Genomic DNA, 72,089 nt, shown 5'->3' with positions numbered 1-72,089 from the left:
CCTGATGAGCATCCCCCAGTTTGTGACATGTTTGATGTCTCGAGTGTTTTCGTGGAAAACATGTAGCACTTCGCTACGTGTGGCAAGTAAAACTCAAGGTACTTTACGCAGGAAAATAGCATGTAATGCTATTAGGCTCGTTTTGGATGGTCGCCTAAAACTTGCCACAGGTTTGTCAGTTTGGTGGCGAACTTCGATGGCTGAGATCGCATCTCATGAAGGAGGGTAGTCGTTGATTATGGCTACCTTGTGTTGGCGCCTGATAATGGCGCGGTGGCGTTTTGGTATACGCCAGTGGAAATGTGGCATGGCTGGTATAACTCGTGCATGCCAGTGCCACGGTGGTGCAAGTGGCGCCTGGCGTAGCTGTGGCCACTAGATTTAGGCAGCTGCTCGCCTGAAACTTGCCACAAGTCTATCAGTTCGGTGGCGAACTTGGATGGCCGAGATTGCATTTCATGAGGAAGGATGGCCATTTATTACGGGCGCATCTTGTTGTATAGCGGAGTGGCGCCATTGGCATAGTGGCGCCTGGTGGAGCCATCGCATAGCGGCACACTAATGGCGTAGCCGTGGCATGGCGACATGCTAGTAGCCGTGGCATAGCGGCATGCTAGTAGTCATGGTATAGTGGCGTGCTAGTAGCCGTGGTATAGCGGCATTCCAGTGGAATTGTGGCATGGCCACGCCTGTGGCGTTGTAGGATGGCCAAAGCTAAGATTTGGCTCCGTGGCCAAAGTTAGGGCTTGGCGCCGTGTCCAAGGCTAGGGTTTCGCGTCGTGGCCAAGGTTAGGGTTTTCCAGCATGGACAATGTTAGGGTTTGGCAACATGGTGTTGGACCCACATGTGGCGTGGCAATATTGGCCATGTTGCCACATCAATCCCATCGCTCTGGGAAACGTTATTTGGATTTGGTTTGCATAGAAACTTTGCCCAAATAAGGGTTTGCATGTCGAAATCCTAATTAGTGTGTGTGGCATGCGGCCGCGGCATGGCGATACTTTTGTGCAAATGGCGCCATAGCTATGCCAAAGGAGTTATGGAAAGGCCATCATGTGTAAACTGCCACTGGAGTAGGGATTGCCGTGGGTGGCTATGATGTGGCGCCAACCCTAGGGATTCCCGGGTCCCACACGGCTCATGGCATGTTGTGGGGTCGAAGTGACATGATTTGTGCCACGACTGAAATTAGGGCTTTGGTTAATGCATAGGCGTGCTTTTGACCCGAAAACCCTAATTTTAAGCTTTTCATGGCGTTGGCCATGAACAGGAGGTAGGTTAGTACATAGGGCGCTATTTATGGCAGGTTGCCACGAAGTGGCATGTTACCGCGGCAGAGTGGCATGTTGGCATGCCGATAAATATGTTGTTGTGGTCGGGCATGTTTGGCTTGCCAGTTTAGTATAGTGGCGCAGCAGGGTGCGTTTGGCCTTTAATGTATGGTGGTAAGTTTAGAGCGACTTGATTGGCCAAGAAAAGAGGACGGCCAAACATAAGGCGCGGGTACACTTCTGGTGAGAATGTGGCGGCTTTAAAGCGACCTGATTGGTCGATTAAAAGAGGTCCGGACAAGCATGGGAGTGGCTACACTTCCGGTGAGAGTGTGGAGGCTTTAGAGTGACCTGATTGGTCGATGGGAAATGGGGCCAGCAAGTATGGGCCCAGTCACAACTTATGTGCGTGTGGCGACCTGATTGGTCGAGGGAAATAAGGCCGGTTTTAGGATGTGGCGTGGCAAATGGCATAGCCACGCCTCCCTTTGCTGCTGCAGCTCCCTATTTTCTGACTATGGGCAAGGTTTTGCACCTCCTAATCCATTGCGGATTAATCACCTAGTTTTCCTAAGCTTAATTTCGACAAGCAAGGTCTGATATACTGCACAAGGTGCAAAACCCTAACTTTTGCAAGTTAGTCAGGGCAATTGATTGAATTCTATGTGTTGACACGGAGTTCTTTTAAGCTCATTGCCAGAGAGCAGCATGCTTTTCTGATTGAATACCTTATGCAAAAGACCTTATCCTTGATATTTGGAAATTCGTGATACTCTGTTGTGAGTGAACACAAATCGTCATGCAATATCAACATTAAGGGTTCAGCCGGGGAACATAGCATAGAAGGCAAAAGAACTTATGTTAAGTGAATATAGGCAAGGCGCCGAAATTTACAGAACGTCTGGGATGGTTGCTACATGCGCCACTCTGGATAAATTTCATGTAGATATATTGAACGGCTTAATAAATATGCCAGCAGAGAGGTTAGCACTCACAGCTTTGTTTCCTTACAGAGTGACATCACATCATATGCAAGGTTTTACGATTTTAACCCTAAGCCAAAAACCACCATCAACACTATCCTAGTCCGATACATTACTATAAGTAGACTAGAAATCAAGACTTATAGTTTTGATCACTAAACTTGACAAAAAAGTTTGACATAGCAACGTGTGCGAGTTCGACCGAGCAGCTCTCTAACAATCTCCCCCTTTGTCAATTTTAGTGGGAAAACTATCAATACATATGGATTATAAAATAAATAGACTTTGTAGCTTCTCATCCAAATGCTTGATCTTCTTGGTTCTTCAACATTACTCGAAATCTTCGTCACTTCCAAGTACTCCATGATTCTAAAGGTGTCCAACTCAGCATCATAGATGTTGAAGATCCGTAGCTATAACAATGAGAAAACAGTTGCTCTCAATCATTGTTATACTGTCATAGTATTATCACACAACATCAAAGTACAATTGTATCACAACTTTGACAACAATACTATGGTAATATGTATCACTCCCCCTTAGTCAATGCTTCATCTCACATGACAACCACTCCCCCTTACATAATGATCCGTAAACCGTATGTATTTGTAGTGTGAACTACACATTAGTTCTCCCACTTTTTATCAATAAAATTGGCAAAGGTACGGAAACTAGTAGGATCTTAATGAAATTTCCATAGAGATACTTCATGACCAAAAGAGAACAACATATCAACTTTGTTTAGATGCAATCATATATCCGAAACTAAATGCATTCATTTAGGAGTTTATAAAGATACAAGATAACCCTACAATATTCCACAGCCGCACTCCCCACAAATATTTTGCAATTAAGCACAAGTTCAAATAAGAACTCTTCCTCATAAAATGTCATTCCCGAGAGAACAACAAGGGCGACCTTACTTTCATCAGAAAAGAAGGATTCAAAAGAATACTTTGGTACCTAGCAACACTGTAGAAAAAAATGCGAAATTGAAACAACACTTCACTGACGTTCTAAGTCTTGATTTCCCAAAAGATAAGAATGAGCCCAGGGGAAAAAGACTTGAGAACTAATGAACCAAAACAATACCAATAGACTGCCGTAAGTGTTGAAACGTAGCAGTATCTAAAGGTTTGGTGAAAATATCAGCCAATTATTGTCCGGAAGGCACAAATTCCATATTGATGATACCATTTTCAAAGAGATCTCTGATAAAATGATACCTTATGTGAATGTGCTTAGTTCTTGAGTGCTCAACAGGATTCTCATTGATGCGAATCGCACTTGAGTTATCACAAAAGATCTTCATTACCCAGTGTCAATTCCATAATCAGCAAGCATTTGTTTCATCCATAGAAGTTGAGTACAACATGATCCCGCGGCAATATATTCTGCCTCGCATGTAGACAGGGATTGTGAGTTTTGTTTCTTGTTATGCCATGCCACAAGATTTAATCCGACATAGTAATATCCCCCCAAAATACTCTTTCAGTCTTCTACACATCCTGCCCAATCAACATGTAAATAGGTAGTAAGATCAGTGTTAATATCAAAAGTATAGGATAGACCGTACCCGCTAGTATGTTGGATATATCGCATGATCCTCTTCGCAGCTGCAAGATGAGATTACTTCGGATTAGCCTGAAACCTAGCACAACAGCCAACACTAAAAACAATATCAGGTCTAGTAGTTGTAATATATAAAAGACTTCCAATGATATATCGATAAAGCTTTTGATCCACATTTACTCCTTTCTCATCTCTATGTAGTTTACCAATAATGGGCATATGCGGTAGTTTTGGAGTTGACTTATCAAGACCGAACCTTGATACAAGATCCTTAGCATATTTTTCTTGAGATAAGTAAATTCCATCCTTATGTTGCTGAAGTTGTAATCCTAAAAAGAACTTTAATTCACCAACATTATTCATTTCAAATTCCTTGCCAAGAGAGACTTGAAAGTCTTTTGCAAGTTTCTCATAAGTTAAACCATAGATGATATCATCTACATATACTTAAGCAATGACTACATCTTTCCTTCTCCATTTGGTAAACAAGGTTTTATCAGCTCCTCCTCTTGAAAAACTTTTCTTAAGAAGAGAAGTAGTTAGTTTTTCAAACCAGGCACGAGGTGCTTGTTTTAACCCATATAATGCCTTTTTGAGATTAAGTACATAATCTGGGAAATTGGGATTTTCAAAAACCTTAGGTTGAACGATACATACCTCCTCCTTTAAGTTTCCGTTTAGGAACGCGGATTTTATATCCATTTGAAACAGCTTAACCTTAAGAAAACAAGCATGAGCTAATAACAACCGAATAGACTCAAGGCGCGCTACAAGAGAAAAAGTTTCGTCAAAGTCGATACCTTCAATCTGTGAATAACCCTGAGCGACAAGTCTAGCTTTATTTATGAAAATGGTGTCGAATTCATCAGACTTGTTCTTGAATATCCATTTAGTACCAACAATATTGATATTGGATGGAGAAGGTATGATCTCCCATACATCATGTCTTTGAAATTGATTTAAATCTTCATGCATTGCGTTCACCCAAAAGGGATCGCTAAGAGCTTCATCAATATTTTTTGGTACTACTTGTGATAAGTAATAACCAAAATTACAAATATTTGAAGTTGTCCTCTTGCCTTAGCAATAAAATTTCTTCCTCCAATAATATTTTTGGGATCATGATTCCTTTGAACCCAGAGGTGTCGAGGAGGGACACGTTCTTGTTCGACAGGAGTAGCCTTATCATTGCTCTTCTCCTCGTCACTAGAAGTATCAGTATTAGTAACCGTTTGGATGACTTCTATGGGATTTCCTTGACTTTCTCAATTGTCTCAGTTGGAGGAAATTCAGCAGGAGGATTATCATGGTGAAAATTGCTCAGATCATCAATGATGAAATTAGCAGATTCCATCATAACTTGGGTTCTGAGATTAAATACTCGAAAACCACGACTATTAGAAGCATAGCCAAGGAAGATACCTTCATCGCTTTTAGTATCAAATTTCCCTCTCTGTTCTCGATCTTTCAGAATGTAGAACTTACTTCCGAACACTCTGAGATAATGTAAGTTGGGTTTCCTACCGTACCATAACTCATAAGGAGTGTTTAGGGTTTTAGACCGTAGGTAGACACGGTTGATCAGATAGCATGCTGTGAAGATATCTTTGAAAAAGCGGGGGTACAACAACCACACTCAATATTTAGATTAGCAATTTGTATGGACTAACTCCAATATACTTTCAAGAGAATCAACTAGACTCAATCTCAATAAAGTATATCAAGAGTTATATCTCTCTTTCTCGATTCAATTCTTACTTAAGCAGATAGAAATCTGCGAGTCTAATTGAATACAAGAGAAATAACTTGAACGGTATCAAAGACCAATGTTCAAGTATCAATCATGTAAATCAACAACCAAAGGTTGGATATTCTAATTGATTGATCTAGCGCACAACCTGTGATATTTCAATTATATAAAAAAAATATAATGCGGAAAAGAAATAACACATACACCAGAATTTTGTTAACGAGGAAACCGAAAATGCAGAAAACCCCGGGACATAGTCCAGATTGAACACACACTGTATTAAGCCGCTACAGACACTAGCCTGCTACAAACTAACTTCGGCCTGGACTGTAGTTGAACCCCAATAAATCTCACTGATCCAAGGTACAGTTGCGCTCCTTACATCTGTGATCCCAGCAGGATACTATGCACTTGATTCCCTTAGCTGATCTCACCCACAACTAAGAGTTGCTACGACCCAAAGTCGAAGACTTTAATAAACAAATTTGTATCACACAGAAAAGTATACGGTAATAGATAATCTGTCTCCCACAGAAATACCTACGAGTTTTGTTCCGTCTTTTGATAAATCAAGGTGAACAGGAACCAATTGATAACCCGGACTTATATACCCAAAGAAAATCCTAGAATTATTAATCACCTCACAATAATCTTAATCGACGCGACGAAAGAAGATATCGTGGAATCACAAACGATGAAATGAAGAGGTTTGTGATTACTTTTATATCTTGCCTATCGGAGATATCAATCTCAAGCCAATTGTTACGATTGTACTCAATACGATAGAAACATCAAGATCATATCACACAACTACGAGAAAGTAGTATCGGTCTGGCTTCACAATCCCAATGAAGTCTTCAATTCGTTAACCTACAGGGTCTCGGTAGAAACCTAAGGTTAAAGAAGAATCGACTCTATCTCATACAACTATTATCACACATGAGGTGTGGGGATTAGGTTTCCCAGTTGCTAGAGTTCTCCCTTATATAGTCTTTTAAATCAAGGTTTGCAATCAATGTTAGCTTAGTAACAAAGCATTCAATATTCACCGTTAGATGAAAACCTGATTAGACTCAAGCTAATATCTTTCAGCCGTTAGATCGAAAACTTAACTTGTTACACACAAATGAAATGCACGCTTTTAGGTTTGTGTAACCGTACCAAAACATGTATATTAGTTGGTTCAACAGTAGTTAACCAAATGGTTAGCCATATAAGCACTTCCATATTAACCATATTCTTCTTTACCATAACTAGTTCAAATGACTCAAATGAACTACTTAGAGAGTTGTTCAATTGCTTAGATCTTATAGAAGTATACAAGACACAATCAAAGAAAAAAAGATTTGATTCACTCGAATCGATTCGTGAACTTCATGGCCACGGTTTGCAAACTTGCATTCCTTAGTTTGTATAAGATTAAGTTCACGAATAATCGTTTTTAGAAAATAACCAACCTAAGTACGCGGACTAGGTACGCGGACTTAAGTACCCGGAATAAGTTTGTTTTCAGTTTACAAACTCCAACAGAAATTCTCGGACGAGAACTTTCGACAGTACGTGGACTTTAGTTCCGGTTTTCCTGAGCAGAAAAGTACGCGGACTTTGGTTCAAGGAATAAGGACTTATACATATATGTGTTACCAAAAAATGCTTATATCCAACAATGGTTATATAATCTAAGCTCTCATCTCAATTATTAAAACATTCTTAGAGGACGTTATATAGTTGTTATTCACAAACTATTTTTCATCAAAGCCATTTTCAAGTAATTGAACATAACATGACTTTCGTCACTAGGTAAAGATGAACTTGGACAAAGTGAAAGCTTACCAACACATATTCGAGAAATAGATAAGCGAGATAAACTCGACTCGAAATAGCAAATGTGTATAATCAAAGTCTATATAGCAAAACGACTTTTGTCTCAAGATAGGAGATAAAGTAGATAGACTTTTGAGTGATTGATAAGTTCAAGTCTCCACATACCTTTTAGTCGATGATGTTCCACTAGTTCCTTGAGTAGTTCTTCGTCTTGTATGATGATCGCCATGGAGTTCTTGAGCTCAACTATACTTTCTATCCTAGTCCGAGACTTAGCTAATAGTAGACTAGAAATCAATACTTATAGTTTTGATCACTAACATTGACAAACATGCTTGAGATAGCAACGCATGCGAGTTCGACCGAGCAGTGCTCTAACAATCTCCCCCTTTGTCAATTTTAGTGACAAAACTATCAATACATATGTAATACAAAAATAGATAAATAAACTTTTGTAGCTCCTCTTCCACATGCCTGATCCTCTTGGTTCTTCAACATTACTCGAAATCTTCGTCACTTCCAAGTACTCCAATGATTCCAAAGGTTGTAAGTTTAGCATCATCGTTGTTGAAAATCCGTAGCCATAACAATGAGAAAACAAGAATTCTCAATCATTGTTACACAGTGTCATTGTATTATTACACAACATCATATTATTATAACTTTGACAACAATACTATGGTGATATGTATCACTCCCCCTTAGTCAATACTCCATCTCACATGGAAACCACTCCCCCTTACACAATGTTCCGAAAACCATATGTATTTGTAGTGTGAACTATACATTAATTCTCCCCCTTTTTGTCAATAAAATTGGAAAAGGTACAAAAACGGGATCCTAATGAAATTTCCATAGAGATATTTCATGACCAAAAGAAATCACATATCAATTTATTCAGATGCAATCATATAGCCGAAGCTAAATGCTTTCATCAAGGAGTTTATAAAGATACAAGATAACCCCTATAATATTCCACAGCCGCACTCCCCACAAAGATTTGGCAATTAAGCACTAGTTCAATTAAGAACTCTCCCTCATAAAATGTTATTCCCGAAAGAACAACAAGAGTGACCTTACTTTCACAAGAAAAGATGGATTTCTTTAGACATAACAAATCACATATAATATGAATTTGAATCCAAAAATACTCAATTAAATTAACCACAAGAAACCCCATAATTAACTTAATCAGAAATGCTCAACATAAGATAACTTACGGAGCCGCACAACATATACATAAAAATGGATCAGGGAAGATCAATACTGCGGAATAGATAAGGATTCATTCTATTTTCCATCACTATTTGCACAATGACATAGAATAGACATAATCATTGTAAACAAAATTTCATCATATCTTCCATCAATAATGAGATAATAGGCTTCAAACTTTTGTAATGTCAAAAGTTCATTCATTCTTTTATCAATACATGCATATCGACATACGAAAGACTTAACTTTTGACACGATATGAGACAATCATAGTTCGCGGACGCAAACACACATATCCCATAACAAATTGCAATATATAGAACCATAAAGATTAATACTGCAAAAATCATCTTCCAAACAATTTTAGAATTTAAACAAAAAAACCTAAAAACATGAAGATGAAAACGTTGGACATAGATATGTGTACTCACAATAATGGCTATTCCAAACTCTAGTTATTCTTCTAAATAAAACAAGAAAATAAAATTCTTATCAGAAGATTTACTAGTCAAAGACACTTATAAACCATTTCACTTACTTTGAACACTCTTCTCATATTCCCTGTATTCTTCGAGCTCATCCTCAATCATATCAATTCTAAATTCCAGATTATCCATCTTTTCTTCAAGTCTCTTGGACGATGCTTCAAGTTCACCTTTTAGGCACGAACTTGTTCTAAGACGAGATTCATGGTTAAGGAGAGCTTATCAAAATGAGAAACAGGGGAGTTTCCATCTAGAGAGGACGCGTGATTATCAGGGCTCATCATATTGTCTGAAGAATCAAATCGAATCTTCTTAGAAGGAAAAAGAATAGTCCAAACATCACTTTCTTTGCTTGAAAGACTTTAGAAGGACATGATTAGAAGAGATATATGAAATGTTTATGCAGAGAAAAAAAAAATCATCTTAAAAAGATCCGAGGAAGGGATAAAAATATCCAAACTAACCTTTGACCAAAACCCTAACTGAAAAAGGTTACCCTCAAAAAAAGTCTTAAAGGAGAAAACCGTTTGAGAAAAGTTTTAAAACAAAAACAATAACAAGAATAATTCATCACAACCTTCTTGAATATTATGATTTTTGTCTAAGAGGGATAGACAAAAATAATCACTCAGAAGATTATAGAACGTAATTATTCCTTACCGGAATCATAATTCATCTAAAAGTAACCCACTGCAGGACTGGGTGACTTCTTACAAAGGGATGAAGTATTCATTATTCCTTGTTTTTGTCTCGTTTTTTGGAAAGATGATTTGTGTACATCATTCTTTCTTTCCTTTAGCACAGTTTCAGTTACCTTGATTGTTGATTTTCACAAACTATGTAGACTTTTGGAAATCTCTTTTACCAAGAACCAAGTTTTTGTAAGAGATTTCTTTTTCTTCTTCAAACAACGTTTGACAGAGGAAGGTTTCTCATGTTTCTTAATACTTAAGACTTTAAGATGATCCCGATGTTCATATGAGGAATTCACAAGATTGGGTATGTTCTTGTGAAGTTCCATACTATCCTTGTTGTCAGGATGACATAAGGAGGATATAGATTCAGGAGGAATTTGATGACAACTTTTGAGAGGCATAATCGAAGATGTTCGACATGTCTTATAAGGATCACGATTAGAAATGATCACCTCCAATTTTAATTTAGATAGTTGGTATTCCAGATCTTCAATCCTATTGATTAAGATTTCCTTTTCCAGTTCTAGAGAAGTAAGATTGTTTATCATGGAACAATCAGGACTGTTAGGAGGACACACGTAATTATTAACAAAAAGATTAAGATAACCATCACATATATCATCCTCAGGACAGTAGTCAAGAGTACCCATCCATGCTTTAGTTATCTCACTCGACTACGTATCAGGTTTTTTAGGAGTATCATGGACACTTCTATAGCACTCGAAACTAGTTTCGCCAACATAGTTTTTCTGAACCTTTTTATTGATTGACTGTGCCCCTTTTTGAGACTTTCTTTTGCTCTATCTAAGAGTTTTCTTAAGCTGTTGTATAAACAGTGACAGAGTTGTATTAAAGCAATTCTCATCCTTATGATCAATCAATTTAGGATGTCTACACTTACTTTTAGCAACATTGTTGTTAAACTGGTGACAGTTCATCCTTTGTTCAAGTTCAAGATCGAAAATTTTCAGCTTTCCAGCTAGGGAATTTATGGAAAGTGTATCAAGGTTATTTCCTTCAACGATGACATGCTTCTTAGAATCGTATCTAGATGGCAGCGATCTGAGAATTTTCATCACAATGTCCTTTTCAGGAATAGTCTTACCCAATGCAAAAGATGCATTAACAATTTCAGACACTTTGTGATTAAACCCATCAAACGTTTCTTCATCTGCCATACAAAGGTTTTCCCAATCAGAACTTAGGTTTTGAAGCCTAGCTTCTTTCTCATTGGTATTTCCTTCAAATACGGTTTCTAAGATATCCCAGGCTTCCTTAGACTTTGTGCACATAGTCACATGGTGCTGAAGATCTGGGGTAATGGCATGTATGATAGCATTTAAGCCGTTAGAATTTTGCTTTGAAGCAAGAACTTCTTCTGGGATATATCTACCAATATCCTTCGGTATGGGTACATCGCCTTCTGTATTTACCGGAGGTTCATAGCCATTAATAACACGTACCCATGTTTGAAAATCACAAGCTTCAAGAAAAGCACGCATAGCAATTTTCCACCATAGGTAGTTTGAGCCATCGAAGACTGGTGGTACGTTTATGGAGATAGAATTTCTGTCCATAGAATCAGATCGCTACAAACACAGACTTGTAAGGTCTTTAAACGTGTTTGCCTGCTCTGATACCAATTGAAAGAGCGGGGGTACAACAACCACACCCAATATTTCGATTAGAAATCTATATGGACTAACTCCAATATACTTTTAAGAGAATCAACTAGACTCAATCTCAATAAAGTATATCAAAGAGTTATATATCTCTTTCTCGATTCAATTCTTATTCAAGCAAATAAAAATCTGCGAGTCTAATTTAATACAAGAGAAATCACTTGAACGGTACCAAATACCAATGTTCAAGTATCAATCAATGTAAATCAACGACCAATGGTTGGATATTCTAATTGATTGATCTAACGCACAACCTGTGATATTTCAATTATATAACAAAATATAATGCGGAAAAGAAATAACATAGACACCAGAAATTTTGTTAACGAGGAAACCACAAATGCAGAAAAACCCGGGACCTAGTCCAGATTGGACACACATTGTATTAAGCCGCTACAGACACTAGCCTACTACAAACTAACTTCGGTCTGGACTGTAGTTGAACCCCAATCAATCTCACACTGATCCAAGGTACAGTTGCACTCCTTACGTCTTTGATACTAGCAGGATACTACGCACTTGATTCCCTTAATTAGTTGATCTCACCCACAACTAAGAGTTGCTACGACCCAAAGTCGAAGACTTTAATAAACAAATCTGTATCACACAGAAAAGTCTACGGTAATAGATAAATCTGTCTCCCACGGAAATACCTACGAGTTTTGTTCCGTATTTTGATAAATCAAGGTGAACAGGAACCAATTGATAACCCGGACTTATATTCCCGAAGAACAACCTAGAATTATCAATCACCTCACAATAATCTTAATCGACACGGCGAAAGAAGATATCGTGGAATCAAAAATGATGAGACGAAGATGTTTGTGATTACTTTTATATCTTGCCTATCGGATATATCAATCTCAAGCCAATGGTTAAGATTGTACTCAATACGATAGAAACAGCAAGATCAGATCACACAACTACGAGAAAGTAGTATCGTCTGGCTTCACAATCCCAATGAAGTCTTCAAGTCATTAACCTACAGGGTCTCGGTAGAAACCTAAGGTTAAAGGAGAATCGACTATAGATTATACAACTATTATCACACAGGAGGTGTGGGGATTAGGTTTCCCAGTTGCTAGAGTTCTCCCTTATATAGTCTTTTAAATAAGGGTTTGCAATCAATGTTAGCTTAGTAACAAAGCATTCAATATTCACCGTTAGATGAAAACCTGATTAGACTCAAGCTATTATCTTTCAACCGTTAGATAGAACTTAGCTTGTTACACAAAAATGAAAAGTGACTTCATTTAGATATGAGTAAACGTACCTAAACGTGTGCACCTTGTTGGATCAACAATAGTTAACCGAAGTTATCCATATGAACACTTTCATATCAACCTTATTCATCTAAACCAAAACTAGTTCAAATGACTCAAATGAAACTAGTTATAGAATTGTTCAATTGTTTATACTCTCACAAAAGTATACAAGACACAATTGAAGCAAAATCGATTATTCACTTGAATCAAGTCATGAACATTATAGCCACGGTTTGCAAAAGATTGCATTTCTTATTATATAAATGTATTAGTTCATGAACAAACCCACTCTAAAACATAACCCACTCAAGTATGCAAAAGGGTACACAAACTTAAGTAGCTGGACTTGGACTGTGTCCCACAGTATGCGAACGGGTGCGCACACTATCACACATACAAAACAACAGTTTAATTAGTATGCATAGGGTACGCATACAAAAGTTCCCGGACTTCAACTGAGTTCGCCAGTACGTGTACGAGTACGCATACTAAGGCTCCCAAACTTTACTTGACCTTCCCAGTACGCATACGGTTATGCATACTATACCGGTTTTGGATCAACATATATGCAAGTACGCATACTATGTCTATAATCCAATTATGGTTAAGTGTTCTAAACTCTATTTCAATCATTGAAACTTTCTTATAGGATGACAATAGTTGTTTTCACTAACTATTAGCATCAAATCGAATTTCAAGATATTGAAATAATCAATATGAAATATTTCGAGTCTACATCAAATGACTGTATCACACAAATCATGTAAGATGTCACCAGGCAATTTTCACTTGATCATCTTTTGACTTTCGTCAAGAATATAAGATGAACTTGGTTAAAGCGATAGCTTACCAACACATATTTCGAGAAATATGTAAACCAGTTAAACTCAGCTCGAAATATCAAATGTGTATAATCGAATACTATATAGTAATACGACTTTTGTCTCAAGAAGGGAGATAGAGTAGAAATACACTTTCTGGGTAATAGATGAGTTTCAGTCTCCACATACCTTTTGTTGATGAAGTTCCAAAAACTCTCCTTAGTAGTTCTTCATCTTCAATCTATGAACGCTGTGAATTCTAAATCTCAACTACGCAATCTATCCTAGTCCGAGACATTACTATAAGTAGACTAGAAATCAAGACTTATAGTTTTGATCACTAAATTTGACAAACAAACTTGAGATAGCAATGCTTGCGAGTTCGACCGATCAGTGCTCTAACACTATAAGTAGACTAGAAATCAAGTATATAGTTTTGATCAACTAAACTTGACAAACAAGCTTGAGATAGCAACACTTGCGAGTTCGACCGAGCATTGTTCTAACAGTTTTTAACCAAAATGACTATTTTTACACTGAATATTTATCTGATTTTTATATAATTGCTAATCACCCCACTGCGAAATTATAGGTATCATTATTTAATTATAAAAAACTTTCAACGGCTTCCTAATACTTAACTTGAAACACATCAAACAACATCAGTTGCAGGACGACGTACTGCGTTAGTTGGATGACGAGAAACTCTCTTTATGTCATGGAGTTGAGCCTTCAATAAAGACTTGAAGTACAACTTTAGCCTTCAACAATGACTTGAAGTATAGCCTAGAGGTCTCCATCAACTCATAAAATACAATTTAGAACTTTCCAACATATATTTGGAATTTGTGAAGTTTTATTTTTTGAAAGTCCAATAGCTTCTTTTTTCTATTAACTATTGAATGTATTACATCTTATTTTTATAGTATTATATTATTACCAGGTAAATATATCTTACTGTCATTTCATGGGTTGATTGATGTGTAAGATGTTTATACATTCTTCTGCTAGCATTTGTATAATAATACTGAAATAAATCTTATAAGATGTTGTCTAAGTAACTTCTGGCCTTGGTTGTGATAACGTGGTAAGTAGGGAATTATGAGACATATAGGCCTCAACCGAACTCCTCAGTTATTGGTAGAGAAACTCCAATATCGGAACTAACTAAAACATGATATATTCATAGTCAAGACAACATGTATATATACATGTTGTTTTATCTTTGTGCCTGAAAAAGTCAGATCAACCCAATCCCCTGATGAACAAGCATTGTGGATGACTACCATCATTTTTGATTGGTTGTATCTCACTTTGAATTGATTTCAAAATGATCTTAGAAAAACATATGTGGTTGCACGAATTGCCTTATCACATGTTTCTAAAGGAAAACAAGTCTTACTATGGGTACAATTAAGTATAAATACCCATAGGTTTGGAAGCCTAATTTTATAAAAAAAATACTAACCCTAGAGATTTCACACCATGCTTCAAGATGGCCACACCGCTATGGATCTGTGTAACATCTAAAAAATGGAATTCACTATTAATGATAGAGATTGTCTTACTCAAATGTTGTACAAAGAGTATATTACTGCAACATCTCTTGACCAAGGGTATATACTTAGGGTGCAACCGTGAAAGCATGGAAAAACGATAATTATCAAATTAATTAATAGGGTAAAATTAATCAATAACAACAATAACCTAAAACATGTGTAGTTACGATCACTTATTACTGACAACAATCAAAATCTCCCGGAGTTACATTCCTAGCTTATAGTGAAAGAGAGTCATTGGATTATATACCCGTTAGCGAAAGTGTCATTACTGAGTGGAAAAAAAAGAACTGATGGGAAAAAAACTCTACTAATTGACATACTTATACCGCTGGATGTATTCTTTGTCGCTATTCACAAACCACAAAATTTATGGTTTGTTAAATAAATTTGCCAATCTGGCAAGTTATCACACCCGCAAATACACCTTACCAATTTCAGGCATGGATATAACCGGCAGCAACATAGTTCAACGAATCAAGATTCACCTACAAATACTTCAGCCTTTTGCACCACTACAAACATCACCTACACAGTTTTGCAACGGAAGTCTTTCAACCTTCTTTTCCTTATTTTTTCTTCTCAAATGATTACCATAAAGCATTCAAACACTTCCATACATTCACTAACATAATCATCCAAGCAAGAACACTTAAGACATGACACAATTAACCCATTTGTTGCATCAAATGGAAGATATACAAAACTTGTCCACTAAGGGACTTACACAGACTTGTTCCTCTTGAACCAAGCCTTAACCTTACCAAAACCTATTGAATTTCCTATTCCTTTCCACTATTTATACAATAACTTTAATGGCCAAAACCCATGCACAACACTTGTACACGCATGGATAACCATTTATCCCATAACGCAGTTCCATAAAAGTGCCAACTGGCCAGTTTCTTTTCTAACTCGAGCCGGGATTAAACACATGTTCCAAGGTAGTTATAAACATATCCCTATGCTTATAAACTTTCTTTATAACCGTAATTTATTGTCTCAAACTTTAGACACACTTGTAAAGTCAATAACCAACTCCTAACCATTACTTGAGCCATAACGTGTAACCTTTGCGCATTACTGAACTTGGCCTTGAATCAATACTCAGCCAACATGGCTTTGTAGTTGTTTTGGCCTAAGATAATGTACAACTAACATTGTGCTACAATCTTCTCAGCCATTTCTTTAGCTCATTCTAGTTATTCATGCGTCATATGCTTCACTTAGCCAATCTGCTCGGCATTAACAATGCCTACTCTTGTATTACTAGGTTGTTTGCACTGTCCAAGCTTTGTCCATCCTTGAACTAATGCATAGGCCAACTCTTGGCCTAATTTACATTCTCGCATCATCCTTGAGTTTGGGCCAACTCAATTCCATGGATATGCATTAATGCCAACATCGCATGTAACGTTTGTCACTTTGGCCCTATCTTGCCTTTCAGTCAATGAAGCTTTGATGTGTCGACCAATAATCTTCATTAATTGGCCAATGTCCTTACAGTGTAGCGCCACCTTTGCGCTTCACTGGCCCTGCATGGTCTCTCTATCTTAGCGCTTAACAGTCTATGTAGTGTAGCATCATCTTGGTCGTCACTGACTAGGAAGACTATGCTGTTACATGCCATCTTGGTCGTTTACTAGCCTGACCGGTCATAGACCTCCTCCACCTAATCCGTTCAACGTCCTCGTTGAACGCAATCCAGTATAAACGTTATACTTATCTTAACCTTTGTTGCATGCATTCTCAGAAACCATTATGAAATTCAACAATATCCGTTGGCTTTCTCAAAACGCCTCAGCCAACTTCCACGCCGTAGCATCAACATCACTTAGTACTGCCCTGTTATTGATCTCATATAACTTGAGCCACATCACGCACTACGCTTCAGATGCTACTCAAATCAAGAATCAATACTCAATTGCAAACTTAGAATTCTTCTTAGCCCATTCTCAAATTAAGCTTGAATTCCATTTAAATCATTTACGCCTAAGTGTAAGCACATAATGATTCTTCTCCAACTGATCACTACGATCATTGACATAGTCTTTCACCTCCCGAATTTTCTTTTTTGAATCTAACTCAACATGACAAGGACTTATAAACGACCTGGCCTTCATTTTCAATCAATTTTTCTGGCTCATGTTCCTTGGACTGTTGTCCTCCAAGCCCTCCGTCAAGCACTTCACAAAGTGTATGGGGGTTCCTATCACATAAGATACCAAAATCTTACACTTCACGCCTTTCAAATTTTGATTATGCAAAATCCATTCAAGAACTCATTTCTTTGAATGTGTACATTTAGTATAAACTCTCTATACTTAGGTCATATTGATACCCGAACAAAAACTTGCAAGTTTAGTTTGCCTAACTCTCTAAAGCAAAACTATTGAGTTGCACAACCCATCTACGCAACTGTGACTAACTATCTTTTGGACATAACATAGCTATCCCTTTAGATGTCCATATGCATTTCCTTCAAAGCTAATATGTCTCCAACTATTCCTTTGAACTGCATAACTTCTTTGCTTGGAAAGAGTGTGACTTTATCTAGGACATGAATTCTACCCAACACATGCTTGTCAATAGAATGATTTTTATATTGATGTATTGCTGAAACTATCGCTGCCCATCTATCGTGACATATTGTAATCCCCAAACAACAATATCATTTTCGCATCAACTGGAACCCCTGTCATATGCTTTTCTTATTAGCATTCATCTTGTCTCACTATTGCATACATTAAGCATAATATGCTATTGCAACACTTCCCCATGAACTAGCTTTACAACGTAAATAAATAGGCAAGGATTTATAAACAAAAACACCTTCATTGACTACTTCTTTTACATAGTAAGACCATGCACCATTACATGATTGATCCATCGATCATTTTGGAAAGATAAAACTTCGTTAACAAAGCAAAGTATACACAAACTTGAAAACTCAAATAAAGTTTTGTACAACCAAACTGTACACACAGAGTTTGCAACAACCAACAACTAAGGCTAAATAAAACAAGTTCAGAAAACACCATGTTCTCTGCACCAAGTGTTTCCAATGGAGACAACAACATTCCTTCTTGTTCTATCTTAGTTTCTTCCTTTATCGAAGTGAGTGACAACTTCGCTGCGAGGTCTCTTCCTTGAACCTTCACTTTGGCCTTCATGATTTTATCTAGAATGACTCTCATAGTCATCCCCAACTGATGCATTAAGTCGCGCCTTGAGTGGGTAGCTTCTAGCAAAATATAAGCCTTTGCAAATGAAGCATCCCATATACTTCCGGTTTGAAGGGAATAACTCATCTTACTTTAGCTCATCCTTACGTTTACTGCTTACAGATTTTTTCCTTTCCTTTGGCCTTTCCTTCACGGCTTTGCACATCTTCAGTTGGTGTGCAATCATTAAGCCCTCTCACTACTTGAATAACCATCTGAACGCTTTGAATTTTGCGCTTATTGAGTTCAGCAGTGACCCAAGAACTCACACCGAACAAAAATTGGAAAATCTGATCTTCTTCACTCATGCCATGCACTTCTTGAACCAATGCAAGGAAGTTTTCAGCATAGGCCTGTGGTGTACCCGTCATTTTTAGCCTACATAAACTTTCCCATGCGTACCAAGCACCATTACTCAGCCAGAACTGTCCTCTCACTCATTCTTTCATTTCATTCCAAGACATGAGATTGACATAAACAACAACTTCATCTTTGTGCAACATAGTTCTCCACCAAACCTTGGCATCACCACCTGGGTAATTTCCTGCGAGAGTTACCATTTGTCATTCCCAAATTCGCTTCAAAGTATGCCTCAATATCATACAAGAAATTTTAAATTTCTCTAGCATTTCTGGAACCCTTATAAATTCTTGGCTCGGAGATTCGATTAGAGTTTTCTCCATTCACATTTTCCCCTGCAAACATGTTATCACTGATTTACCTGCGAAGGCTTGTCATCTCCTTGGACATTAGTTTCGTGTGGCCTATTAGTATGGACTTCGTGTCACTGAATTTCCCGTTCAATTTAGTCACTTCAGCATTGGTTTCGTAGTTTAACAAGGTTGTATCAGACACCTTGTCCTCCACTGCACCTACCCTTTCGTCAAATTCTTTAAACCAATCTGATGTTCTTCCTTCAAGTAATTATATCCTTCCATTTTCTTCAGAAACAAGAGGAATATCAAGGCCATCACAACCCATTTCTGTGGTCATATCGCCAAGATCACCGTACTCCTCCAATTGATCAAACGTACCCGGTATCATAGTGCCATTGGAACCCATTTCTAATGAAAATTCTCTGAATATAATGCGCCAATTACTTGTTCATAGAAAAAAATCTTAAGAGATAAAGAAGCACATGTGTATTATCCAACAAATACACTTCAACTGTGTACTAAACACAGCTCTGATACCCGAATTGTCACATCTGCAAATGCACCTTGCAAATTTCTGGCACGGATGTACTCGATAGCAACGTAGTTCAGTGAATCAAGCTTCACCCATGAATGATCTAGCCTTATAGTTTGTATCAATGCAAACAACACCTACACAGTTCTGTAACGAAAGTCTTTCGGCCTTCTTTTCCTTCTCTTTTCTTCTCAAATGCGTACCGTAATGCATTCAAACAATGCTATACATTCACTAACACAATCATCCAACAAGGAACGCTTAGAACATGAAACAATTAACCCATTTTATTGCATCAAAGGGAATATATACAAAACTTGTCAACTTAGGGACTTACACAGACTTGTTCCTCTTGAGTCTCACAATCAATTGTGTAAGCCTAATGAATTTCCTATGACTTTGTAATATTTATACATCAACTTTAATGCCCAAAGCCCGAGAATAGCACTTGCACACGCATGGGACAATCATCTGTCCTATAGGGCAGTTCCATAACCTGTCAAACTGTGACAATTGGCCAATTTCTTTTACAACTCGAGCCAGCCTTCAACACATATTTCAAGGTAGTTATGGACACATACCTACGCTTATAAACTTCCTTTATAACCGTCATTTCTTGTCTCACAGTTTTGGCACACTTGTAAAGCCAAACTCATAACCGTCACCTGAGCTATAACGTGCAACCTTTGCTGAACTTGGCCTTGAATCAATACTCAGCCAACATGGACCTATAGTTGTTTTGGCCTAAGAAAATGTATGATAGACGCATTTATGTGTCTAATATAACCCAATTGTATATTGTGTTAGTACCCATTTTTGTACTTATTATGGCTTTTTATGTCCCTGTAGGTATTTCTGGAGAAATAAGCTTTTGCGGCGAAATTGGCTAAAAAAGTGGTTTTTGCGCTCGTGGGAGAAAATTACTATACGGACTCTCACTTTGGATAAGGGGTAACCTAATTACTAAGGGGTGACCCATTTCCAAGCAGCTGCTAAAGGGACACCAGAACTGGATAAGGGGAGGTCATCTTCATAGTTTCAAACTAAAAAAAATGGCGGGAAAATGCATGCAAGAACTGGCAGATTTTGTGTTCGATCTTGGAGCTGTTTTAGAGCGATTCAATGGGTGTATTTGGTATGTATGGACTCTACAAGACATAAGGGACCTGTTTAAATCGTCTAGACCCAGCCAATTGGGCTGGATAAGTCGGAAAAATCACACGAAGTCCAAACAGGGACACGTACTTTCTGTTGAAGTTTCAAAGATTTTTTGAGAGAGTTTTGGGCGAGTCTCACGCTGGATAGACTCTCTATAGTATTATTCAAGTCCTGGGAGAGTCTTGGGGAAAGTTTATAGCTAACAAACGCGTACAGGGAGATGACAGGAGAGATATTCTCTCAACAGCGCAGAGAAGAGAGAAGAAAGAAGAAGTCGGATTCACTCGAGATTTTTGGGGGTTTGATAGCTATATAAGTGTTGTTTCGAGTCATAAGAAGAGTTAGAAAAGTTTAGAGAGAAAGAGGAGAGATTTCAGAGCCGAAACGAGGAAGATACCATTGATTGTTGCTGCTGCTGCTGCGAGGAGGAAGAACGTGAAGAACAGACTCTCCAAAGCCGTCGTTTATCAACAGTGACATCGACTGTCAACTGTGGGTCGTAGTTCTTCAACGACAACAGCACTTAAGCTTTGTCGTTGATTCTGGACGCCTTCTGTGGGTCGCAAAATTCTGTTTTACATCATTTTCTTGTCTTTCTCTTCATTGTAAAACACTTTTGAGCATCAATGAAATATTTTGAGAGGTTTTCCAACATTATGAGCAGCTAAATTCTTGGTGATTGAGGCAATGGAGGATCTATTCACTCATGATTGATTGGTAAATTCTTTTTATAATTTCTTAATTATTTATTTTATTTAATTCACTTGGATCAATAAAAAAAGAGATAAAAATGGTTTTCTTAATTAGTTGTGAATCAGTTTGATGTTTTATGCTTAGAATTAATTCTTTGATAAATCATGCTTAAGGATTACAATTTAATATTTGGACACCTTATAGATTAATAAGTGATTTAATGGAAAAAGAGCTAGATAATAATTATGAAATATTTTTGTAACCAATCAACTTGAAGTAATAGAGAATCCGGAGCCTTAGTCCATTTTAAATCTTGACATCACTCTTTGAAAATTAATTTGCTTTATTTTTATTAAATCAAAAAAAAAAAGTTACCTTCACAAGTTCGAAAAGAACCCCTTTTACCACTATCTACAATCACTATTTGAAAACTATCAAATTTTTGGCGCCGCCGACGCGGACCTGTGTTTAGTTAGCATTTTTTTTTAGATTTTTATTATTTTGTTCTTCTTTACGTTTTTGGTTTTTTTTGTTTCCTTGCAGATTTTTGAAGTTGGAGCGAGAGATAAATTTGCCAAAGCTTGTGGTGATTTACTTAAAGTTTGGGAGCGAAAAGCAAAGCTAAAGGAGCGAAAGAAGAAGAATTTTTTATTTTGATAAAAAGAGAGAAAAAAGAGAGACATTTTTTTTGTAATTTTTTTTATTAGACTTTCTTTTTTTTGTATTTTTTTTATGGACTTTGGACATTAATTTTGGGACATTTTATTTTTATTTTTAACCCTACGGAAGGGTACCCTTAAATATAAACTGTTTGCAGGGAAGGACGACGATTACAATATCGTCTCGGCCCCTCGGGTTCGCACACGGCATAGGAGTCGTGGCCCGAGTCGACTTCAGCGGTTCTTCGCGTCCCGTCTGGTAGGTAAAATTCTAAACACCCGCGAATCTCCTGCAAGCGGGTTACTGGACTCCTTAAGGTGAATTGTTTGAGGACGAACCGGACTGTTTTTATATTCCTAGTAAAGGGCAAGGACTGGACCATATAAGATAAGGGTTCGGATTTCATCACCGCTCCCTTCTTGCCCGCCTTAGGAAAACGAAACCTAAAGCGAACCTAAGCCTAAAATTTGGACTAGAAAGAGACCTATAGGGTATCGAGCTTAACAGGACAATCATTCGAAAAATATTGGTTACTCTTTTAAGCACACCTTGAAGTTCTTGACGGTTACTGCGAGTTGAATGCGTGACTGCGCCGCATTGGATCGGTGAGGTTTTGGGTATCAAAGCTCCACTGAGCTTCCCTCGCCTCGATTCAACTTGCTTTAACTCGGATTGATTCCAGAGGGGTTTGCTCAAATTGTAACGAATTCCCTTTCGAAGGATTAGAAGCTGGTCTAGAAACAATCTAAGTGGAGCCATCATGCTTGTTGTTTGCTAGAAATCTTTAGGTTTGCTGTGGTAAAGTCGAGTCAGCCTGTTGTGTGATTGCTAGAACCTTCCTGTTAGGATTTTTATTTCTTTTTGAATTCTTTTTAGTGTATGCCCGATTTTGTTAGGGCTTGGAAAAGAGATACTCTAGGTCGATTGATTAGCGAAAAACCTAGTAGTTCTTCTGATTTAAGCAGGGAGCTCGAAGACTCTTCTTTGGAGAGCCCTGTTTTTGGAAACTTCAGTTTTGAGAATTATCTCTGAGTGAAAAGTACCCCTAGTACTTCTGTTGTGCCAACGATGGCAACTTTGAAAGATTACATGTTCCCAACTAGGACCAACCGAGCTTCATGCATTAAATTGCCAGCCACTACGGCTAATTTGAGATAAAACCTAGTATTCTTCAGATGATCCCTATATTCTTAGGAAAAGATGATGAGAACCCTTATTTCCATATTAGGGACTTTGAGGAAATCTGTGGGACAATTAGAATAAAAGACCTTACTGATGAAGTCTTGAAACTTAAGATGTTTCCCTTTTCTTTGAGAGATAAAGCCAAGACCTGGCTTAACAACCTACCGTCTGAATCCATAGAAACATGGCAGGAACTTATCGCTGCCTTCTATATGAAATTCTACCCTAAGCATAAAACTGCAGCTGTTAGGCAGAAAATTAGTGCTAGTGTGCAACAAGAGGGAGAGTCTCTTTATAGGTTTTTAGAGCGATTCAATGATCTCCTATCTCAGTGTCCTCACCATGGATTTGATAATATGAAACTTGTACAGATTATTTATGATGGTTTAGACTATTCGACCAAAGCCATGGTTGAGTCTATGTGCGCTGGTGAGTTCACTAGTAAAAATGCTGATGATGCTTTTGCCTTCTTAGGAGCTATCGCTGAAAAATCCCAACAGTGGGAATCTTGTGTTGAACCCCCTAAAAGACTCTTGGTCAATAGAAGTAGCACCAATATGGTAGAGACGAGTTTTGCGTCAGATGCTAAGTTTGCTGCTTTATCCAGAAGGTTAGAAGCTTTAGAAATGGGTCAGAAAATAGGTCCCTTGTTGAACCTAATAGAGCCTCTCAAGTCTCTAGTTGTGGAATAGAGCCCGATAATTCATTTTGGGAAGGTCAGTGAAGTGAGCAAGCCCATGCTGTCTATAACAACTCTAGGTTTGAGAACCGTCAGAAGTTTGACCCATACTCAGAACCTACAACCCTGGTTGGAGAAACCATCCTAATTTCTCTTGGTCTAAAGGCCAGAGTCAAGGCCAGTCTAGCAATTCTCAGCCTCCCCCCAGGTTTTGGTTTTAAGAACTCTTCAGGTCAAACCCAGTTTCAGAACACTTCCGAGAAAAAGATCTCTACCTTAGAGGATACTCTCACTATGTTAGCAAATAACCATGAAATGCTAACAAAGAACCACATGAGCTTTCAACAAGAAACTAGGCAAGAATTGAAGAATAATTCCCAGAGTCTTGCCAAATTAGAACTTCAAGTAGGACAAATAGCTAAGTTCATAAGTGAGAGAGAAGATGGAAGGTTCCCTAGTCGTACTGATCCCAACCCAAAAGGAGAGAAATCGTACAATCATGTGAATGCTGTCACAACCCTTAGGAGTGGAAAGAAAGTTGACAACAAGGTTGCCATGCCTGATAGTGAACATGCTGTAGTTCACCCTGCTGAGCCAGAAAATGAGGAGACTGATAGAGTCTCCAAGGAGACCAATGAGGGTCCTGTTGAGCCCGGCTTTGTTCCCAGAGCCCCATTCCCACAGCTGCTAGTTCCGACTAAGAGGGAGTCCAACTTTAATGATATATTGGAGGTTTTTAAGCAGGTTAATATCAACCTTCCATTATTAGATGCAATTAGGCAGATTCCCTCTTATGCCAAGTTCCTTAAGGACTTGTGTACGCGAAAGCGTAAGCTCAGTGTCAGAAGAAAGCCTTCATAGCTAGTCATGTGAGTTCTATTATTCAGAATACCACTACTCCTAAGTATAAAGACCCAGGGTCCCCTACCATTGCTTGTACAATAGGTAAGTACCGTGTTGAGAAAGCTTTGCTTGACTTAGGAGCCAGTGTAAATTTACTTCCATATCATGTGTACCTTAAGCTAGGACTTGGTGAGATGAAACCTACCCAGATAACACTTCAGTTAGCTGATAGGTCCGTTAAAGTTCCTCGTGGTGTGATCGAGGATGTTCTCATAGAGGTTGACAAGTTTATTTATCCAGTGGATTTTGTTATCTTAGATACCCAACCTGTCCCTGACCCAGAGAACCAAATACCAGTGATTTTAGGTCGCCCGTTTTTAGCTACATCCAATGCGATCATTAACTGTCGAAATGGTATTATGAATTTGTCTTTTGGTAATATGACTATTGAGCTGAATATTTTTAATATTAGTAAGCTACCCTCTGAACTAGATGACTCGAATGTAGAAGAGGTGAACATGATAGGAACATTAGTCGAGGAGTCATTACCAAACACTTTGTTAGAAGATCCATTAGAAAAATGCCTAGCTCACTTTGGGATTGATTTTGATGATGATAATGTAATTAATGAGGTGAATGCTTTGTTAGATTCAACCCCTTTGTTAGATACTAGTAATGGATGGAAACCTAAGTTCGAACCACTACCAGTTTCTAAGTCTACCCTAGTTCCTTCTTTAGAAGAGCCTCCTAAGTTGGACCTAAAACCATTGCCAGATACCCTGAAGTATGTGTTTTTAGGCCCGTCTGAGACTTTACCTGTGATTGTTTCTTCCGACTTGGATATAGATCAGGAAAGTAGGCTAGTAACCGTCATTCAAAACAACAAGAAGCTTTAGGGTGGACCATAGCAGACATTAAGGGTATAAGTCCTACTGTTTGTATGCATCAGATCTATTTAGAGGAAGACACCAAACCTTCTAGGGAGATGCAACGTCGACTAAACCCCAATATGAAAGAAGTAGTTCGAACTGAGGTTCTTAAGCTATTAGATGCAGGAATTATCTACCCTATTTCAGACAGTAAGTGGGTCAGCCCCGTTCAGGTTGTTCCCAAGAAATCTGGTATTACTGTAGTCCAGAATAATAACAATGAGTTAATCCCGACCCGAATGACCACGGGTTGGCGTGTTTGTATTGACTATAGGAAATTGAACAAGGTCACTAGGAAGGACCACTTTCCCCTTCCCTTCATTGACCAGATGCTAGAGAGATTAGCTGGACATAGTCACTACTACTTTTTTTAGATGGCTACTCTGGATATAATCAGATCGTTATTGCCCCAGAAGACCAGGAGAAAACCACTTTTACCTGTCCCTTTGGTACCTTTGCGTATAGACGCATGCCTTTCGGGCTATGTAATGCCCCTGCGACTTTTCAGCGTTGCATGATGAGCATATTTTCTGACATGGTAGAACGGTTCTTAGAGGTCTTTATGGATGATTTTTCAGTGTTTGGTTCGTCTTTCGATGAGTGCTTGCATCATTTGTCATTAGTTTTGACTAGGTGTAAGGAAAAGAATTTAGTGCTTAATTGGGAGAAATGTCACTTTATGGTTCGTTCAGGAATTGTTCTAGGGCATATTGTATCTTCAAAGGGTATAGAGGTGGATAGAGCAAAAGTTGACCTTATTAAAACTTTACCGGTCCCAAAAACCGTAAGAGATATTAGGTCATTCTTAGGACATGCTGGTTTTTATCGTCGTTTCATTAAGGATTTTAGCTTGATGTCTAGACCTCTTTGCAATTTGCTTGCAAAAGATGTTAAGTTTGTTTTTGATGATGCTTGTTTAGAGGCTTTTGAGAAGCTTAAGTCATTACTCACTACCGCCCCCCCATAGTCCAGGCACCCAACTGGAACCTACCCTTTGAGATCATGTGTGATGCTTCAGATTATGCTATTGGTGTTGTGCTAGGTCAGCGAGAAAATAAGTTACTTCATGTGATTTACTATGCTAGCAAAACTCTGAATGATGCCCAGTTGAACTATACCACTACCGAGAAGGAACTATTAGCCATTGTGTTTGCCTTAGACAAGTTTAGACCCTATCTCTTAGGTTCTAAGATCATCATATATACTGATCATGCTGCTTTAAAATATCTTTTGTCTAAGAAGGATACTAAACCTAGATTGATTAGGTGGATTCTGTTGTTGCAAGAGTTTTCTCCAGACATTAGAGACAAAAAGGGTGCCGAAAATGTTGTAGCAGATCACTTGTCTAGGCTAGTTGTTAGTTCCCCAGATGATTCCCTTCCTATAAGGGATAGCTTTCCTGATGAACAATTGTTCTTGTTACCCACTTACCTTGGTATGCGAATATAGTGAACTATCTTGTTACTGGTCGAATGCCCCAACATTGGGGTAAACAAGATCGTTCTAGATTTTTAGCTGAGGTTAAGCACTTCTTTTGGGATGATCCTTATTTGTTTAAGTATTGCCCAGACCAGATTATTAGGAGATGTATACCTGAGAGTGACCAGTCCAGTATTATTTCCTTTTGTCATGATCATGCTTGTGGGGGTCACTTTAGTGCTAAGAAAACTGCTGCTAAGATATTGCAGTGTGGATTCTATTGGCCTTCGTTGTTTAAAACTCCCACAGTTACAGTTACTGCGTTACTTGTGAACGATGCCAGAAATTAGGAACCATTTCCCGTAGGAACATGATGCCCTTGAACCCTATTTTAATTGTTGAGGTCTTTGATGTGTGGGGTATTGACTTTATGGGTCCGTTTCCTAATTCTTTTGGTAACCTATACATCCTTGTCGCCGTAGACTATGTCTCTAAGTGGATTGAGGCGGTTGCGTGTAAAACCAATGACCATAGGGTTGTGATTGAGTTCTTGAAAAATAATATACTTACACGTTTTGGTACACCGCGAGCTATAATTAGTGATGGAGGGTCGCACTTTTGTAATGGGACTTTTAGACTTCTGATGAAGAAATATGGTATTACACATAAGATAGCTACCCCGTATCATCCACAGACTAGTGGTCAGGTAGAGGTTTCCAATAGGGAGATAAAACGTATATTAGAGAAAACAGTTAATCCTAATCGGAAAGACTGGTCGTCTAGGCTTACTGATGCCTTATGGGCTTACCGTACTGCGTTTAGACCCCATTGGAATGTCGCCTTATCGGCTTGTTTATGGCAAGGCATGTCACTTACCTGTTGAGTTAGAACACAGAGCTTATTGGGCTGTTAAGCAGCTAAATTTTTCACTTGACAAGGCAGGAGCCCATAGGAAACTCCAGCTCAATGAGTTGGACGAGATTCGTATAGATGCTTACGATAGTGCGAAGGAGTATAAGAACAAAATGAAACTTGTGCATGATAGAAACATATTACGGAAGTCATTTTCTCCAGGTCAAAAAGTTCTTCTGTATGACACTCGTTTGCATCTATTCCCCGGGAAACTGCGCTCTCGGTGGACCGGTCCTTTTGTGGTCCGTACTGTTTTTCCTCATGGAGCTGTTGAAATCGAGACACTGGATGGTAGTAGTTCTTCAAAGGTTAACGGTCAGCGATTGAAGCCCTTTTTAGAGCCTTTTCCTACAGTGATGTTGAGGAGGTCCCTCTGGAGGACCCTGTTTACCCTTGATTGACCATCGAGGTGATTTGTATGTTGTATAATTTCTATATTCAGTTTTTGGTTTCACTTCACTCAGGTACTATCTTTCCGAACTCTCTCTTTACTATTTCCTCATGTTACTTATATTCTTGGTACTGTTCTTTCATGAGAAACATTGAGGACAATGTTAGATTTAAGTTTGGGGGTGGGGAAGAACTTTTTGTTAGCTTTTAGTTGCAATAAATAAACTCCAGAGCCTAGAAATTTATGCCTATTGAGGATTGCACTAACTAATCTAAGTGGATGGAAGCATTTTGATTGTAGGAGTTTGAGGAACCAATCTGATTAGATGGAAACATCTAAAGAGTCTATTCATAAAAGCACAGAGCTCAGGTGTTAGAAATAACATGATAGTTTCACCATATCTCGTTGAGTCCTTTTCACTTCTATTTTTATTTTATTTTGTTTTTAAACTATGTTTCTCTAAGTAATAGGTGGGGCCCACGATTCAAGTTGTTACCAATGCTAGGGTGAATTAGAGTGATTGAGATACCTGAAAAAAAAAAAAAAAAAGTTGAAAAAGAAAAAGTGATGAAAAAAAAAAAAAAAAAAAAAAAAGATGAAAAAAAAAATGGTAATTACCAAAAAAAAAAAAAAAAAAAAAAAAAAAAAAAAAAAAAAGAAATTGAGACCAGACCATTTGACCAAAAGGAATAAATTCAATAAGTCGACCACTGGTACCTTGTATATGCCAGTTGTGTTGACCTAGAGTTAGGTTATCGACTACTGGTACCCTTGTATATGCCAGTGTGTTGATATTAGTCAGACTAGTTTCTCAATCCATTAGGATAGGTTCATTTTGGCGGAGGCCTTCAGACAGATATGGGAAACGCCGTTCACTTAGTAAACATCAAAACCATCTATGTTTTTCTATAATCTTCTTGATCTATCCATGTGATTAGTTTTGACTCCGAATATGATGTCCATAGTGCAACTATCTGAGTAGAGCTCTGTCACTTTATATGAATTTTAGTATGCTTGAGTGCAAACTCGTGTACAGCAATTGGAATTTCGCATCAGGGTACTTCTTCCTGTAGTCAATAAGTATGCCAACCAAGGAGATTCTTTAGTGCCTTCCAAGGTTCTGCGTAGATAACTAAGGTCTGGAGTACAGGTTTTGTGGGTATACCTTTGTAAGCCCACCCGAGACTATAACTCGGCCACTAGGGCCACCTAGGGGTTTAAAGGCTTATTGCATATGCTAAATGCAATCGACGATGCCTGCGACAGTGAGTTAGGATTTTATTTTGTAGTTTTGATTTGCTCGGGACTAGCAAATAATAAGTTTGGGGGTATTTGATAGACGCATTTATGTGTCTAAATAACCCAATTGTATATTGTGTTAGTACCCATTTTTGTACTTATATGGCTTTTTATGTCCCTGTAGGTATTTCTGGAGAAATAAGCTTTTGCGGCGAAATTGGCTAAAAAAGTGGTTTTTGCGCTCGTGGGGAGAAAATTACTATACGGACTCTCACTTTGGATAAGGGGTAACCTAATTACTAAGGGGTGACCCATTTCCAAGCAGCTGCTAAAGGGACACCAGAACTGGATAAGGGGAGGTCATCTTCATAGTTTCAAACTAAAAAAAATGGCGGGGGAAAATGCATGCAAGAACTGGCAGATTTTGTGTTCGATCTTGGAGCTGTTTTAGAGCGATTCAATGGGTGTATTTGGTATGTATGGACTCTACAAGACATAAGGGGCCTGTTTAAATCGTCTAGACCCAGCCAATTGGGCTGGATAAGTCGGAAAAATCACACGAAGTCCAAACAGGGACACGTACTTTCTGTTGAAGTTTTAAAGATTTTTTGAGAGAGTTTTGGGCGAGTCTCACGCTGGATAGACTCTCTATAGTATTATTCAAGTCCTGGGAGAGTCTTGGGGAAAGTTTATAGCTAACAAACGCGTACAGGGAGATGACAGGAGAGATATTCTCTCAACAGCGCAGAGAAGAGAGAAGAAAGAAGAAGTCGGATTCACTCGAGATTTTTGGGGGTTTGACAGCTATATAAGTGTTGTTTCGAGTCATAAGAAGAGTTAGAAAAGTTTAGAGAGAAAGAGGAGAGATTTCAGAGCCGAAACGAGGAAGATACCATTGATTGTTGCTGCTGCTGCTGCGAGGAGGAAGAACGTGAAGAACAGACTCTCCAAAGCCGTCGTTTATCAACAGTGACATCGACTGTCAACTGTGGGTCGTAGTTCTTCAACGACAACAGCACTTAAGCTTTGTCGTTGATTCTGGACGCCTTCTGTGGGTCGCAAAATTCTGTTTTACATCATTTTCTTGTCTTTCTCTTCATTGTAAAACACTTTTGAGCATCAATGAAATATTTTGAGAGGTTTTCCAACATTATGAGCAGCTAAATTCTTGGTGATTGAGGCAATGGAGGATCTATTCACTCATGATTGATTGGTAAATTCTTTTTATAATTTCTTAATTATTTATTTTATTTAATTCACTTGGATCAATAAAAAAAGAGATAAAAATGGTTTTCTTAATTAGTTGTGAATCAGTTTGATGTTTTATGCTTAGAATTAATTCTTTGATAAATCATGCTTAAGGATTACAATTTAATATTTGGACACCTTATAGATTAATAAGTGATTTAATGGAAAAAGAGCTAGATAATAATTATGAAATATTTTTGTAACCAATCAACTTGAAGTAATAGAGAATCCGGAGCCTTAGTCCATTTTAAATCTTGACATCACTCTTTGAAAATTAATTTGCTTTATTTTTATTAAATCAAAAAAAAAAAGGTTACCTTCACAAGTTCGAAAAGAACCCCTTTTACCACTATCTACAATCACTATTTGAAAACTATCAATGTACATCTAACATTGCGCTACAACCTTCTCATCCATTTCCATAGCTCATTCTAGCCATTCGTGCTTCATATGCTTCACTTAGCCAATTTGCTCAGTATTTAAGAATGCCTAATCTTGCATTACTAGCTTGTTTGCACTTTCCAAGCTATGGCCAGCCTTGAACTAATGTATAGGCTAACTCTTGGCCTAATATACACTCTCGCATCATCCTTGAGCTTGGGCCAACTCAATTCCATGGATATACATAAATTCCAACATCGCATGTTACGTTTGCCACTTTGGCCTTGTCTTTCCTTTCCTTCGGTGAAGCTTCATTATGTCTGTCAAAAAGCTTCATTACTTGGCCAATGTCTTTACAGTATGACGCCACCTTTGCGCTTCACTGGCCCTGCAGGGCCCGTTATCTTAACACTTAACACCCTATGCAGTGTAGCATCATGTTGACCGTTCACTAACTAGGCCGACTATTCTGTTACTCGCCAGCTTGCCGTTCACTAACCTGACCGGTCATACAAGTCCAATAGTGGATTTAAATTGGAAAATTGCCAAAGTCCATCAGACTTGACCTATGGAGTATAACGACCCACATGGATGGATCCAAATCCAGCCTTATAGGGGCTTAAGTTCACAATCCAAAATCTAACTCACCATGCCTATGGCTTAAGCTGCAAAGCAAAATGTGGATAAGGGTCTAGTTAGTTAACCTCTTATCCTTCGTCCTCCTCTTCTCTTCTCTTCTCTTCAACTCCAAGCATATTCTTTATATCTCTCTTAGACCATGATGAAGCTACGATCCGGGCCTTAAGGCTAGGAAAATGCACGTTCATTTGCCCTTGCAAGCATGCTCGTGGAGCATGATGTCATTAACTTAGCTTCCGCACCGCTCCAACTCACCCTTGATCCGCGAAGGGCTTATTAAGAAAATAAATACTTTCCTGAAACGGCAAAAACGGCCTTTTGAGGCCCTAAACGATGGAATTTGGCTAAATTCTGGTGACCATGTGGATCTATGGATCGACATGTCTTGATCTTTGAGTCGTTTCCAATCAAAATGGACTCCTCTTGAGCTAAATTACGACACTCGGGTTTTTAGCCTGTGTCGAACGTCTTGATAGGAAGTATGAGCATCCAGTGAATGGAATGCAACTTACCTCATCAAGTTTGGCCACAATCATCTCTTATGTCGAGCTACCGAGTCAGATGATATGAGAGGCCAGAATGTCGCAATCATCTTACAATTAGATGGTATGAGCGACAAAGTGCTGGACCGGAAATAGTGCAACTCATTGCGGTTGCCTATGTACCCTTCCCTACTCTAAAGGGATCAAGCACAGACCGTAGTTCATCCTCGAAGGGACAAGAAACTTATGACAACTCGTTTGCAACGTCGTAGCCTAAAAAAAATGGTAATGGCTTAGTCCGTATAGGTCGTTCCGTCAAGATGCACAATGATTATGCATCATCGAGTCCACAACATGGAATAGTGATTCCTAAGCATCAAATTTCCTCTTCGCAAGGGCTACGCAACTATAAATGAGCCTTAGGCATCATTTATACTCTTCTGGCTAAGCTACGAAGCTTACTTGGTGCATAGTCAGCATATGCACCTTCAACCGACTACCCTCCCTATATATGTTTTAATGGAATTTCTACAAGTATGGAAAGGGGACCAAAATGACATGCCTGCTTCACTGTTCATCGCAATGATTGCGTTCATCCGTAATGATTGCGTTCCTTCGCAATGATTGCATGTGATGATTAAGCAACACTCGTTCGGCCATCCCCACCTGGCCTGATGCACATGATTGTGCGATATTGGATCTAGGACAATAGCCTTCATAATGCGCAATGATTAAGCTGCAATCTCGAGGCCACCTACCCAACTGGCCTAATGCATCATGATGATGCAACATTGGCCCTTGGCCAAACGCATCTTACTATGCAAAGGAAGCTTTGAATGAAGCTTCATCACAAGCAAATGACGCATCTTTTAACATGCACCATGCTAAAAATACAGGGTGTTACATTATCACACCCTTCAAAGAATTTCGTCCTCGAAATTCAAAATCAAAATCAAAGCTATTGTGGACAATCTCTTTGGTTTTGATTTCCTGAGCAAAAGTCCCATACCAGATGCTCAGAAATCACGGGTTTCTTCAAGTTATCGTGAACAACAATTTAGACCTTCTGAGAAACCGCCCCATACCACCTACTCAGGAATCCAAAAAGAGTGCACAAGATTACCAAGGATCTCAATTGGCCACTACCAAAAGGATATCTCAACAAGGTATCCTATGTGCATCCCATACTACACAATCAGGAGTCCCTAAGGTTCACAAGGTTGGTGCCAAGGGTTTGGCACGAGTTTAACACAACATGCCACTTCTTTTTGTGGTACTGTGCAGAACAAATTCCAGTTGCCTACCGTCCCTGACGGTCATCCAGGTTGCCACTCGTAAGTGGGATGCTAGCCAGGCCTGACAACGCACACCATTGGTCAGTTGCCAACGTGTGGGGATGATCAGTCCCATTGTCTACCCACCGTCCCAGACGGTCTTCCGGATATCCATTCATAAGTGGGTTGCCACTTGGGCCAGGCAAACTCGCAACACATGAACAAGCTCAACTCGATTCGCATAATAACTGGCAAAGCAGTTACAAACTCTTTCCGTGTAAAAGTTGGTCTACTCTCCAACTTTAAGTTTCCATTAAGGAACATACTCGCCAATGAGTCCACGCCACACAAGTCCCTAGAGTTATCTCGGAACTTGCTCTAATCGGACTTGCCCTGTAATGTATTTCGACCCACATGGATCGATCCAAAGCCAGCCTTATAGGGGCTTAAGTTCACAATCCGAAATCTAACTCACCATGCCTATGGCTTAAGCTGCAAAGCAAAATGTGGATAAGGGTCTAGTTAGTTAACCTCTTCTCCCTCGTCCTCCTCTTCTCTTCTCTTCTCTTCTCTTCAACTCCAAGCATATTCTTTATTTCTCTCTCAAACACACCATTTCTATAATCAAGTACATAAACCAAGGGCTCATGTGTAATTAGGGTTTCATTCATCTATAGTATCTTCCATGGCTGGAATTAGTAGTACTAGTTTTACATGTAAACCACTCTTGTCTAGAACAACAAAACCACCAACTTATTCTCTCTCATCAATTGAATCAGCCATTGCTGGTGTTAGAATTTGTAACCCTGAATTTCTAAAAATTGATTCTACTCATGTCCATTCTATTTACTTGCCTTCTGCTTCAGTAACAGCACGGTATGGTGGGTACCGTCCACCACCACGACCTCGTCCTAGTCAAGGGAGGTCTAGAGATATGAGACAAGTTGAAGAAGCTGACCCCTGTCTTGATATTTCCAGTGTCAGGTGTTCTTTGCCTCAGAATTTGACCTTTTTGTTACTTGGGGGTCGATTATTTTGTTATGAAACTAATGGTTGTTCATATGTTCAATTTCAGGTCTAGTTCTGTAAGGCTTATTGATGCAAGGAGCAATGACACTAGGGTGGTGAGTACTCTAAATTTTTGTTTCATTTATCCATTAAATATATAAAAAATATGTATATTTTGGTCTTGTTTGGATAGCCATTGCTAAGGAAAATATATACTGTATTTTCTTAGAAATTTATGCTTTTCCCGTTGCAGATTGGTGTGGTGTCTAAAAATGAAGCCATTCAGATGGCCGAAGACGCTGAGCTAGACTTGGTATGTCACAGGAAACAAGTTAAAACCTCTTCATGTATTAGAATTTATAATGCTTGTTAGTCTCAATCTTCATTTAACAAATTATAGTGTGGCTTATGTCATATGTAATTGCTTTATTGAGCAGCAAACCTAGTTTATTATAAATGTGTTACGAAGTACACCATATTGATATGCAGGTATGCTTCAAAATAATATTGATATGCAGGTTTCAGAAAATTTAAGTGTTGTTAAAACTATGATTCCCATCTTTTTATATTTGTTTAGTTTTCTGTTTTATGTGTCCTTGATAAACACAATTAGTATGCAGAAGTGATGTAGTGTCTCGTTCATTTAGTTGTACAATTTTTTTGGCAGAAGTGGAGATTTTGATAATTATTTAATGATGAAGTATGGGTTTAAATGCTTGTTTAAATAGCATCTGAAAATCTTGCGGAGCTCTTTAGATGTTCAATTGAAATTAAGCTGGAAATCTATGGCTTCAGTTATATATGCGTGAATACAAAGTTTATTTGAAATAAACTTTGGATGCAAATCAGGATACTATATCCTACACCAGGAATAACAAAAAGAAAGAGAACAATAGGAGAATTGCATTTGCTTAAAGGAACGCTTCCATAAGAGATCATTATGGATGTTGCATATTCCATAGCTCAATTTACAATCATATCACTTGTACTCGTTCAAGTTTTTGACCGATATAGTTTTATTTTCAAATTCAGTAATGATGATTTGTTATATTTGACTAAAGCAGCAATTTGTCTGTCCAGCTGATGTATTCGAGTACTGGAGAAGTCTATTTGGTTACCTGGATAGTCATTTTTGATAATTTTGATTTACTTGATTCTGCAGGTAATAGTGTCTCCAGAAGCAGACCCTCCAGTCCTAAAAATGATGGATTACAAGTATGTTGTATTTATTACCTATCTGTATTCCAGCTGCGCCTTCATCAGAAATTCACTTTTTTAGGTTAATATTCGAGTCAATCGGAAGATTCCGTCGAACATTTGGCTTTATAGGAGTCTATGACAATCATAAAGGTCTTTTTCCTTATGTTTTTGTAGGTTGTGAAGAAACGATACATACACACCTACTTAACGTCGTTCAAGCTTAAAATAGAACTTGGATACAATTGAAAACTGATAGCACCTATTTTGTGGCTTATGTCAGTCAAATTTTGAGAGGAATGAATGAGTTTGATAATAGATAGCTCAGAACATTTTCTATGTCACCTTCGATTATTAATGTGGGATTTGGGTATAAATATTTGAATCTTGAAAGGTATATTCCCCGATCAGTGATTTACAAATAGCTCTTTATGGTGTCTATCCCAGGCTTGAAAGGCTTTCCTGACTCTTTTCACTTAGATCTGTAAATCCTTTCCAGCCAAATGTGTTAGATTGTAACGGCTCTGGTTGGATTGCTTATTTGTCCAATTTCAATGTAGTTGCTAAGTTGTTTTCATTTCAGTGCCAATTACTTTGAAAAGATCCAGTTTCATGATCTATGATTGTTACAGTTCCATTAGTTTCAGTGCATCTCACTGGTCTGTACATCTCTCTTTTATGACTGTTTGAGGTTTGATGGGTTTTCTTTAGGTCTATGCATTCCATCAAGAGACAAATGCTGATTTTTGAGTGAAAATGCTTTGTTTAGATTTGCGGGTTGCTTTCAATTGCGTTTTAACAGTTTAAAGTTCTTTCCCTACATTGCTTATGATTCTGATGAAAAGTTCAGTTGTCCGTGAGTGTTTAATCAATATCAGTGCAACTAAAGTTTGCAATGGTCTGCAATCTACACATCTCTGGTTTGTTCATTCATGGCCATATTGCAAGCTGCACCTTCACTTCTAAAACATGGGCAGATAATCATGTTTATCCCCTATAAATTTATTGGAATAATGGAATTGGCCACTTCATGTCTCACCAAAAGATGTGCAATTCTGAACCAAAAAAAATCACCAATGTAAAATTAGTAGATAATGGTATTGACTGTCACCTAAGATCAGTTCTTACCTAGCTGAGACAGTTACATAACATCTATGTGTGATCCCTTGGTTATGGTTGTTTGCAAGTCTCTAACATATTCTTTTCACTCTCTGTATCTTCGTTGTTTGGACTGGCTTTTTTTTTCAAGCTTATTCATATTCTTTATTAGAACTGGCATTCTGCATTAATATCCATGGAAAAATCCAGATATTAATCTATGGTCATTTATATGCGTGCAGCAAACACAGATACGAGCAGCAAAAGAAAAAGAGAGAGCAGCAAAAGAAAAGTGCTGGTGAATATCTTTTCTTTGAAACCCTTCAATTGAGCGTTTTGTAATAAAATGCTAATTTTCTTTCAAAGAGAGAAGTTTCTTAAGTTATTTTCTTCATTCTGCAGCTACCCGTATGGACATGAAAGAGCTCAAAATGGGGTAAGGTATCTTTCTTTTGCAGTGATATTACACATTTCACTGATCATTTGGCCAATATGTCCAAGTTGTTCTGTTTTACATTGGCAATCAAGCTCGCTATGAATTTGTAGAACTACATCTAGCTCAATGTAGTCAATCTTGGATCTCGGTCCGTCTCGCTCTTTATCAGAATGAACTTCTAGAGATAGCAGAGCAAGCTCATTGAATTGGGTCTTGGGACCGAGACACTGGTACAACTTTGTATCTGGGAGATTTTCGTTGAAATCTCGGAGTAACTACCTAAACCTTGTTTCCGAATTTTAAACTTAATACGTATATCACCGAACATTTTTCAAAGGCTTTTTAAATATTTTTTGCGTAAAGATGATATACTTGGCTAGTAGTTACAGCTAATCGTTTCATTGTATAATTTCAAACAGATTAAAATATTCTTTAGCAAAGTTTTAACCGAATCTCGGTAGATATCAATGTTCCACCAAATCTCGGTATGAGCTTGGTGGTATACATTCAAAGAAATACCTGAAGGCTAGCTTCTTTCATTTTGATTTCTGCATGTTTCAGCTGCTCCTCGGATAGTGTGATGCCAGTGTATCTACATCCAGTTCTTCTCAAAAGTTATATAGCAAGGGTACTCTCCATCCACATCCAATCTAAAGAACTTCGTGTTTGCTTTCAACTTCAGCCTAAATATGTGTAGAGAATACACGGAAAATCAAATAGTCCACTAATTGTATAGAGACAGACAGATACACGAAGTCCGAACTTAACTGCATCATGTGATGATAGTTTCAGTAGAAGCTTTACCTTTTCAATCAAAATACAATCATACCACAATGTTTAAGTGCAAGATTAATTAGTGAAACTGCAATTTGATCAAACCCTTGTACTAAGGTCTGATCTCGCCATGAAGTTTGCTAAAAAGGTTTTAAAAAACCATATCATAGTGAGCAATCACAAGAAGAGTGGTTTATAGAAGATCAAAAGGGCTAACATGTTTCGAATCTATCGATTATTGCAGAGATCGACAGATTTGACTAAAACTAAGTTGGATATGTGCGAGCAGGAAAGACTAATTTCGCATTTTCTCGGTTTCCGGTATTCTCGGCTGAGACAACCGGTTTTTTCGATGGAATATACGTCTTGGCGAGATTAACCATACTGCCGGGCTCTACATCCAAAAAAGAGAAAATCGCGAGAATCTCGGCCAAGATGTCTGAGATTGATTACACTGATCTAGCTACTGTATCACCAAGTTGAATTTGGAATTAGGCTAAGATTGAATAGAAAGAGAGCGTAGAGGTCTAATATGAGATTTGCTACTACCATCATTTCCCTTTTAATCATGTTAGTCAATTTCTTCCAGTCATGCAATTTCTTGCTCTTTGAGGCTTAAACTATTCCTGTCGCGGAGGGGCCATCTTGTATTTTGTTTCTTTTCAATGCTTTAGGACCGAGTGGCATGGATAATAATTGTCGATTCCATGAATAGGTGCAACATTGATTCTCATGATTATTCTGTGAGATTGAGAGCTGCTGAGAAGTTCCTTAAGGACGGTGACAAGGTTTGTGGTATTTATTTTCTGAATAATGTGAATGGCTCATTTTCGTGTTCCCTTTTTCTTTTTGCACCACATTGTGATCTGTAAATCGGTACTCCAGGTAAAAATCGTGGTCAACATGAAGGGTCGTCAACATGAGTTCAAAAATAATGCTATTGAGCTCATCAAACGTTTTCAGACCGATATAGGAGAGGTGATGCTCTACTTCAGTCATATGCCTTAAAATACCATTTGTTCTGTTTTTATTGTATTTATTATCATGCACTAATAATATCGCCAGTAGATAGTTGTTGTTTTCTTAATGTATTGATGAATATTATTTCTACATTATGATCTTAGATTGGGGCTCTATTACTTTTTGTTTGTTTGACGGATAAAATAGGTAAAGTGTTATGTTTTATTTAGGGACAAAAGCACAGGACTTTTTAGTTCTTGGTATACATTCGTATTTGTTTCATTTCAAAATCTTGTTCTCTGTTCTGTCGTTGTCTTTATACACCAAGTCCAGTGATCTGGCCTTCTGAACCATTTCATGTACATTAATTTCGGCCTAGTTCGATAGGGTTAGGACAATGATTTTTATCTGTTTCATTTTGTAATAACGAAAATTATTAGTTATGTAGTTTTAACATTCTCAGTTTTAGTTACTGCTAGGGTTTCTGATGTTTTAAGTTACATTTTTTTTTAATGGAAATCTTAAAGAAAATCTGAATCTTGTTGTTTTCAGCTAGCCACAGAGGAGAGCAAAAGTTTCAGAGAAAAGAATATATTCATTGTCTTGCTTCCGAATAAAACGATTCTGCAAAAGGCGGTGGAACAGCCGAAGAAAAAGGAAAAGACAGTAGAAATTGGAACATTAGAGAAATCAGCAGAAATTGCAACATCAGGAAACCCAAAAGAAATTGAAAAGTCAGAAAAAACAACAGAAACTGACACATCATCCAGTGTCCGACTCTGAGCAGAGGTACTACTTTCACGGCAATGAACTCAAGATTAGATGATGTGCAGGTGATCTTGGTTTTATATTATTAAGAGTAGGATGATGATCAAGGGATCTGTGAATAGTCTTTGAAATGATATAGCGAATTCACCTTCAACCAAAAATGTTGTCATTGCAACGGTGGTAGTCCTCTCCATTTGGAAAGTATCTTGTATTACAGACGTTGATAGTAGAATTAAAATTCGTACAGTGATTTTGATCACTTCCAGGTTAACAACTTAACATGCTGCCACAACCATATATAACACGCCATTGGAAGATTTCCGCGCATTAAAAAATTACAACTAAGTTGTGTGTTTCTATGTGATCGTGTTATGATTCATGAGGCGCCATGGCCAATACTCGGGCTGTAGGCAACAGCTTGCGACTGTATTCTAGATTTTTTCATGCATGTCTGAACTATTATGGAAAAAAAATTTAAAACTAAGGACATGGAAAAATTATTGAAAGCAAAATATGTTACTAGTGATGCATTTTGAGAAATAACTTTTCGACTTAGGGTTGTAGTTCAAAATAAAGAGGGAAAGCAGATAATAGAGAGAAGCTGTGCAAATCGGTTTTCCTCATGTTCTCAACTCAGCAATGAATAGTTCTCATTTTAATACTTTATGCATTAGTCAGTACTTCTGATTCACTGGATATTGTGGAATTTTCCATGAATCAATCGTTGTCTTAATCCTTTGTTTTTAGTTTCACGCTTTATCTCTTTATCGTCTTTTTATTTGGTTCAGTTCTTGGATATTGTGGTATACTCCATTGAACCGGCTGTTGTTCTTCTTGTTTATGTATTAGTGATCTTTCTTGCTGATTCTGGGATACTGTGGAACTATCCCTTGAATCTTTTGTTTCCAGTCTAGAACTTGTGTTTGCTAATGGATTTTTGTATCATGTGGTAATTTTTTCAGCAGCAAGACCTTCTTTCTAATCATTTGTGGTATCCTGTGGTGGAGGTTTAGAATGGCTACTTCTGAATTGAAAGCAATAGTGTGGAAAGCAATGGTGCAAATCATCATTCTCATTGTGATGATCAATTACAGTAGACTAGAGGTATCTCATAATCCATCAAGAATTGTTCAAGACAAACTCATTGTTCACAATCATCTGAAAACCCAACTCAGTCAACACCGATTCAGAAAAATTCAAAAATTCCAATTCCCTCCTATAATTTGCCATCCAATGTCCGTAATCTACTCAACAGATTCTACTCTTGGAGAATCAGTTACCCATTTAACCCGGATTATCAGCACTTGCTGCTGCCTAAAAATTCCAGGCTGTGCATGCATATTCATACCTCAAGAAAAGGCAATAATACTTCATCCATAAATGAGATATACCAATATCACCAAAAAGTCAGCAAAAAAATCTTGTCGTATATTTTCCTACCAACTTTTAGAGATACAAGGCTTTATACGTGGAATCATATATTGGTCTGGAGTCCTTATTGGTGCAACATAAATACACTTTCTCTGGGTAGAAACCCTAACATTGTCAAACTCGTTTATCAGAACACCAATACCATCCACCAAAACAATCAAGTTCACAATATGGCCTCAAGCTCAAACCCTAGAGCTAATCGCATCAATCAGTTATCAAGGCAACTTAGGAATGCCTCACTCGAAGTACCAACTGAAAGAAGAAGAGTTGTAGGAGTAACACAAGTTAATGCTGCTGCTGAAGAATGATCTAATGCTCTTCTTGGAAAACTTGTGCACAAAGAGAGAGTGCCTATGAGAATCATTAGAGAGGACATCAACTCATTATGGAAACAATATAGAAACAAGGAGATCAGAGTTATGGGACACAATCTCATGCTTGTTAGGTTGAACAATGGAGAAGAACAAAATGAAATCATAAATAATGGCCCATGGCTCATTGGAGAAGTACTTTTTTCTTTTAAGAAATTCATACCAGGAACTCAAGCAAAGGATTATGACTTCACACATCAAGAGTTCAATATGCAGTTCAAATACCTCAAGCTTGAACATCTAAACAGAGTTATCATTGATGAAGCTATCAGTTTCATGGGAAGAAAGATCTTTACCAAGCCAGAAAACAGCAGACCAAGATATGGGAACACTGTAAAAGCTAGATTGAAATGGATATCAAAAAACCATTGCACCGTGGAGGATGGTGGAAGACTGTTATTGGAGAAGAAGAAGTTTGGATCAGATTTCATTGGGATATGCAGCCAAAAAAAATATGTAACAAATGTTTTGTGATCGATCACCAAGATGATACTTGTCTGAACAGGTCTTGGCTACTATACTTGGATAGTTTAAACTCTGTTGAATATGAAAAAATTATGAAAAATGGATGTGATGGTGGTGAAGGAAAAGCTGATGAAGAAAAAAATGGAAATACCATGACTGATGAGATGGGAAGGCAATGGCTGAAGAGAATAATGATGATGAATTGAGGCAAAGCAAACGAATGAGAAACTTTGCGGTCAATGATGAACCTTCCATGAATCCACATAACATCCATATCCAGCCTCCGAATACCTCAGTCAATAATCCTCCTCCTATGGATTCCAACATCACACATGAGATGGTGAATAATGGATCGGGAGCTGTACCAACTGAACCCACAAATGATTATGAAGGTGTTGCTCAGGTAAAAATCTATCATATCTTATTATCTTACTATAGATCTCTGGTTTGCATTTTTTATCGCACTCTGAACTATCACTTTACTCACTTCAATAACAAGTTTCAACACATAGATAAGGTTCTTACTAGTTGCACTGCTTACTTTGAGTTTGAGAATCCCAATATGAAAATCATTGCATGGAACTGCAATGGGTTTGCTAAAAAAGACGCCACCAAACTACATGGCTGATCTTAATAAAATGCTAAACCCTGACATAGTTTTCCTTCAAGAAACAAAAATTGATTTGAAAAAAATTCTTAGGTTTGTTCGTCCTCTGAACCTTCCTAACTCCTTTTATGTTCCTTCAATAGGTAGAAGCAGGGGTATCTGTCTTCTCTGGAAAGATGTACTTAACCTCGATATTATTTACAATGACAGAAATATGATACATTATCTTGTTCAGAGTGACCCTGCTAAACCTAGATGGCTCTTCTCCTGTGTGTATGGTTCTCCTTAGCCACAAGAGCGATAACAATAATGGGACCTTATTGGAGATGTCTGCAATACATATTATATTAATGCTCCTTCGGCCTTAATAGGTGACCTGAATATCACAATCCATGACGAAGAGAGAATCAGAAATATTGGGTCTAGTTACTTCTCACCTATATCTAGTGAAATTATTCATAATGCTGGACTTAGTGACTTAGGTTATCAAGGTAACCCTTTCACATGGACTAGCAATAATCATGGCACAGGTAAAATCCGATCTAGATTAGATAGAGTTTAATGAATTCAGATTGGTTACTTTCTTTCCCTGAATCTTGTCTTAAACATCTACCTTTTCTAGCCTTTGATCACTGTCCTGTCATGTTAGACTTGTCTCCTAACGATGTGTGCAGTGCTAAAAACTGGAAATTCTTTGAATGCTGGCTAAGATATAAAACTTGCAAGGATCAAATCAACAAGTCTTGGTCCAACCAATTTCGTGGATCTGCTGGGTTTGTGCTTGATAAGAAGCTTTCAACAACAAGAAGAGATCTCTCACTCTGGAACAGAAACAAATTCGGCAATATACAGATCAACATCAAATCTTTGCAACAAAAACTAGAACATCTTCAACACCCTACTTCAAATGGTGTAGACAACACAAGGCTGGTACAACAAGTAGAACATGAGATTGAAGAATGGCACAAAAGAGAAGAAATTTTCTACAGGCAGAAATCCAGAGACACTTTCTTTCATGAGGTGGACCAAAACAAAAAAAATTTCCACCTCCAAGCCAATAAGAGAAGAGCACGGAATAGAATTGAGTCACTCAAAAAACAAGATGGAAGCTGGTGTAGTGGAAGAAATCAAATTGAAGAGCATCTCATCAGTCATTTCAAGAACATCATGACAACCTCAAATCCGCAAGACAATGAAGATCTGTTGAATCTACTGCCTCCATGTATCACTGAAGAAAATAATGCTTTTCTCACAAAAATCCCAGATGAAGCTTAGATACATAACACTCTCAAATAAATGCATCCATGGAAAGCACCGGGCCCAGACGGATTTCCACCGGGTTTTTTTCAATCAAATTGGACCACAGTCAAGACTGATGTCATTAATATGGTTCAGAGTTTTTCCCGTATGGTAGATTACTGAAGAAGATAAACAAGACAAACATGTGTCTTATACCAAAATGTAAACTACCATAAACGGTAGGAGATTATAGACCAATAGCTCTTTGTAACTCAACATACAAGCTAATCTCCAAGATACTTGCCAATTGATTGAAGATACAACTCGAGAAGATCATCTCACCAATGCAAGCTGCATACGTTCCTGGCCGTCAAATAGGAGATAATACCACTCTTGCTCAAGAACTAATTCACTGTATGAAGAGAAACTAATCCAAGAAAAATTATATGGCATTGAAGCTCGATATGTCGAAAGTCTTTGATCGAGTTGAATGGTCCTTCCTCGTCAAAGTTATGCAGCAATTGGGTTTTAATAATACTTGGTGTGACCTAATTCATGAGTGTGTAAGCACTTCCGAAATTCATATACTTCTCAATGGAGCTCCATGTCAAGCTTTTAAACCATCTTGTGGTATACGGCATGGCGATCCTATATCACCATATATGTTCTTGCTAACAATGGAGGTCTTTACAAGAGCTCTAGCTAAGGCAGAAATGGGTGGGAAAATTCAAGGAATAAAAATCTCAAGAAAAGCACCACAAGTAAGTCATCTCCTCTTTGAAAATGACTGCTTAGTCTTTGCAAGAGCTGACATTCAGAATGTTACTAATCTTCTACAAGTCATCAAGTCGTTTAGTGATACCCCAGGCCAGCAAATAAATTTTCAGAAGTCGGCGGTGTTTTTCTCAAAAAATATGCACCCAAGGCATTGTCGCATACTGCTGAGAAGTCTAAAGATGAAGAGGATGGAACTTGATGAAAAGTACTTAGGAATCCCGCTTTTCCTAAACAGAAAGAAGACTACATCTTTTTCTTCATTGATCATCAACACCAAAAGATGACTGACAAGATGGAGAGGCAAGTTTATTAATCAAAGTGGCAGATCAGTACTAGTAAAGCATGTTCTCAATACTATACCATCATACCACATGTGAATCTTTAAAATTCCAGATGCAACTATAAAAGAATTAGACAAGGTGCAAAGAAACTTTTGGTGGGGCAAAGAAGAATCAAGTGTACTATTTCTTATATCATGGCCAACAGTGGGAAAGCATAAACTGAATGGAGGCATGGGATTCAAAGACCTCAGAAGTTTTAACTTAGCACTTATCGCCAAAGCTGCTTGGAGGTTGCTGCAAAACGAAGATAAACTTTGGGAAAAATCACTAAAAGAATGGTACTTCCCACATACGTCAGGACTTCACGCAAAAAAGAAGAAAAATTCTACTTGGGCATGGAAAAGTCTACAAGGCAGTAAGAAGTTTATTAAAGATCACAACCTCTGGATTGTTGGTAAGGGCAACCTAATATCTACATGAAAAGACAATTGGATCCAGGGTAAGCTTTCTCCACCAACCCCAGCAGTGGAGCTTGACATAAAGAGGGATTATTGTCTTGTTTATGACCTAATAGATCAAGATACAAGATCCTGGAAGGTAAGTTTTTTTCAACATCTTTTTGAACAAGATGATGCTAGAAGAATTCTACAGATCAGAATACCAATTGCAGGGGAGGATAAACTATTCTGGACTCTAACCAGAAATGGAGCTTTTTCTGTAAAATCAGCTTATAACAAGATCATGGAACTCAAAAATGGCGGTACAGTAACTGATGAAGCTACAACCAATCTATGGAGAAGACTTTGGAAAATACCTACTCTGCCAAGAATAAAACATTTCCTGTGGAAATGCCTTATCGATATTGTTCCATCCAGTGAGAAAATAACAAGAAATATGAACTACACAGGCGGACAATGTTCAATCTGTGAACAAAGAATAGAAACAACTCGACATATGCTTTGGGAATGGACTTTCGCAAAAGCAATATGGTTCACCACTCCAGGAGCAACAAGAAACATGGATGACGCAGATACAACAATCCATGACTGGATAACAAGCTGGTTTACGAATGACTTCAATAACCTGGTTGATGACTGGTTAGTTAAAATAGCCAACACCCTATGGGAAATATGGAAAGCTAGGTGCAGAAGATTCTTCGACAACATCAAGCCAAACCCAGTGGAAGTAATAAGGGCAATCCAGATCTTAATGATAGTACAGGAAAGCAAATGACTCTGAAAGAAAGTTCAGATGTACCTACTGTACAGCATAACATATCTAGATGGCTTCCACCTACCAGTCATTTTCAATCTTTCTGCTGTGATGCATCTTTTAAAACTGTTAACTCAATTAATCAAGCTGGTTGGGCACTAATACATCGTGATTTTGCAGGTAGTTTTGTCAGTGCAAGATGCGAGCACGCCAATGATCTCTTAAACTCTGAAGCGGCAGAATGCAGGAAACTTCTACATGTTATGAAGTATGCGGAAGAGTTAGATGTTCAATTTGCATGTTTTGAAATGGATGCAGAGCTAGTTATAAAGGCAGTCAATGGGAAACAACGAAAGTATTGCTTGGGAGAATCATTCCATGATAATGGATATGAAGCTATGTTAGCAACACATCCAAGATGGATATGTAAACACATTAGTAGGAAAGCCAATATGCCAGCTGATAAACTGGCAAGGAATGCTAGAACTTTTAATGTTTCTCAAGTTTGGTTAAACTATCCTCCAAGTTTTATTGCAGGTGCAATATTGGAGGATACAAACAATGTTATTTTTTCAGATTATAATTAATAAAACACCCCTGCTTTGAATAAAAAAAAAAAAACTTTTTGACTTATTGGGAACCAAATTTCGAGGTTGCCTTTAGGCCTATTCTTATGTGGTAGTTGAATATTTATCCCTACTTTTGATGGGATATACAAATATCCTTATCACACAATAAATATGTCCATTTTTATCTATAATCCCATCAAATTAGGGACTTACAAATATACCCCCAGTATATATCCTAGTATCTAAATCAAATTTCAGTTATTAAACGGAAATAAACTAAATCAAATTTCAGTTATCAAACGGAAATAAAAACTGAAAGAGAGAGAGAGAGAGATTCCAGCTGCAGAGAGCTAAAATCGTGATTTTTTTTCCAAATAATCTACGGTTTCTGATCGTGAATTCTTCTTAACCTCCTTCTTCTTCATCATCTTAATCAACAAAATCGTCGATGTTAGCAGCATTTTTCAATTATTATTAATCAACAGAATCGGCTAGATCTGTTTTTCTGAAACAAATTGGTAATGTTGATGCTTCTTTGAAGATTCATAGATTTGTTTTTGATTATTGCATGTTCAGTTCATCTATTTTATGTTCCACATTTGATTTCAGTTTTCGTTTTTTTTTTTTATTTTTGTTGTTGCAGAGATCGTGATTTTTGTAGGAAGCTTGATTTCATGATTATTCTGTTATATTAATTGGTTGATCTTGATATAATTTGATCTCGAGATCGTGATTCATTAATTAAACAGGTACGTTTTAAATTTTTGATTTATTTTTATGTTTTTTTTAGATCTGCTCATCAATCAAAAAACAGGTTTGTGTTTTTCTTTTGATGAATATAGAACATATGATAATGATGAATGTTGAATTTGACGAACTACTGATATGAATTATGTTTTTGTTTATGATGAAATGTAGACAATCTTTTTGGATCAACTTTGATTGTTGATACAAAAAACTGGGATGATTTTTAGATTATTTGTGTCAACTTTGTTGTTGATCCAAATTTCTGAACACAATATGTTTTTATTTTGTGTTTTTATTTCTTTGTTATCTGGTAGATTGAAGGTAATCATTATGCATTCATTTTGTTGATAATATAGCTTTTATTTTAGGTTTCTCACATTATACATTGAATATGTAGCTTAGGGTAGTTTAGATTGCTTTCTTTTTAGTTTGATTGAAATTCATGCTTTAACTACCTCTTATTGGATCAACTGTGATATTTTACACAGATTTATTGGATCAACTGTGATTGTTGACTCAAAAAACTATGATTGCTTACACAGATTTATCGGATCAACTGTGATTGCTTACACATATTTATTGGATCAACTGTGATTGTTGATCCAAATTTCTGAACACCATTATATATTATGGTTGTTGCAGGCGAAAGATGGTTGTTGTAGAGTTCAAATTTTGCAATCAGACCGTCTCGCATCATGTTTCAGATCAACTACTTTCAAGGATATGATAAGTGTGGTGAAAAAAAGTGGCCTTATGTTCCTGAAGACCTCATACTTTTTGGTTACACTGTAGATGGGATTTCAAATGTCATCAATCACAATTTGGATTTGAGGTTTTTCATTCACTACTGCAGCTCATAAGGTATTGACTTGTTGAAGTTTGAAATCCAGTTAAGGACTTGTGTTGATTTTGTTTTTTCATCATCTTCTTCTGCTCCTGCTCCTGCTTCTTCGTCATCATCAAGTTGTATTTCAAGCGATGAGGTAGTTATTGTGGAAAACATCACTGATGATGCGTGTTTGATCAAAAAGGTACCGAACAAGTCTGATGCTTAGATCAACATCTTAACTGGAGAAGGGAAATTGTTTGAATGTTGTATTGATGAAGTTCGTGACTCTGTTACAAAGTATGAAATATGTAGTGGTCGCAAATACAAATTAGTTAAAAGTGACTTTGGACGATACACTGTGGAGTGCAAGTTCAAAGAGAAGGAAAATTGTCGTTGGAGGTTTCACGCCTCTCTCCTCGCCAAATCAAATGGTGTATTTCAATGCAAGATATATATTGCAGAGCATTCATGTAGTTTAGCTTGTTCATGTCCATCAAAAGTTAGGATGAGAAAATTGTTTATGAAGAATATATTGTTAGATGATTTACGAGCATCGAAGAACAAGAAGACTGCTTCTGACATTATAGATTTACTACGAATGAAATATGGAGTTGACCTCACGTATAGTCAGGCATAGCACGGTTCACATTTCACCAAGCAAATTCTTTGGGTTGATGACATCAAGTCCTATTCAGACTTTGTTTGGTATAAATATGCCATTGAACAATAAAATCCTGGAAGTCTTGTCAATTTTGAGTATGATAGTGTGACGCGTCGGTTCAAAAGGTTTTTCGTTGCTTTTGAAGCTTCCATAACTTGTTTCGACAATTACTGTCGTCCGATGCTATTTATCGTTTGTACCTTTCTCACAGGGAAGTTCAAAGGTGGTCTTATGGTTGCTTGCGGAAAAACTGATAACCAAGGTATGACTTTTAACCTTTTACTCTTTTTCATTTTGTATCCATGTATGTTTAAACTTTTTACTCATTTAGTAGTTAGAATTCTTTTTTTTTTAATTAGCATTTTTTTTTTGTTGGATTTTTAGTGGTTTGGGTAACCAACTTGTTCTCTAATCTATATTTTGTTTTGAATCAACTTCTACTGTTGATCCATCAGCATGGATCAACTTCCATTGTTGATCCAACTAAAATGGATAAAAATCTACTGTTGATCCAACTGTTGACACTAGTTACTGGTGCCAAATTGTATTCCAGTTTTTGGTCATTTATTTTTGTTTTTTGGTTTTTGTAGAGATGTATCCAGTTGCATTTGGAATTGTTCCTTGTGAAAATTGTGAGAGTTGGCAATGGTTCTTAACCAATTTGAAGGGTATTATTCGTGAAGATCATCCACTAACCATCATATCATATCTTGGAATCAGCCTTTTGAAGCATGTGCCTGAAATCTTCCAAAATGCTTACCATTCGTACTGTTTGTACCATATGAAAGGAAATATTCATGTTCCAAAGGGCAAGAGTAGACAAACTGCAGTCAAGTTATTCGAAGAGTGCTACACTGCATTAACAAAGGAAAATTTTTATGCTGTTGCGAAGAGTATGAGTAATCTAAAGTTGGATTCAGTGATTGCTTGGATGATAAAGATTCCATTCGAGAATTGGGATGCTCATGCATTTCTTGGAGAAAGGTGGGGTGATAACACATTTAATATTGTTGAGAGTTTTAATAACGTTATTAAGCATGATAAGCCGCTTCCAGCACTTGAGCTTGTCGATGCTAAGGTAATGGAGCAGAATTACAAGAGGTTATTGGAGTCTAACAAGTGGACTACAAGGCTTACTCCTTGTATGTAAGCTAGGTTTAACAAGAGGATAACCGACTGCCGTTCATACAAGTTTCGGAGATTAAGTGAGAAAGTATTTGAGATCATTTCTCCAAAAGAAAAGCATATTGTCGACTTGGATTCTTGCAAATGGTGGCATAAACATAGCTTTCCTTGCACTCATGCAATGAATGCCATGTTGCAGTTTGGAAATGATGAACTGTACAACTAAATTATCCCTTACTATACTTCTGAATACTATAGAAGGTTGTACTCTCGACCCATATATCCTATTACGGACTCTGAAAAGCCACCTGGAATTAATGAAAAGGGGTATGTTTTGCCTCCCAATGGTGGTAGAGAACAAGATGGAAGGCCTAAAGGTGTTGGGTATAGGGGTCATCGTGAAAAGGTACGCAAGAAAAGGAAGTGTGGTCAATGTGGGATGCTCACCTTTCACAACCGTCGAACATGTCGCAGAGCTCCTTTGGCTCCCCGTGCACCAAGGTTTCGCAAGGAGTCTCATTCCAGGATGGTCAACTTCTTGAAGAGGATGTTGTTATGAAGTTTTTGTGGTGTTTTCATATTCTGAACAACTTGTTTTATGTTTCTTACTAGTTGGGTGTTTCTTTTTCTTTTTTATGCTTTTTTGGTTAGCACTTGTTATTTTTTTTAATGACATACATTCTTATTTGTTGTTATGAATTTTATTCTTTTGATTCTTAAGTATATGTCAAGTTGGCAGGTTACAGGTTTATTGATTTTACAGGAAGCATACTTATATAAATGGTATCAACTGTATTTGTTGATCCTTTTTTTTTATGGATCAACTTCCATTGTTGATCCAACTTAAATGGATCAACTTTGGTTATTGACACTATAGTCTGGAAATATTGTTCATGGGTTCCAACTTAATTTTATCATCAATGGTTGTTGATCCAACTTAATTGGACTAACTTTGATTTTCGACACACAAAACAAACCAAAAAATTGCATGGTTCTATCTGTATTTGATAGTAAACTCCTCAAGCTATACATACATGTATCATTCATTCATAATGAGACCAAAAATACATCCATAATAATACATTCATAATGGTTCATAATAATTCATTCATAATCAGACCTACAATAAGATTTACTTACTAAAATAGATATTTTTATAACTACAGTTAGATTTTATTTACAGACCACGAACAGACTATGACATCAAGCTCACTCTAATAGTTCAACTAAGTCTTGCAATTGGATTATTTCTTCAATAGAGTCAGTAGATGAATCAGGAAGTTATTCCGGTTTATTCCATGAACCCAATTCTGCCAAGATTCTTGCTGCAATCTTCACTCTCTTCTTATTCAACTTCTCATCTAAGTTAGTGATTTCGGATAGGTTTTCACAGTTTCCACGCTTTACCAAATTCTTCAAGTACATGCAAGTGTGCATTGCACAATCGCATCCGTCTTGTGCTGGTACAGTGTAATGTGAAAAGCTTGTCTCGATATCACCACCTGTCTCTGGATCTTTGTGGCCCATTTCATTCAGCAATTTAGTCAATGGTACTATCATCACAAGATACTGCCAATTTTAAGACGGATTGTGCCTTGCAGAGTTATACACTATCCATTTTCCTTTTACCAACGCCAGCACCACCCAATGGTATCCAACACCTTCCTTATCAGTCAAGCACATTGGTATAATGAGGTATGTGTCTTCAATATTCCCTGTGTAACTGTTCCTTAGCTTTTCCGAAATCCCACATCTCTCTACCTTTGCTATATCTTTCGAGGCTATTGCCTTTCCCAATATCGGTTGTATCAATATTTTTTCAAGTATATTAGTTTGCCATATTATGAATCATCTTAACTAGAGAACAACATTTCGTAACCAGTAAATTTCATGTGCCTATCATTCTCTAGACCTACATAAATTTCAACTACCGTTGTACACACATAAAATCACCAAGATTATTATGACAATTTAATAGACAATCAATTGGACGATGCATTTGAACAAACTAAGATTTTCTGTTACTTACATAATCATTTGTTGAGAGAATAATGTGGTTCTTGTATTATGGTTTATGCGGCAATTGCATCTTTGATTTCAGCATGTTGATGTAGTAATCAATAATCTGACTGTGAATGTTTTGATTATTAATTATACACTGTATATGCTTTCCATTGATGATTACTTCCAAATCAAGATTGCATAAATAAAAACTATAAGCTTTGTCGCTGCATTTTCAACAACAAAAAAACAACAACAAATGAATATGTTATTAAAAAGAACTAGCATAACCCAAAAAAAAACTATGTGATTTGAGGTGAATTACATACCATTCAGTTGCATTCTCAAAGAATGGATGGATGAGTTTTTTTCGTTCTCACTGCATGATTTCCACAATTTTAGTCTTTGTGGCTTTTTCAGTCTTTTGGATTCGGGTGGTGTGACGTCAATGTGACTGTCGACGTCAATTATTTCCCTTTGCTCCTCCTCCTCATTCTTCTTTTTTCCTTTTCCACCTTTCCTTTGTGCCCTTTTACGTTTAGGAGGTGTTTGATTTTGAAGTTTATACGTCTTTCTCTTTAGCCTTTCTCCTTTCTTCACCCGTTTCACAAGAGAACTGACCTGCTGTTGTTGTCTTTCTGATGCTTTTGTATCATTGGATTGTTCCTCTGATTCGGTTTCCTCTTCAGTTTTCTCTTCAACTGCATCCGCATTATACATTTGCTTCAACCCTTGCCGTATTGCAGCTCCTGATGTAGTGCCAGAACAATCCTCTTATGTTTCTTGTGTTGCCTCACGATTTACCTCATCCATTATTGCACTGAAAATCGGTGTGGTACCTGTATGCACATATCCAGATTCATCTGTTTTTATTGTTGTAATTGGAGGAGTTTCATACACAACCACTTCCTTATTGTTCTTCTCATCATTTTGTTCAACAGACGGACTCTTCTCTCCCATTTGTATGTCATCCTTCTCTTCTACTATTCCAACAGATATTCCAATGTTTTCGACTACATAATTGAGCTTTAAATCATCAGCTTCCCTTATTTTCTTCCTGCATCAAATCCGTCCCTCCAATTCTCCAAAGATTTGCTAGTTTTCGGTTCTTCCGGCAACTTCATTCCACTTTAAAAACCCTTCCTCCAACACATTTCTTTAGTTTCCAAAGTATTTTGAGTTCCCAAAGTACTTGGAGTTCCATCTGACAACGACTCGTTCATTTCTTGAGTGTCTTCATTGTTCACAGCCATTGAATCTTCGACTTCTATGTTTACTCTCGTTTCATTCCCATCTGTTGGTTGATCGCTCGCTGCAGAGTTCATTTCATGTTCATTTCCTTTTCCCGATGATTCTCTGTCTTGTTTCTGTGCGAACACATTTTCCAAATCATCAAATTTCTTTCCTGTATACTTTGATTTAGTTGTTTTCATTGATTCCTGAAAAATCCTTTCCTGTTCTTGCCATTCCTTTATGTTCTTGTCAATCTCAGCAAGTCGCTCCGATTCTCCAGCTTGCAACTCTACTTTGTCTTTGTTCCTTTCATACAGATTTCTCAAGAATATCGTGTTGCTGAAAAACAATTTACTTTGATCCTTTCCCATGTAATGAATTTCGTGCTTGTCGCATTCAAGAAACAGGTTTTCTTCCTCTAGTTGTTTTATCTTATGCCTCTATTCTTCCAGTTCTCTTGCTGGTGCTGATAGGTCAATTAAATAGTTCTCATCAACAGACACTGGATCAACAAAGTCTTGATGAAACTGTGAAACATGATCAACACAAATCAAAATAGTGTAGTCACTAAAACTGGATCAACATTGGTTGTTGACCCCATTCACATGGATCAATTTCCATTGTTGATCCACAAAAAACTGACACTAAAACTGGATCAACATTGGTTGTTGACCCTATTCACTTGGATCAACTTCCATTGTTGATCCACAAAAAAATGACACTAAAACTGGATCAACATTGGTTGTTGACCCCATTCACTTGGATCAACTTCCATTGTTGATAAAAAAAACTGACACTAAAACTGGATCAACATTAGTTGTTGACCCCATTCACTTGGATCAACTTTCATAGTTGATCCACAAAAAAATGGGACATTTGTAATAGTAAAGATAAATATAGTAAAAAAATTACCTGATGCGGGAACCAAGTCATATCGATTTTCTTCTTTTTGATTTTCTTGCCAAAATCACTTACAAGCTTCTTGCACAATGTGTGTTGGTTCCATCGTAGGAATCTCAGAGTTGCATATTCAAAATTCTCCCTTTTGTTGATGTACTTATCAGTATGTTCACAGAACCAACACTACATAATATAAATAACAAGGTTAGTTTTATCCAACAATATGCATTTCACTCTCTACAATAGTACACATTTTACTTTTACAAAATGAACTTTTTTCTTACCACTAAGAGAGTTTTGCATCCAGCGATAGTTCCTTGTTCCCCTTTATTTTTTTTCAAGTTCGAAATCAAATATTCTACAATGTGATCCGGCTATGACACTTTGTCCATTAGTAAAATATGAGGCAACAATTTCTTTGGAAAGCTTGTAGTTCCAGCATTTGGGAATAAGAAAACCGTACATAAACACATAGGAAAAAGTCTCACAAAATCCTCTGGATAAGACTCATCTTCTGCTGCCTTTTTCAGTTTTCTTACAACTTCCTTCTTCGTTATTGTGGCTGGAAAATCTGCTGGTTTTTCTGGTCTGAACTTTTTATTTAAGAATTCGCTGTAGTCAAGTCCTTTCTTTGGTTTCAGTTGCTGCTGCAAATCTTCACTCAAGTCTTCTCATCTTGAATATCAAAGCGAAATCTCTTGCTTCTAGAGAGCACTCTTCGGATTCTCCAAATTTGAACTTATTGGTTTGTTTATTAAATGCACTCATCAGCAGCTGCATTGCAAGATTAATCTTCTTCAACCATTTATCACTCTGTTGATGGTGGTTTTTAGTTCAGGGCTAAAATTATAAGACCCTGTATTTAATGTGTTGCCTGCAAAAGAACTGAGCCATTTAAAAGTAATGAGTTCCCGGGCCTCTCTACTCATACATGTATTGAGCAACTCAGTATATTTATTCAGAATGGTGCATATAGCAACAATACCAAACATTCTGTAAACTCTCGCCTATATTACTCATTAGTGTATGGTTTATTCAGTATTTTCCTATGCTATGTTCCCCAGCTGAACCTTTAGTATTGGTATGACATGAAAATTAGTGTTCACTCGCAGTTGTAGCACGAATTTCCCGAAGTATCAAAATTAAGGTCTGCATGAAAATGCTCAATCAGAAGACGCGCCAACTGCACTCTGAGAATAAAAGAATTTTGTGTCAACACACAGAATTTGTTAAATTTTGTGATAACTCACAAGAATCGAGTTTTCGGCCTAATTAATGTGCATACATTAGGTCTTTTGCGCCTTGTGCAAATATCTCGAACCCTATTGGTCGAGGCCAAACCTAGGTAAGCTAGGAAACCGATCTGCCATGGAGCTAGTAGGAGCAAAGTCCTACCGGAAAATAAGAAACAAAAAAGGAACTGCGGAAAATAGGAGCAATGACAAAGGAGGCGTGGCCACGCCACATAGCCGACCAATCCGCTCCAATGGGCGCCGCCTGTGGCCGTTGGGCACACTCCGCGATTCTCTTGCCATCCCCCTCTCCCATCGACCAATCAGGTCGCTCTAAATACGCCACACGCATTTGGAATATGGCCGCTCCCATAGTGCTTGTCGGCCCTCTTTCCATCGACCAATCAGGTCGCTCTAAATGCGCCACAAACATTTGGAATGAGACCGCGCCCATAGTGCTGGTAGGCCCTCTTTCCATCGACCAATCAGGTCGCTCTAAACGCGCCACACGCATTTGGAATGAGGACGCGCCCATAGTGCTTTCCGTCCCTCTCTCCATCGACCAATCAGGTCGCTCTAAATGCGCCACACGCATTTGGAATGAGGCCGCGCCCATAGTGCTTGTCGGCCCTCTCTCCATCGACCAATCAGGTCGCTCTAAATACGCCACACGCATTTGGAATGAGGCTGCGCCCATAGTGCTTGCCGACCCTCTTTCCATCGACCAATCAGGTCGCTCTAAATACGCCACGCGCACTAGAGATGTGGCCACACCCCGTGTTTTGCCGTCCCACAATCTTCATTTCTAATTTCTCAAATTTGTTGAGTTTGTCTGAAATTTTCAGATCAATCAGGTCACTGCAAACTCGCTACACGCATTAAAAATGGCAAACCGCACCAAATGTCCGCCATGCCAATTGGCTAACCAATTATCCAAACCGCGCCAACATGCTAATTGTCAGGCCATTCCGCGGAAGCAACATGCCAACGTGCCATAACAGCGCAGCCACGTGCTACTTTACTTTTGTTTGTGGCCAACGCCATAATAAACCCTAACCAGAATATTCTGAATTCTTGGTTTAGTGGCATTGGTTGAATCAAGAGGAAATCCTAAATCTTAGACGTGGCCTGAATTGTTCTAATTCGACCCTACAACGTGCCACAAGCCATGTGGGGCCCAGAAGACCCTAAAAATTGCACCATACTATGGCCACCCATGGATATCCTCGCGCCTATGGTCGTTCCCACACTATGGCCTTGCCATAATTTCTTTGAGGCATCCATGGCACTATCCGCACAAAAAATGTCACCGTGCCGGGGCCACATGCCACACGCGCTAATTAGGGTTGCGGCATGCCAAACCCTAATTTATGCAGGGATACTACGCCACATGCCACACGTGCTAATTAGGGTTGCGACATGCCAAACCCTAATTTAGGAAGGGCCGCTACGCCAACCATGGCAGGTGCCATTACGCCATCGCGCCACTATGCTACTGGCAGGCGCCAATCGTGCCACTATGCCATTACCAAGTACCAACGGGATGTGTCCGTAATCAACGACCACCTTCGCTCATAAATTGTAATCTCGGCCGTTCAACTTCGCCACGGAATTGACCGGCTATGATAAGTCTTAGGTGACCAACCAATACTAACCTAATAGCGTCACACGCCATTTTTCTGCGGCAAGTATCATGACTTAACTTGCCATACATGATTATCCGCCATCTAGATGGCGTACGATTAATCAGAATAGCCAGGTCTGCACACAAGACCCAGTCAGCAATCTGATGCACTTTTCCACGAAAATACTCGAGACATCAAACATGTCACAAACTGGGGGATGCTCACCAGGGTATTGGTTTGGCGGTTTACAACGTTCGGTGTACAACACACCCATTATAAGAAAGTGTTAGGAAAGTGGACAGTTAGTGGCGGAAAGGAGTAGTGGGTGTAAACTAACCCGTTTCCCCTCATAGTAGGGACATGGTTCCTAGCATTTACACATTACCCCACTTATCCATCACTCAACCACTCCCACTTCCTACGAGATCAGGGTGCGTTTAATTATGACTTGTATAAATAGGTTCTACCTATTTCGACCAAAAGAAGACAGTTTTAGTTAACAACAACACAAGTATCCAGAAAAACACAAAAGAACTGATAACTTACATTCCGCAAGGCAGTTCTACATTCTGATACAAGTCATAAAAATAGCCACACCTTCAGAATTAACCATTCTGGTCTCAACACCTTCTTCGCTTCCCTCTCTGAGACCAACCCTTCTCCTTCACTTTGTGACCGAAGCAAGACTGAAACGACTATTTCTTGGTTTAGGCCAGGATTGTACAGATTGATCTCTCGAATCTAAAGTACTCCCGCGCAGTGCATTTGTTTAGGTCTAAATTCATTTCTCATCAACACACCCAAATTCACCAAAACCAGCAGAAACAGGTTTTACACCAAAACACACTCATAATTTGACTATTGTCTGTTACGTAGAATGGGCTGATTAAGTCCCAGAACGGAGAGTCCTTTAGTGCTTGTGAAAGTATCAGTTTCTTCTTATTATTTGCATCTTCTACTTCAAATAGTTTGCATAGAAAATTCCCCATGTCAACCAATGGTTGGAGACCTGCTTTGATTTTTTTTTTCTTTTGCTCTTGACTTGCCTACATACATGAAACTCAAATCACTTTCATTTTTTTTCCAATTTTTAAACAACATATTTTATGTACCAGCACAAGTATTCAAATCAATGTTTTTACCTTTGAGCTCTATCTTTGGTTTTCCATCTTTTGCTACTTCTTCTTTTTTAGATTTATTTTCCTCTTCTTCTGACCCTTGATCCTCTTCATCTGATTCTTCTTGCTCTTCTTCATCGGATTCTGATTCTGATTCTTTTGACTCTTCCTCAACTACCTTCTTGTTTTTCACCTTTCGTTGTGGTTCTGCTTTGAATTTGTTTTCTTTCGCCCTTGACCTGCCTGCATACATGAAACTTAATCATTTTCAGTTTCTTTTCAATTTTTTAAACAACCTAGTTAGGTATACCAGCACAAGTATTACAATCAATGTTTTTCCCTTTGAGGACTTTCTTCTGTTTGCCCTTTTCTGCTTCTTTTTCAGATTTATTTTCCTCTTCTTCCGACTCTTGATCATCTTCATCTGATTTTACTTTTCTTCTTCAGATTCTGATTCTGATTGTTCCGATTCTTCCTCAACTATTTTCTTGTGTTTCACCTTTCGTTGTGTTTCTTCATTTGTATTCATGTTCTTCCTCTTCTTGTTGCCTCTTCTTCAATTATCTTTTTGTTCTTCGCATTCCATTTTGGTTCTTTAGCTTGCTTAATCTCTTGCGAGACATTTTCATCTTGATTCTTATTCTTTATCCTTGGTGATCTCCTAAACATTGTGTTTTCTCAACCTGAGATCAACAATTATTATAGTTAGCATTCATATTTTCATATTAGAAAATAATTTTTGTATCAAATTAGGTTGTTGATCCCACTTATTTGAGTCAATATTTCAGTTTTATGGATCAACTACTATTCTTGATCCCCTGAATTGGATCAACTTCTAATGTTGATACTTATTATATTTGGATCAACTACAGCTGTTGATACAAAATATCTAAAAATCCTTCAAAAACACGTTTTCACCCATTACCAGTAGAACAAATTTGCATACAATAGATCAACTTCTATGGTTTATCCTATTTTTATTTGGATCAACTGATGTTGTTGATCCCCTAAATTGGATCAACTTCTATTGTTGATCCTATTTTTATTTGGATCAACTACTGTTGTTGATACAAAAATATCTAAAAATCCTTCAGAAACACATTTTCACCCATTAACAGTAGAACAAATTTGCATCTGAGCAAAATAATGCTAATAACTAGCATATTAGCAGTTTGAAAAGAAAAATCAATTTTCACTATAATTCATTATCAACATAATTAGCATATTCAACATAGAAAAATCCAAAACAACAATTTCAAGATTTGAAGCAAAATCAAAATAAAAAAAAAAAAAACAAATCATATACTAGACTAGGAAACATTCAAAATCACCAAATCATGCTTGTTACAGTCACACACAAAATACTCAGATTTGACGAAATCTAACAAAAATCGTAAGAACTCAAACCGAAACTCAAAATTAACTAAAGAAGACCAAAATCAAAAGCGTTTTTACCTGTTCAAATTGAAATCTTCAGTGAAACGAAGTGAAACTTGATTTGCTTTTTGTTGTTGATGAAAGATATACGGTTCCGTTTCTTTTTCAATTTCTTCTTCCGTTTTTCAGTTTATGTTCTTCATCGGAGAGAGTAGAAATGAATTATTAGTAACGGATAATGGATTAATGGTTTTTTATGAGCGATGGAAACGAGAGAGATAATCATTAGTAACGACTAATGGATTAACGTCTACGAATTTATTTCATCGATTTCAGTTTTTTTCAGTTTCAGATCTTGAAAATGGGAGCGATGGAAACGAGAGAGAGAGAGAAGATTGAGTAGGTGAGAGAAACCGAGAAACTGAAATGAAACTTTAATGTGTCGGATCTTGCATAATGTAAAATATATAGAGGGCATTTTAGTAATCTAATAATTTCGTGTTTTGGAGAAAAACTGATTTTGCTGTTTTTGATAATTTGGGGTGTGTTGATAAGAAACGAGTTCAAGCCCTAAACAAATGCACTGCACCGGAATGCTTGTAGGTTCGAGAAATAAATCTGTAAGATTCTATCATAAACCAAGAAATGGCCGTTCCAGATTCAATTCGGTCGCAAGGTGAAGGAGAAGGGTTGATCTTAGGGAGGAAAGCAGAGAAGGTGTTTGAGATCAGAATGTTGAATTAAGAAGGTGTGGTTGTTTATAACTTGTGTATCATAAAATGGTTTATGTCTACTTGTGTTGATAACACTTGTCTTCTTCTTGAAAATAGATGGAAAATCTATTTACACAAGTCATTAGAGCGCAACCCCTGATCTCGTAGGAAGTGGAGTAAGTTAAGTAGTAGAGTAATGGAGTTGTATAAGAAGTGGTGATCATTTTGTGATCACACCTTCACCCACTACTCCATCGTTACTAACCATCCGTCTTTTCCTAACACGTTCTCGTAATGGGCGCGTTGCACGCCGCACGCTGTAAACCTCCAGACCAATACCCCAGTAAGCATCCCCCATTTTGTGACATGTTTGATGTCTCGAATAAGTGGGTCAAGTCGTGGGACCGCCGCGGAGAATAGCATGGCGCTATTAGGTGAAACAACTAAGTTGTTTATGAGAACAATATAAAATATCGTATGTATTCGATGCATGTGAAACATCGCATTTAAGCAGCTCAAACTAATCGATGTGTATGAAGCATCGTTGTTTTAGAGCCTATTTGAATAAGTCGCAGATAGGCGTCTTAAAGAAGACAACATGATCGACCACCTTTGGGTGATCGTTTGAGGACCCTATGGCCAAGTCATTATTTGTCCGATCGCCTCATGTGGAAGAGGGATGGCCGGTCTTTACAATGTTGCTTTGCTTGCTTTCGAAAAACAAATCTACACCATCCAACTAGGTTAGCAAAGTTGGATGGACGACATGATTTGCGGCAGTTGCATACTGCCATTGACGCAACTTTAGGATTGAGGAAGACGTGTGACCCACCCCTCTTTGGGCGCGCGTTTCGAGGCAGTCCTAGTTTGCGTAGGCCGGTCAATCACGTGTAAAGGTGGGTCCACAGTGATCACGTTAACACCTTCGGGATCACTTAAATCTAGATCTACGCCGCTCGTTTAGGCTGGCGAAGATGGATGGTTGTGATCAATCTGCGACAATTATGTACTGCCGTGACCTAAATTAGGGTTTTTGAACACAACACGTCTACTCAAGTTTTTGCAAGAGGTCGAGCACCCTATGGGCTTTCCATAGGCAAGTCGATCGTCCAAGGGGAATGTGGGGCCGCCAATAACCATGTTGGCGCCTCTTTGATCATTCCAGGGAAGATCTTGGTCGTCCAACAAGGCTGGAAAAGTTGGACAGATGTGATCGATTTGCGGCAGTAATGTGTTGCCGCAAACACCGATTAGGGCTTCAAAGCAGCCATGTCTACCCTAGTTCAATCGAACGACTTGGTGTGATATCAACTCCCATGAGCAAGTCGATTGGTAAGGGATAATATTGGGACGGTGGCGAACGTATTGGCATTTCCTTGATCGTTTGGAACGCGATCTAAGCCGTCCAACTAGGCTGGCGAAGTTGGACGGATATGATGAATCTTGAGACCATTTTATTACGGTCTTAGCTCGTTCGAGCCATTCTTGCACAGCGCGATCACCCATGTTTGGGATCGGCGTTCAAATCACTTAGCGGCTGAGGGAATGTGACTCGATCGTCTAGGGAAATAGTGGGCCCGCCGGTAGTCACTGCGATGATTGCCTAATTCTATTAGGAGTAAGCTATGCTTGTTAAATCATGCGGCAAGTTGTGTGACCGTGATTGTTTCTGAGACTGACATTAATAGTATAGTTTTTCTTTAAAACTAAATGTATGTTCAATCACGCGAACTTTAATTAAAAGTGTGTGAACACATAGATCTCTTTGTCAGATAGATGTAACTCGTATGAGTATTTTTGTGCAGATCCCAATACTAACACTTCGGGAGATTCATGCTACTATGCTGAGAGTGAGCATTGATTGTCATGTCATGTCAGTATTGAGAGTTCTACTGGGAACATAGCACGGAAAAATTTCAGGCGAGTCATGCATTAGTTAATAATGCTGGCATAAAATAGAATTCACGGAATACTTGGGATTACTACTGCGCACCATTCTGAATGAATTTCATATATACTGAGTTGTTCAATACATGTGTAAATAAAGAGGCTTGAGCACTCATAACTTTCAAATGGCCTTTATTCCTTTGCAGGATCACGACGCTAAATATATGGTTTTACGATTTTGACCCTGAACTAAAAACCACCATCAACATTAAGTCCCCTGCTTAGCACGTAACAGTGACATTGTTGCGGGGTAAGCACTAGATGGTGAAAGATAAATAAATTCTCAAGAGGAGTTCGATGCACATTACCAGGATAGAGACTGGCTTGGTCCTTGCGTAGGGAACGTTTCCTTTCAGCGCGGTTATCTTTTTCAGATAGATAAGTATCTACTTGATTGTTATCCCGTATCTGGAGCCTTTATACACGGCAAGTAGAGACTCCTTTTCTTCCCTGGTCTTGCTGATATGTGGAATATAAAGAAGACGCTGGAGCCTTTTCTCATCACAAGATTGATTCTCTTCCTCATTCCAGGTATTGCTCCTTGTTCATTGTGCAGATTTTTGATTGATAAGGACGATTTTTATTTACCAGCTGTCGGTATGATCATAACGTCCCTTTTTGCAGTGTATGATGGGAACTGCTGGTGATGATTACTCTTTTACTTCTCCAGAGAAGAGCTTCGAAGTCGAAAAACCTGAGGCTAGCGCGTTCGAGGAGGTGATGGCCAAAATAGATCCTCCATTTCGTGAAGCTGATCGTGTCAGGGTATGTCTCTTCTGCAACTATGTTTCGTTCGGGAGCGTACTCGGGCTTTCTTGGCTTTGGTAGGCATGGAGGAAGAATGAAGGTGCGGAGAAGCGTCTAGTTGCCGAGTGCGAGAGCTGAAAGGTTTCCATCTCAGCTAAAGCGGCAAAGGATCGAACATGAGCGTCCTTCCAGTGAAAACAAGTATGATTACCCTGTCTGTAATGGAGTCATCATCCTTGATTCTGACATGGACGAACTGGATTATCCTCATAAGGATGTTGGGGCAGTTCCTGAGGGCGAGGTCAAAGTTGATTCCATGGAGGGTGTCGAAGAAAACGCTAAAGAGAACACTGAAGTGGCTGCTGAGGAGATCATGGTAGCGGCACCTGGGGAAGATGTTGAAGCAACTTCCAAGGATGATGTTAGCGCGTCTCCTAGAGGGAATATTGAAGCAGCTGTTGAGGGAGGCATCGAAGCGGCATCAAAAGGGGAAGTCGATGCGGCTTCCAGGAAGGATGCGTCTTGTGATGAAGGCGTCGAAGCATCTTCCAACGGTTCCTGCGAAGATGTTGTTGATCCTTCTGATGACTAGGTTTCCTTTTGTTGCTTGTTTTTATTCATTGCTGAACGCTTTCATGGTTTGTAGACATTCATTTTTGTGCTCAGCGGTGACTGAGTTTAGGTTTGTTTAAACAATGGTTCTTCTATTTACGCTATCTTGAGACCAATTGTGACGCGTTCCAGTAGGGGCATAATAGAATATGCCCATTTCATCAATTCATGCATATAATCAGTGATGCGTTTTATGTGTATTGTCTCTGTGATGATTTCTCACGATCCCAAATAATGAAGGAGGATGTGATAATGAAAGACAGAGATTAAACACGAACCTGTATTCCAGTTGGCAGAGTTTAACAAATCCCATTGTGGTGATGCCGCTTCATTGTTGGAGTAGGTCTTTCTTCTAAGCGCTTATCCTAATAATCATACGAATCCCCTTTGCCCTTTCCTTCCTGCATGTAGGCCTTCAATGTTTTTTTCAAAAGATGTTTCTTCCTTATGGTTTTGTTTCTTCTAGTTTAGACTGATGGTTAATGAGGGTTTAGGTTTGCTTATGACTTTGCGTCACGATTCAGAGGCAACGAGATTTCTAAAAGGAAATAATATTTTGATTAACATTAATGAAACCCTAATTATGAATGCTAGCAGTACAATCATTTTGGAGGAATTACAAATATTGCATGATAAAGAAATTGTTGAAGGAAATACTAAAGAGAACGCTGGTGGAAAAGGTAGCACAACGTTTTAGGTATGGAGAACGCTAGAGGAAATGGTAGTACGACATTTTAGGTATGGAGAACGCTGGAGGAAATGGTAGAACAACTTTTTAGGTGTGGAGAACGCTGGAGGAAATGGTAGCACGGCGTTTTAGGTATTGTAGGGTTCGAGACATCGTGAGTGAATCATCACGCCTTCCAGTTTGTCAGCATTGATGAGCTTGCAGTAACCGCCTAAGATAACATCTGCCACCAGGTATGGCTTATCTTCCTTTTCTGTAGGTGAATCATACTGAGCGATCACTTTCACTATCACATCCCCAACTTGAAACGTGGACGCCTTTATTACCAAATCTCCAATTTGAAGGGGTTTGGGTGTTGCACACCTACTTGGTCCTTGGACTTGTCATCTTTAATCGAGACAACTTCTAAGCTTTTGACAAAGCGTTTGAAAGGACCAGCATCCCATTCACATCTTCTAATGGCGGTTGGGTTGCTGATTGGATCAAGTCCGCGGGACTTAGCAGAAGGAGGAGTGACTGGTTGTAAAAGGGGTTGTTCGGTAAGACTTACTTGGGTTCGGAATCATCTGACGTATGATGATGAGCTTTATCCAGGTAAATACGTCACATCGGCAAACTGTCGATACGAAAACAGGTAATCTTCGGTATTTGACGGCTTGTTGGTAATCCTTTCAGGTATAGACACTGGCAAGGGACACACTCCTAGCTTTGCTTTGTTGTTATGCACCCACGAGCGTCCCAGAATCATATCATAGTTCGGGTAATCTTTCACAATATGAAACTTACCGCGTGCTAGAGAGTCTCTTATCTTGATTTCGAGGTCAACGTATCCATAAGCGTCCCTAGACTCTCCTTCAGAGTTTTTAATTATGGTTGGGCAATGAACAACTTCCTGCTTCGAAATATTTTCATCTTTCAGGGCCTTGACGGTGAGAATGTTGAAATCAGATGCTATGTCGATCATCACGTTGTCGAACTCGACATCCTTCAAGCGAGCGATAGTTAGGAGTCCCCAGTTACATCTCGCATTTCTTAGGAAGGATTGCGGTTCAGGGGAAACTTCCTTAATCGGAAACAGACGCTTTCCTGATACGAAGCGGTTAAGAGCCCAAACATGTCTTGACGTTGTGCCTTTAAGAAATACAGAATTTCACACAATCGTTTCATCATAGAGTGCACAGTCTTATGAACAGAGTCCCAAGAAATCATGAAACTCCTTACAGGAAGGGGGTCTCTGTTGACTCCTACTTTTCCTAGTTGAAATTCTCCCGCATCCACCTTCTCTTTGAAAATGCGCTTCAACTTATTGCAGTCACTGGTTGGGTGATTGACGAACCTGTGATAACGACAATATTTGGGATTCGCCATCTCTTCTTCAAGGTAGCTTGATTGCATCATCTTGAATCCATGCTTCTAGGAGTTAAATGACCTCATCTATTGGAAATGGGAAGTCTGGAGCATCTCTAGCTTCAGGAGATTTAGCCGTGGCTTTCCGGGATGGGGTCGTCTGCACTGCGCTGCGTGTGTGGGTTGTTGCTCCGTTGCTGGATCTTTCCTTTTCCCTCCTTCGCCTACCACGCTTACTAAAGGACCAGTGTTGTATTCCTTGTTGATAAGACGCCTGTTCCCTCGAGTTTCGCGTGCATCCTCATTTGGCCGGCCTGGTTCTTTCTAAAAGCGCTGGTGCGGTCGTAGCCGATCGCTTAGCATCTTCATGAAGTTCAGAGAACGTCTGGAAACGCATATTTTCCAGTAAAGCACGATAGATGGGAACCATACAATTAATGCACGACTCTACCAATTATTATTCGGTTATGTTTGGAACGTGACAGTCCAAAGCTTGAATTCTGAATCTCTTGACGTAATCGTTCGGATGCTCGTTGTTTCGCTGACACATTCTTCCCAAGTCTGAGAAAGTTATTTGCTCGGACACGAAGAAATACTTTTTCTAAAAGGCGATGACCATCTCACACCATTTTGATATGTTTTTTGGTGCGATGTTGTTATACCAGGTGTACGCTCTTCCAGTAAGCGATTTTGAGAATTCTTTCAGGCGGAGGACGTGATTGTATTCGTGTTCTCCCAAAGATTCCAGAAAATGAGAAATGTGTTCGCGAGCGTTACCAGTACCATCATAAAGGGAAAACTAAGGAGAGGAATATCCTCTCAGTAGGGGAACTCTCTGAACATCAGGAGGATATGAAGGTTGGTGCTGGTGCAGGTCCACCGGTTTTTCCTTCCCTCGATTTTGGAGAAGTCGTTCCATATCTTCACGAGTGATGAAGTTGGATGGCTGGTTCCTTTCCCATGGGCATTCAGGAGCAATACGGGCTTCTTCATCTAGGTAGGCACGTCCTGCCGAAGCAGTCGCGCCAGGCGTGTTGAAGGTACGCCTTGTTAGTTCCAGGGGCTGTCGTGACTCTTGTGGCAATCGTTCTGTTAATGTCTTGAGGAAAGTGAGTACCTCTTTCTGGGTCGAAGCCATGTCTGTCTGAGCCTCGGCGAGAATTTCTTGACTCTCCATCAAATCAACAATGGTGATAGGGGGTTGGCCTCCTCTGAATCCCCCGGCCCCTCGTACTGACGGGGGAGTAGCAGTTGTGCTGGTGACGACTGGAGGTATCACACTTGAAGAAATGTTGGGGTTTGCGGCTGCTCTGGATCTGGTGATGGGAGGTGTTACCGAGGGAATATCTCCTACTCCGCTGGTGTTGGTGCTAGAGGACGTAGTTCCACGAGATGCGTTGATCGTATTGACAGGCTGTATAGTAGCGCCACTGACAGGGACATCAACACTGAGAGTGTTGTCAGCGCTAGTTCCATCGGAATTGGTCGCCGATCCAGACCTAAGATCCACCATTTTGAATTTTGATAAAATTGAAATGAAATTGAAATTTGATCTTGCAACCGAGAGATTAATCTCCCGCTGTGGTCGCCTGTTGTTTTGGGGTAAAAACTGATTCTGTTGTTTTTGGTAATTTGGTGTGTGTTGATAAGAAACGAGTTCAAACCCTAAACAAATGCACCGCACGTGAATTCTTTTAGGTTCGAAAAATCAATCTGAAAGACTCTGGCCTAAACCAAAAAATGGCCGTTCCAGATTCAATTCACTCACAAGGTGAAGGAGAAGGGTTGATCTTAGGGAGGGAAGCAGAGAAGGTGTTTGAGATCAAAGTGTTGAATTATGAAGGTGTGGTTGTTTATGACTTGTGTATCATAAAATGGTTTCTGGCTACTTGTGTTGATAACACTTGTGTTCTTCTTGAAAATAAATTGAAAATCTATTTATACAAGTCATTAGAGCGCAGCCCCTGATCTCGTAGGAAGTGGAGGAAGTTAAGTAATGGAGTAATGGAGTTGTGTAAGAGGTGGTGATCATTGCGTGATCACACCTTCACCCACTACTCCATCATTACTAACTGTCCGTCTTTTCCTAACACGTTCTCGTAATGGGCGCGTTGCACGCCGCACGCTGTAAACCTCCAGACCAATACCCCAGTAAGCATCCCCTAGTTTGTGACATGTTTGATGTCTCGAATAAGTGGGTCAAGTCGTGGTACCCGCCGCCGAGAATAGCATGGCACTATTAGATGAAACAATTAAGTTATTTATGAAGCTAATATAAAATATTGTATGTATTCGATGCATGTGAAACATCGCATTTAAGCATCTCAAACTAATCGATGTGTATGAATCATCGTTGTTTTAGAGCCTGATTGAATAAGTCGCGGATAGGCGTCTTAAAGAAGATAGCATGATCGACCACTTTTGGGTGATCGTTTGAGGACCCTATGGTCAAGTCATTATTTGGACGATCGCCTCATGTGGAAGAGGGATGGCGGTCTTTACAATATTGCTTTGCTTGCTTTCAAAAAACAAATCCACACCATCCAACTAGGTTAGCAAAGTTGGATGGACGAGATGATTTGGCGGCAGTTGCATACTGCCATTGACGCAACTTTAGGATTGAGGAAGTGATAGACACATTTTTGTGTTTAATTTGATCTCAATATTATATATTGTTGGCACTCGAGTTTGTACTAATTTTGGTGTTTTATGTGTTTGTAGGCACCTTTGAAAAATAAACATTTTTTGGAAAATTCGGCTCGAAAAGGTTGTAAAAGCCCTGGAGGACACGTGTTATTCGGACTCTCACCGTTGGATAAGGGGCACCTAAATTACTAAGGGGCACCCCAGGTCACCCCAAAGACAGCTGTTATTCGCACCCCAGTTCTGGTTAGGGGGGAGGACATCTTCTTCCCAAATTCAAAAACCAAAAATTGGTGGGAAAAAATACTATCAACTAGCAGATGTTTTGCTGGAATTTTTGAACGTGTTCTAAGGAGATTCAATGGCTGATTTTTGGTAGGAAGTTGTGATATGTCCTAGCAAACACGTTTTGGGCTTTTGGTTCGATCAAATTTGGCCAGAATTAGCTGGATAATTCACGGAATGCAAAACAGGGAAACACGGGTTGGACACGGGATTGGAGAAGATTTGAGCGTGTTCTGCTCATGCATGAGGGCTCTAGCAACATTGTGGGTCGTGTGTAAACATTTATAGAGTGACCAGGATGGAAATCTACGCGTGAGAAGCTAAAACAGGGAAGAAAATATTCCCAGAATATTTTTTCATCAAACCGAGTTAAGAGAGAATTATCTCGAGTTATAGCGAGACTTCTTGATCCTGTGGAGTATATATAGAGTGTTGGGGACTCATAGAAGAGGTGTCGAGAGTCTGGGGGGCTGAGGAGAGCCAGAGAAGAAGAAATTCGAGTTTTCCCAAACTCGGGTTTTGCTGCTGCTGCTTCTAATGAACATGAAGAACACGAAGAACGGACCTGCACCAGCAGTCGTTTGTCTACAGTAATAACGACTCACACCTGTGGGTCGTACATCAGGCAGACTTATTTTCCACAGCGTTTGCGACACAGCTGCAGCAGTCTTGTTTTGTCACTGAGGGTCGTAGTTCTCTGGTTTGTAACAAATATAATTGTTACAAACCCGGTCTTATTGTATTTCTCATATTCTCATCATTTGTAAACCATTTTTGAGCATCAATGAAATTCTTTGAGAGGTTTTCCAACATGATGAGCGGCTAATTCTCTCGTAACCAAGACAATGGATGAAGCTATTCACACATGAACAATGGGTAACTATTTCATTTTCTCTAATATTTAATTATAATTCACTCAATCACAGCTTTTGCAGAGTTCTTAAAAGTTTACATAATTTTCTTCATTAGCTGTGATTCAATTAGATAGGTTATGCTTTGGTTAGATAATCTATGCTTAAGGGATACAATTAATTTTTGAGAATATGTTTGATTATTTGTGGATTAAGAAATAAAGGATTAAAAGGATAATTAGAGTTATGAAATATTTGACATCATTCATGTGTAATAGTGGATTCTAGTGTCTTGGTTACCTCTCAGCCACTTTGTTAATATTTTTGTATATAATTTTATTAAATCTAAAAATTCCATTTCCTTCACAAGTCTGAAACGAATCCTATTTACTACAAACCCGTCAAAAATCTTAATCATTTTGGCGCCGCCGACGCGGATTTGTGCTTAGGTAGAATTTTTAGGTTTTTTTATTTCATTTGTTCTTTTTACGTTTCTTTGGGTGTGTCTTTGTATTACAGGTTTGAAGTTGGATACTAAAGACTTGGAATCAAAGCTTAAAGCCAAAAGAGAAGGAAAAAGACAAAGCAAAAAAAAAAAAAAAAAAAAAGAAAAAATTAAAAAAAAGAGAGAGACCTTCCATTTTTTGTAATTATTTTTTTATTTTTTTTTCTTTTCTTTTGCACTTTATTTGGACTTTGGACTTCGACAATTATTTTTTTTAAACCCTAAGGAAGGGTACATTAAATATAAAACTGTTTGCAGGGAAGGACGACGATTACAATATCGTCTCGACCCCTCGGGTTCGCACATGACATAGGAGTCGTGGCCCGAGTCGACTTCAGCGGTTCTTCGCCCGTCTGGTACCGGAGGTAAGATTTCGAAACACCCGCGAATCCCCTGTCAGCGGGTTTATTGTATGCCTTAAGGTGAATATATGCTGAGGATTTGAATACGGTTGTTTTAATTTCCTAGTAAAGGGCAAGGCCTGGCCAAATTAAGATAAGGACTCGGATTTCATCACCGTTTCCTTCTTTCCCTCCTTAGGAAAACGAAACCAAACGCGAACCTAAGCTTAAAATTTTGACTAGAACGAGACCTATAGGGTAACGAGCTTAATAGGAAAGTCGTTCGAAAAATATTGGTTACTCTTTTGAGCATACTTTGAAGTTCATGATGGTTTCTGCGAGTTGAATGCGTGACTGCGCCGCCTTATAATACCGGTGATACCTTGGGTACCAAAGCTCCTCGCAGCTTCCCTCGTCTCAATTCAACTTACTTAAACTCGGATTGATTCCAAAGAGGTTTGCTCAGATTGTAACGAATTCCTTTTCGAAAGATTAGAAGCTGGTCTAGAAACAATCTAAGTGGAGCCATCATGCTTGTTGTTTGCTAGATTTTATAGGTTTGATTTGGTCGAGTCAGCCTTGTTTGTGATTGTGTAGAATTACCTTACGGTTAGGATGTCGAACTGGTATTATAATAGCCAATACAATGAGTATCCGACTGAGCAGCTTGGACAGTATCCTTTTTATGACCATAGTGTGAATAGTGATTGGGAACGCGAAACTTTTGAAGGTTATGGTCCATACCATTGTGAGCCCAATTACTATCCATATACCCACAGGTCATATGAGCAAAACAATCCTTCTATTTCTCTAGAAGAGTCTCTCAAGAGTTTCAATGAGTCAACACGGAAGTTATTTATGAAAGAGACTTATAATATTCTTCTCCCAGAAGAGTCCGTAGAGCGGTCAACTAAGATATCTCTAGAAGAGACCCTCAAGCAATTTACTGAGAATACAAATAGGATTGTGGAAAAACTTGCTCAAGATAGTCTTAATTTCCAGTGTAGTTTTCCCAATACCACCCTCGAAAATAAGGATAGTTTTTATTCACATAATCAAGATGACGAGGTTAGAATTGGTAACATTACTTGTTTTGATAAGGTTCGATCATTTTCATGTTATTATAGTGATGATTATGATGAGGATAGTATTGATGAAGAACATGAAATATGTAGGCATAGTGATAAGGAATTGGTTACTCCAATTGAACTTTACAATGATAATATTATTTCTAGTTCAAATCCAAATAATTTTAATAATTATTCACCTATTCAAAAGGACGAGGATTTGACTAGAGATACCCTCGTTTTAGACGATGTAGTATTTCCTGTTTACAAAGCCGATAATGATTTAGAGGAACGATTTTATTCTGAGAATAATGTTATAGACTCTAGCGATTTAGAAACAATAGTCTTAGACGAAGAAGATGAACTCGTAGAGATGAGTGAGGATGAACCTGACTTAGAAATCAATTGACCATTTCCAGGAATCTGATGACCTAGAAATTAGGGAAGTTGTGACTAGTCTTTCTAGAGACACAAAAAACTCTAAGTTTGGGGGTGATTATCATTCTCCATGTGCTTTAACTCTTAGAAAGTTCCCTCGTGTAGGACTTGACATTTATGCCTCAACCATATTACAAGATTATCTTCATACATGTTTTCCCGAACCTAATGACGTCCATAGAGAAGCTCAGTTGTTAGAA

At 38.4% G+C, this 72,089-nt stretch overlaps 3 protein-coding genes across 5 annotated transcripts; 2 read left to right on the top strand and 1 right to left on the bottom strand.

Moving 5' to 3' along the window:
* Nucleotides 1-34,149: 34,149 nt before the first annotated feature.
* Nucleotides 34,150-40,222, top strand: LOC113301154 (translation initiation factor IF3-4, chloroplastic-like). Of its 3 annotated transcripts, XR_003336052.1 has the most exons (10): nt 34,150-34,648; nt 34,740-34,788; nt 34,926-34,985; nt 35,835-35,887; nt 37,210-37,265; nt 37,370-37,403; nt 37,965-38,031; nt 38,893-38,965; nt 39,063-39,155; nt 39,690-39,860. XR_003336052.1 is itself a non-coding variant. In XM_026549919.1 (9 exons), the coding sequence occupies exons 1-9, from the start codon at nt 34,350-34,352 to the stop codon at nt 39,918-39,920; spliced, it is 948 nt and encodes a 315-aa protein (XP_026405704.1). In that variant the 5' UTR covers nt 34,150-34,349; the 3' UTR covers nt 39,921-40,222. The 3 variants fall into 3 exon arrangements, 2 of the variants coding, with proteins under 2 accessions (XP_026405704.1, XP_026405706.1); XM_026549919.1 differs by lacking the exon at nt 37,965-38,031 and having other exon boundaries at nt 39,690-40,222; XM_026549921.1 differs by lacking the exons at nt 38,893-38,965; nt 39,063-39,155; nt 39,690-39,860 and adding an exon at nt 38,422-38,876.
* Nucleotides 40,223-47,347: 7,125 nt separating this feature from the next.
* Nucleotides 47,348-50,711, top strand: LOC113302541. The gene is made up of 4 exons (XM_026551465.1): nt 47,348-47,375; nt 47,501-47,606; nt 48,247-49,356; nt 49,685-50,711. The coding sequence occupies exons 3-4, from the start codon at nt 49,275-49,277 to the stop codon at nt 50,242-50,244; spliced, it is 642 nt and encodes a 213-aa protein (XP_026407250.1). The 5' UTR covers nt 47,348-47,375; nt 47,501-47,606; nt 48,247-49,274; the 3' UTR covers nt 50,245-50,711.
* Nucleotides 50,712-51,500: 789 nt separating this feature from the next.
* Nucleotides 51,501-53,824, bottom strand: LOC113305554 (ABC transporter F family member 4-like). Its single transcript, XM_026554575.1, has 4 exons — nt 53,413-53,824; nt 53,060-53,233; nt 52,550-52,969; nt 51,501-51,772 (listed from the first exon to the last, which is right to left on the bottom strand). The coding sequence occupies exons 1-4, from the start codon at nt 53,822-53,824 to the stop codon at nt 51,501-51,503; spliced, it is 1,278 nt and encodes a 425-aa protein (XP_026410360.1).
* Nucleotides 53,825-72,089: the final 18,265 nt, after the last annotated feature.

This window comes from Papaver somniferum, chromosome 8, assembly GCF_003573695.1.
Source record: "Papaver somniferum cultivar HN1 chromosome 8, ASM357369v1, whole genome shotgun sequence".
NCBI classification, from domain to species: Eukaryota; Viridiplantae; Streptophyta; class Magnoliopsida; order Ranunculales; family Papaveraceae; genus Papaver; species Papaver somniferum.
The sequence above is the reverse complement of the archived record's forward strand: the minus strand, read 5'-3'. Positions and strand labels throughout refer to the sequence as shown.

Bases quoted from the DNA above. Each gene is read 5' to 3' on its own strand.
- LOC113305554 (XM_026554575.1), bottom strand. From the start codon at position 53,824: ATGGGAAAGGATCAAAGTAAATTGTTTTTCAGCAACACGATATTCTTG. The intron at 53,234-53,412 runs GTACTTTGGGAA...TCAATTATGTAG, and splicing joins GTTGTCAGATGGAACTCCAA to TCGAAAACATTGGAATATCT. The intron at 51,773-52,549 runs GTATGTAATTCA...TTGTGATGATAG, and splicing joins TTTGAGAATGCAACTGAATG to TACCATTGACTAAATTGCTG.
- LOC113302541 (XM_026551465.1), top strand. From the start codon at position 49,275: ATGCTATTTATCGTTTGTACCTTTCTCACAGGGAAGTTCAAAGGTGGT. The intron at 49,357-49,684 runs GTATGACTTTTA...TGGTTTTTGTAG, and splicing joins CGGAAAAACTGATAACCAAG to AGATGTATCCAGTTGCATTT.
- LOC113301154 (XM_026549919.1), top strand. From the start codon at position 34,350: ATGGCTGGAATTAGTAGTACTAGTTTTACATGTAAACCACTCTTGTCT. The intron at 38,966-39,062 runs GTTTGTGGTATT...TCGGTACTCCAG, and splicing joins TCCTTAAGGACGGTGACAAG to GTAAAAATCGTGGTCAACAT. The intron at 39,156-39,689 runs GTGATGCTCTAC...TGTTGTTTTCAG, and splicing joins TTCAGACCGATATAGGAGAG to CTAGCCACAGAGGAGAGCAA.